The 72,089-nt window shown below is 39.5% G+C and overlaps 3 protein-coding genes across 4 annotated transcripts; 1 reads left to right on the top strand and 2 right to left on the bottom strand.

Annotated features, from left to right (window-relative positions):
- Nucleotides 1-32,016: 32,016 nt before the first annotated feature.
- Nucleotides 32,017-34,950, top strand: LOC124127640 (nuclear apoptosis-inducing factor 1-like). 2 transcript variants are annotated; one of them, XM_048382848.1, is made up of 7 exons: nucleotides 32,017-32,429; nucleotides 32,926-33,088; nucleotides 33,402-33,462; nucleotides 33,643-33,735; nucleotides 34,142-34,216; nucleotides 34,389-34,412; nucleotides 34,770-34,950. In XM_048382848.1, exons 1-7 carry the CDS (start codon nucleotides 32,263-32,265, stop codon nucleotides 34,943-34,945), a joined length of 759 nt encoding a protein of 252 aa, XP_048238805.1. In that variant the 5' UTR covers nucleotides 32,017-32,262; the 3' UTR covers nucleotides 34,946-34,950. The 2 variants fall into 2 exon arrangements, with proteins under 2 accessions (XP_048238805.1, XP_046346991.2); XM_046491035.2 differs by having other exon boundaries at nucleotides 34,389-34,421.
- LOC124127642 (putative nuclease HARBI1) lies at nucleotides 34,885-36,895 on the bottom strand. The gene is made up of 4 exons (XM_046491038.2): nucleotides 36,493-36,895; nucleotides 35,980-36,102; nucleotides 35,676-35,810; nucleotides 34,885-35,348 (listed from the first exon to the last, which is right to left on the bottom strand). The coding sequence occupies exons 1-4, from the start codon at nucleotides 36,675-36,677 to the stop codon at nucleotides 35,102-35,104; spliced, it is 690 nt and encodes a 229-aa protein (XP_046346994.2). The 5' UTR covers nucleotides 36,678-36,895; the 3' UTR covers nucleotides 34,885-35,101.
- A 7,794-nt stretch (nucleotides 36,896-44,689) lies between these two features.
- Nucleotides 44,690-68,956, bottom strand: LOC124127646 (multiple epidermal growth factor-like domains protein 10). Its single transcript, XM_048382755.1, has 5 exons — nucleotides 68,838-68,956; nucleotides 51,642-51,694; nucleotides 49,066-50,064; nucleotides 48,500-48,614; nucleotides 44,690-48,279 (listed from the first exon to the last, which is right to left on the bottom strand). Exons 1-5 carry the CDS (start codon nucleotides 68,954-68,956, stop codon nucleotides 48,207-48,209), a joined length of 1,359 nt encoding a protein of 452 aa, XP_048238712.1. The 3' UTR covers nucleotides 44,690-48,206.
- Between the last annotated feature and the right edge of the window lie 3,133 nt (nucleotides 68,957-72,089).

The raw sequence follows: 72,089 nt of genomic DNA, 5'->3' as shown, positions 1-72,089 counted from the left end.
ACCAGCCCCAGTCTGATATAGAGGTACATATTTCTACGTCGCATCCCTACCCCTGACCACCACAACCAGCCCCGATCTTATATAGAGGTACATATTTCTATTTCTAAGTCTTATATGTATAGGATAAAACACGTCCGAGGGTTGTTATGATATTAAAAACCCGCATCCCGAGGGATTTTCCGAGGGAAAGGGTTTTAAATATCATAACAACCCGAGGGGAAGTGTTTTATCTCATTTATAAACCGATTTTGAACCTTAAAGGGGCACTGATCTAACGCAATTCCCCGGACTGGTTGTTGCCTTTGTTATTGTTTTTTTCCCCGTGAGTACCCGGATGATACGCAACGCAACTGAGCGTGACAAGAGACTGGGCTACCGTCTGCAAGGACAGCTAAATAAACTTGGAGGCTGGAGGCAATAGTTGTTTTACGCATTTTTGCATAAACACTGATTGGTTAACTGTGATCTATAAAGATTTCGACAAAGGGCGCATGTTAATTATTTTCTTAAGCCTAAACAAACAGACAGAAAGAACGGCGGAGCTCATCGGAAGCGTCATTTGGAAATACCCCAGATGGTTATAGTTTAATACTAAAAAAGAATCCATGCAGTGAAAGCATTTTCGGATTTCGGATTGCGTCGATAATACGATTACTGCCCCCTTGTTGTCATTCACGTTTTCTCGTATAACCCTACACTTGTGTATTTGTCGCCATTCACTTGATGCTCAGTTAATGAATTTATTACAGGTACAATTAGTGGTAGCACCACTTAGATTACCCGACAAAGGTTCCCATTTGGCATTTATTGTGTCTGGGGTAATTATTCAATCTAAATCCAGGTTTGAAGTGAGGTGAAATGTGTGTTATGTAAGATGCACGTGGCAGCCCAGCAAGAGATGAATGATCAGTTGATTTACTTTTTTGTTTAAATCAACGGATCGTTCCTAGACGTCAAAGGATTAACAGAAAATACTTTGATTGATTAATCACTGTTATCTTGCACAGTGCATATGTCAAAAGTGAGTGTTTACATGTCAAGGTTTACTAAAACAAAGGGAATACACACATATCATGGCGTGAAGTGCCGATGTAAAAACAACATACTTTGTTCAAAGGGTTAACTGATAATACGTTGATTGGTTGATCGTTGTTATCAATCACTCAATGGATTTTTTAGGAACCGTGGACGTTATGAAAATATTTGTCACGTGGGCTTTCTCAGCCGACCCATGAGACTTGACACCTATGTGAAACACCTGAAACAATCCAAGTGATCAGTTGAGAAACGAACACGGGTTATAATATCCCGAAACGATATATATCTTTTAAAATATTTGATTGTTACAGAGACACGTGACATCGAATATGTTTCTTTGTACAGCTGCAGACGAGTGGGATATTGTTCCTTTGTGTGGATAGTCACGGATACATTCCTCAAACAAGGAAGCTGTCTAAAATTTATACACATAAATTTGGTAGGTTGTAATTATGGTATTTGCATTTTGTTTTCCTTCATTTGAACCTATAATTCGTTCTTGTTTCCCTACGTCTTGGTTGGGAAATTCTTCAATGCGCGTTAGACGTTGTTTTCACAGGTCTTTTCCTCTGTAAGCGTGTATATATCACCGTCAATATGTAAAATGTGATTCTCTCAGGCAATTTATAAAATGTGTAAATATTTCAGTCATTTTGACTAAATAATCTGTCCAGATTAATTAAGACGATCAAAAGGGCCTAAAAACATCACAAAAGATTTTTATGTAGGATTAGAAGCCAAACAACATAGAAATGTACTTTTCAACGTAACATATTCAGTCTCTTGGTGATGACATTAAACATCAAAATGTTTGGAATTCGTTATCATAATAATACAGATGGAAATGTTTTTCAGTCACTTTGTAACATAACTGAATATTTAGACGTTTAATAAATTTGTTACACATTTTGACAGTAAAAAAAATATACACACTATATAAAAAAGAATGCTCAGGTGAAATATTTACTTTGTGTTGCAAGTCGAAATAGTGTAAACGAAAATCTCAAAATTACCAAGCAAGTGACTTATCAAAACTTCGTCACCATTACCAATGCTACCCACAAATATACCTACATTTCCTTATTATCTCGAAAATTGTATTTCATTTTGTTGACCAATGTGACCATACGCCCTTATTACTACCCATAAAAGTGACTAATGCGCTTACGAATGGCGCAGCAGAGGTCGCGAACTAGTCTAGATTTCTGCTATACATCCGGGTACTCACTGGGAAAAAACAATAACAAAGGCAACAACCAGTCCCGGGGAATTGCGTTAGATCAGTGCCCCTTTAAAATTATCCCCAAACTAAATTTCAACCCATTATAAGTGCACAATATAGCACGTCCAAGGGTTCTTATCACATTTAAAACACGCATCCCAAGGATAACGGTTTTAGATATCATAAAAACCCGAGGGGAAGTGTTTTATCTAACTTATGAACCGAAAAATGTAAACTTAAAACCACATTTATCAACATTTTTATGTTTCGAACATACTTTCCATGAACCGTAGGAAACGCGCGTAAAATATCTGTTGCTGGCGTACGGATCTTGAAAAGGACATCCTAAAAAGCAGTGCGGCTTATTAACACCTCTGTAGCCTTGTGGTACACTCACTGGGCTACAGATATGAAGATTGCGACATCGATCCTCCGGAATATAAAGAAAACATTTGTCATTTGATTTTACATTACATGTTACAATCTGAACGGAAGTTATATCAATAAAATCCCGGGGACATTATAACACATTATATAGCAAATATGACTTGAATATCCTATAAAATCCCGGGGACATTATAACACATTATACAGCAAATATGACTTGAATATCCTATAAAATCCCGAGGACATTATAACACATTATATAGCAAATATGACTTGAATATCCTATAAAATCCCGGGGACATTATAACACATTATATAGCAAATATGACTTGAATATCCTATAAAATCCCGGGGACATTATAACACATTATATAGCAAATATGACTTGAATATCCTATAAAATCCCGGGGACATTATAACACATTATATAGCAAATATGACTTGAATATCCTATAAAATCCCGGGAACATTATAACACATTATATAGCAAATATGACTTGAATATCCTATAAAATCCCGGGGACATTATAACACATTATATAGCAAATATGACTTGAATATCCTATAAAATCCCGGGAACATTATAACACATTATATAGCAAATATGACTTAAATATCCTATAAAATCCCGAGGACATTATAACACATTATATAGCAAATATGACTTGAATATCCTATAAAATCCCGGGGACATTATAATACATTATATAGCAAATATGACTTGAATATCCTATAAAATCCCGAGGACATTATAACACATTATATAGCAAATATGACTTGAATATCCTATAAAATCCCGGGGACATTATAACACATTATATAGCAAATATGACTTGAATATCCTATAAAATCCCGAGGACATTATAACACATTATATAGCAAATATGACTTGAATATCCTATAAAATCCCGAGGACATTATAACACATTATATAGCAAATATGACTTGAATATCCTATAAAATCCCGGGGACATTATAACACATTATATAGCAAATATGACTTGAATATCCTATAAAATCCCGAGGACATTATAACACATTATATAGCAAATATGACTTGAATATCCTATAAAATCCCGGGGACATTACAACGTCCCTATGAGATTTAACCCGACTGGAGAACAATTTGAGTTCAAACTGAAAATAATTTTGTTTGAGAACTCTTTACTCTTGTTTAAATATGTATGTGTGTTGTCAGCGTTTTGAACATGCTTTGTTGTGTGGAAGTTAGCGAATTATAAGAATTTTTATCATTTTTCATACAAGTGTGCACACCAGTTTAAAAGTTTATTTATCCAGAAACTTAAACAATATTGAAGTCAATTATTCTAAATAAATATAGTCAACAATCATTACTTGACACCAATGATGAACACAAACAAAACTGTAGACAACAGTACAGCGCAATAATGTTACACAAGCCCTGCCAATTCTATTATCAGCCAATCAGGAAACAGCAGTTTCTAAATAGGCGTGGCCTAATATATATTTTGGTCAGCCAATCAAACGCCACGGAATCGCATTCTATTGATTTATTATCTCATAATTGCAACCAATGGTTTGTATCTCCAGCATGGGACTTTAGATGCGCGGGCGTGACACATACCAAAGGCAAGTTTGTCCCCAGAGACTGGGCAGGTTGTATGCAGTACTTTGGAGGACTGTAACGGTGACATGGGTCGTGTTGAGACGTGGGGTTTGTTCACTTTATGTACACTTGTTTAGTGCAGAAATAGTTTATTAGAATGTCTTATGTTAGAGCTGAGGTTGTGTGATATGTATGTTATATTTTACGCAAGGAATAGATTATGATGATGGCAGAAGCAACTGTATTTATGTAGGCATATATTAGCATATGTTGTATTGCTGACGTGGTGGATGAATGTATGTTGTGATGTGAAACTATTTGTACATTAGAAGCTAGTTGGAGATAAACACTGAGGTAGTTATATCTGTTACACCTGGTCAGAAACCTAATATCGCGGTTTCGAATAAGCTGACGAGACTGAGTTACGTGTACATCTGAAGGGGAGTTAAACTCGCTCGGGCAGGCAATCGGTCGGTCAATCAATTCTAAAAATGTATTAAAGGAGATGGTTGAGTTACACTTGACAATTCACCTTTCAAAATTTATTTTTGAACGGATAAAAGCCAATGAACGTCCATTAGCGGCTTGGTGGTTTAAGCTTCTATTTTGCGTAACGCTTCTGATATGAATATGAAATTGCATAATCCAACAAAGGCCATCAAATAGTTCACGCGGTGATACTGACAAAACCAATTACACTTGAAATGAATAATTTGTGAAAGATTGGATCACATGATACAGCTTTTCGACGGTATACAGTCCATCTGATGACATGATGTTTGTCTTTGATGTCGACACAGTTAATAATATTCATGATATGCATTAAACTAATAGTTCATACCTTTTGTATGTTTGTTAATATAGGATAATTCAGAATGTACCTGATAGTACGACCATAGTTATTACACTTATCCAAGAAAGGCCTTATCAACAAGATAGGGAGTACAAATGTTGCCTATGTATTTGAGCAGAATGTTAGCGACGAGTTTGCTACACGCTTGGATACTGATGCACAACGTTGAAACATTGTGGAGGTAATGATGGTGAGAATGTCTATAACTTCAACACCCGGTTATATATACATGAGGTATATGGTATTAACATAGTTATAACATACACAGTATTGCGTTTCTCGGCGTCTTAGAGAAATAATCATATGGCATAGATTTATATTTAAACAATGATCGATTCTAAAGGTTTTATAGTACAATGATCGATAACACTTATCCATGCTCTCTCTACCAATATTTCAAAGAGCGTCATACGACACTCGCTCAGAAGTTGTTTGATCAACATTCAAGGCCTCAGTAAAGCTTTCTAAACGTTGTAGGGTACCAAATTAGTAAGAGTGAGTGAGTGAGTGAGTTTGGTTTAACGCTGCTTTTAACATTATTCCAGTTATATCGCGGCGTGTCAGCTTAATGTGGGAGGAAAGCCCGAAGTAATGCAGGTCTCAGACGTTTACCACTTCGGTGAAACCCACGGGCACGGGTATGGTGCTGACAAACCTAGAAACATAATCGGGGCGAACCGGGATTCGAACCCACAATCATAGATTTCTGGCGTGCCCAAGGGACGCAACTCTGCACAGCGAATCGCGGCGCCTTAGACGACTGGGCCACCCGTGCCCCCAAATTAGTAAGAGATTGCCATCTAAAATGCATTGATAACAAAATAGGACTCCTTATAATCGTGTTCAGTTTCATATATTTACGGTGAGTAACAGACGAGCATCTCCGGATCATGCATATTTTTCACTTTGTAATAATTCTGTTAATATATAAAACTCTTAGTTACTGTCTGATCATTGCACCGGCGTGCATTCGGCCCTTGCCCGTCTACTCGTTTAGATTAGACAGAAACCCAGTCTATTATTTCTCGTCCTGTGTGAATTACGTGTACATATTTTGACTGACTTACATATACTTAAGAATTGACCTTCACTTTGTGTGAGTTCATTGGAGTATGAACCTTCATAGAGTGAGGGCCAAACTGTATGAACGTCGGAGCTTGCGACGACGTTCATACAATGTTTGGCCGTCACTCTATGAAGGTTCATACTCCAATGAACTCACACAAAGTGAAAGTCAATTCTTATAATTTTTTATCACAATTTCTTACCTCAAAGGATGTAGGCCAAGATCTAAACACAATTTTATTTAGTACGTGAGACTTCATGTTTACACTGACAGCCAAACAACAACCAACTATATCGCGGAATAGAATAGTTGCCCCAAAAGAGAGGTGACATGAGCGTATGGATGCAGAACTTGCTCTTCAGAAACATCTTACGCAACACATGTGTTCATATGATATCCCCATTAGATGAGAAAGGTCTGTAATGAACTACCTCAGTAAGTCAGTCACAATGACAGCACGTCGTAATACATTTACATCAAATACAAGACGTCAAAATGGCCGACACGATAAACGTGACGGGAGGATTTCCGAAGTTGTTAATGAACCTGTGGCGGTTACATGTGTTAGTCATCATTGATTAAGTGACCGATTATTGAAAGGTGATTAAAGATGCGTCAAACAGACACCAAGGTAAATTCGTAGATTGCTGGAGACGGTCACTGTCAGCCTAGACACAGATCGAGTCGATACTACGATAGTTTGGATGCGCATTTCTTCGTTTGTTCATTAGGATGGGCCGTAGCGAGGAAATTCGTGAACAACCATGCAGTCAAGCTCTCTGACGTTTCTCAATGTATACTGAAATGCTGAGACCAAAATTAAAGGTTCTAAATGATCAGAAATAATGCTTATGCATGTTTTCGTGCTAGGGTAATTCCCAGGGGTTTCCCCAGGAATGTGGAAGTAGTCCGTCAGTGTTTACGTCATTTCAAGAACACGGTCTCATGAAAAACTTATGAACGTCATATTGTGTCGTTCATACACTTATGAACGTCAATTTCGCGGTCATGTGACCGAACTCTCGTCCAATGGAAAAGCCGTATATCGTGTAAACGTCAAATTAAAAAAATATATAACAATGTACGTGCCAATGTATGTGAGTTAGAACATAGTAAACACAGATTTGCACTGTGAGCTTTCCAGCTTTCCGCCCTTCCCCAAACGGGGAACGGAAGTGAGCAACTAGAAATGATGTTACCCTTTTTGGCTTCCATCTAAACAAATAGTTCGAGAGTGGAAGTTGGAAGCGGTATCAATGCATTTAGAAAGATGAATTGTCAAGTGTTGCCAGGACAAAACACAGTCAAATTCCAAGGCTGTAAGGTATGACACCAACGCAAGCGTCGTTGTCGATTTATCTGTTGCAAAACAGGGACAATAACTGGTCTTCTGGGTCGGTTTTCCAGCCTCGCGAAGATAGTTCCTGACAGTCTGGTCCGATATCCTTCTCAAACCAGGGATGCGTCCTGCAGTCTCCATAGCTGAGGCATTGCGATGACGTTGGGTGGAACAGTCGAATGTAGCGATCCTGTCCATGGGTGGTAACTCTTGGTCGGCCGGTTTTCGGACGGTGTGCAGTGGAATTGAACAGTGTGTATCGGTCCCAAAGACGGCAAATGGTGCTGTGGTGAACGTTGAAATGGCGTGCAACAGAAGACTGCGATTCCCCACTTTGAATACGTCCTATGGCGATGTTCGGATCGGCAGCGCTGAGTCTCGGCATTGTCGATCTTGAAAAATGTTGACGATTGAATGCCAAATATTGGCTTATGCTTGACTTTTTATAGCCACTACCACGAGTTACGAATCCAATAACTTGCACGTGCATTTTCCTCCATGACAGTTTTGAACAAGTGTGAAAACAAAGCCGTTTAAGACATTGCAAATCGACAATGGCTGCGTTTTGACGTCTAATATCAGATCTCCAACATTTTCCAATAACATATATCCAATTTATATACCGGATATGTTGTGTTTTCAGGTTCAATGAACTACATACTACCTGTGCGTTTTTGTGTTTGTTTTAAGAGTGTATATATGCTTATAACGAACTACGGTTATTACAAACCTTTGAATTCCTTAAAACCGGAGTTTACCTGTGTTCATTTGGGATGAGGAAGTATCCCATAGGCTTTTACAGTTTGTCTTGTATTTGAGAATACAACGGGTTCTCACGGAATTTTGTGTCACTCTGAATCTTTATGCAACGATCTAAATATGAAACATATGTGGAAACGTTAATGTTTACAAATATCCTAAAATTTGTGTCTCCAATTCTGTCCTCCATTAGTATGGCGGCTGCTTTAACAGATCTTGATATGACAACATGACAAATATTAGGTGTATTATGTTTAATATGCTTTGTTTTTTGACTCCAGATAATCAAAGTATTTAAATTTGTCACCCCTTTCAATTGTGTATGATAGTTTTTTAAGTCGTAAACTATCCATATAATTACCGAACAATTTTGAGAGAATCATACTCAATCCAGCCTGATCGTACCTGTGGCACTTCCCATACCTACGAATTTTGTTGCTGCAGAAAATTCGAGAATTCTCTGGGCACATACAGTTACGATTTACAGCACACACAGCCCATGGTGTAATGACCGCATCCCTTATAAACTGTCCATTTTGGAGGAATATTAAACCAGCACCAAATATTTTATGTTGGGAATAGAAACAGGCTGTGGTGTTAAAGTAGTTCATCATGTGCGTGTCGATGTGTTGAGACATGAGCGCTCCTCCACTTCTGGTGATAATTCCCTGAATCTGGGCATCCTGGAGGGTCGCCTTCAGTCCTTCCATCGTCAGCCTCACAGACGCGTCCATCCACACCAACATGTCAGCAGCTTTTATATTGGCCTGAAAAAGTATCAACGAAAATTTAACTCTCGTCGTTCAAGAAAAGTTCCTAGTGCTTGTGTTAATTTTATACTGCCAGGACACAACAGTTCAAGTAAGCTTATTTATGTGTTTTCTAGTTAATCGTTTGATATGTTTTCATTACGATCAAATCACATTTAATTTCACTGTGAAATTGATCGGAGCATTATTTCAGTCATGCCACTCGGTGACATCGTTACGTTGTTCAAGCAACTCAATCTCCAGCTTGGCTACCATGTTTATTTGTCTAAAACGTTGATACTGATCAATGCAAACCTTTGTAGGTTGCAGAATTTGAACTGACCTATGAGTAGGTGAGTGAGTATGTCTTAACGTCGCTTTTAGCAATATTCCAGCAAAATCACGACTGGGGACACCAAAAAGGGGCTTCACATTTTGTACCAATGTCGGGAATCAAACTCGGATCTTTGGCGTGACAGGCGAACGCTTTAACAACAAGGTTACCCGCCCTGCAGAACTATGAAACGTACCTGTACTATCAGGGCTTTCCATATATAACATTTTAACTTCCTCATCCAGGATATCACAGCGGGGGACACGAGACATGGGCTTCACACGAGCAAACGCTTTAACCACTAGGCTACCCGACCGCCCCGATGGCATGAGACATCAATGGTGAGCGTGTTTATCCCTGTGCAGATGAACACAGTGTTAAATCAGCAAGCAGTGATGATCTGTGTTATCTCGGGAATCCCACAAGCACTCCAGAAGACGGAATACATGAATGTTAATATATGTTACCCTTGCAGATGTCGAATTTTATACAAATATAACGCTTCGATGCATCTTTTATAATTTATTTAAAATTAATATTCAATAATCTTAAATACCGGGTGCGTGCTATTAACGATGATTAGTTTTGTGTTTTGAACATTGATATGAAACACTGCATAAACATGGAGATAAGAAAATGAATGCAACTCTAATATGTATCTGACAGTTATTGTTATGAAACCTGTCCCGTGCGTATTTCCGTAATAGCAATGTGTGACTTAATTTTCATAAGCATACAATGATATTTAATAATGCGGACATTTACCACGCCAAGTAATAACATCCATTTTCTGTTATAAATTTGGTCATCTTCTATTCACAAATAGTTAACATGCATGCCTAATTAGCATTGACTTAAGCGTGAGTGAGTATGGTTTTACGGCGCTTTTAGCGATATTCCAGCAATATCACAGCGGGGGACACCAGAAATGGGCTTCACACATTGTACCCATGTCGGGAATCGACCCCGGGTCTTCGGCGTGACGAGCGAACGCTTTAACCACTAGGCTACCTGACCGCCCTATTGACTTAAGATCTCAATCTGTTGAAATCAGCACATATAAGATATTTATTTTAAGGCATCAGATATACCTTCCATTTTCTGTTGGTAGAGTCTCAGTAGTTTTGAGAAGTGGTCATTATAATTAAGTCGATGCCCTGAAACAGAGATACGTGCCATCAAAGTTCGAAGATTCCTACTTGAAGTGTTATGAGTTAACATAGATATGAAGCCCTGCCTTATTTTGCATTATTTTTTGTTTGTTTATTTGCTGTATGTCCAGCTATTAGTCCATCTATAGGACGGCGATCTGTAAATAATCGAGTCTGGACCAGGCAATCTAGTGTTTGATATCATGAGCATCGATCAATGCAGTTGGGACACGATGACATGCATCAACCAAGTCAGCGAGCCTGACCACCCGATCCCGTTAGTCGTCTCTTACGACAAGAATAGTCGCCTTTTACTGTAAGCTGAAGACCAATTCTACCCCGGATCTTCACAGGTCTTATTATGCATGAAGGTTGTGTTTCATAAAAGCAAAACCTTTCTCGGTCAGTACATGTTTTAGATTCAGAGTACGTTTCCACATTATTGCCTACAAAATCGAAAATAATAACGTCTTATTGGCCATATTATTCTTTAGCTAACGCTGATGTACAAATGTAAACCCTTAAGAAATTATTCGTAAGGTACTTAGGGATATTCGAAGAGGCACCTACCATACATGTACTTAGACAAAAAAAAGATTTTACTTTGGATTATTTTATTCCGGTTGGCTCCATATATGCTACGTTATAATATAAATGTGTAAATTGTTATGTATTTCATAACTCACCATGAATCACAGTGTGTGGAGACGTAGCTCTGTATTCAAATGTTTCCATGGATCGTCTTTCATTTCTCCGTGTTGTCAGGTATGTTATAAGGATGACAACCGCAACCACCAACACAAGAGCCACTTGTCTGCGGCCTTCAACACAAGGAAGGCAGTACATGCAATACTGATATAATAGTAATAACTCCCAAAATTCAAATCACTGTCAGCACGATATTTTTTCTGCAACCGTTCTGATTATTCCTGTATATTTTATCACAATAGCAATTGCACCACATTGATGAAAATAAAGCAACAAAACTAATAGAAATAAAGCAGAGTCGATTGTACAATTCCGACTATATCATGAGCATGTGTTTATGAATCACTATCAAATAGTAATGATACAAGGTGTTCGTATCCAGTCCCACCGATGGCACCCGTCACAAACACATGCAAAGGCAAGTCAATGGTTGACTTGAAAAACATGGGAACATATGGTACAAGTCAAAGTAAGGGAATTGCGTCGGACATCATTTTTGTCACTGATGTTGGAAATGTCCACATGTCTACAAAAAAAATCTTTTTGAAAGCTTTACTGAGGCCTTGTAACCTTGATGAAACAACTTCTGAGCTAGAGTTGTATGACGCTCTTTGAAATCTTGGTAGAACGAGCATGGTTGATTGTATCTCAAAAGTTGTGAAATGGAAACGCCAAAGGCTGGAGCTGCTGGAATATTGCTGGACATGAAGGGAAAGTGGACTATTGGAAAGTTGATGTCACCCCTCTTGTAATACATCCCTCTTGTCATACACCCCTCTTGCCATACATCCCTCTTGTCATACATCCCTCTTGTCACACACCCCTCTTGTCATACATCCCTCTTGTCATACAGCCCTCTTGTCATACAGCCCTCATGTCATACATCCCTCTTGTCATACATCCCTCTTGTCATACATTCCTCTTGTCATACATCCCTCTTGTCATACATCCCTAGGGGCGGTCGGGTAGCCTATAGGTTAAAGCATTCGCTCGTCATGTCGAAGACCCGGGTACGATTCCCGACATGGGTACAATGTGTGAAGCCCATTTCTGGTGTCCCCCGCCGTGATATTGCTGGAATATTGTTAAAAGTGGCGTAAAACCATACTCACTCACTCACTCATACATCCCTTTTGTCATACACCCCCCTGTCATACATCCCTCCTGTCATACATCCCTCTTGCCATACATCCCTCTTGGCATACATCCCTCTTGTCATACATCCCTCTTGTCATACATCCCTCTTGTCATACATCCCTCTTGTCGTACATCCCTCTTGTCATACAGTCTTGTGGAGAGTGGTTTGTTAATCTAAATCGTTATACACAGATCTAAATATGAAACAGGTGAGGCGGTCTCACTGGTCTCCTTTATTCTCAGTTTAGGTGGGTAAATCAGTGGAAGGACATTGGCTATTAGATTGTCATTGAAAGGCAGAGAATAGGCATACTAGGGAGATATCACATGTAAACCACACATCAATTTTGGATTGAGTGCCAATTATCAATGTCGTTTGGCTTAGCCACACTGGGATAGACACGGTTACATACCCGTTGTCTTCATAATCAAGCTATAGCATCTGTTAGTTGTGAGGGCTGAAACAAAGAGCATATGTAAAGATACAATATTACAATAACAATACATGTACACAACTGCCTAGAAGTTCATTCCCCGTACACGCATGGGCAACGCGTGACACTCATGAGAGAGGGAACAAACGTTCGACCAAAGGAGGACCCATGTTAAGCAGAGATTGGAAGTGATAACAAGGACAGCATTTTTTCATATCCAGACGATTAGGAAATAAACATACTGTGTTTTCAATGTGCAGCCAGGTTACCTGTAGATTTAACCCCGCTAAGTTGAATTTGAAACCGAACGCGCAGAATGAGGTTTCAAATGTTATATTTAGTGCGGTTAAATCTACTGGTAACCTAGCTCTACATTGAAAACGTAGTATGTTTATTTCCATTCTACCATGACTAAATAAAATTCGAACTCTTTGGTATTCTGAGCAAAGCGGCATAGGTTGAGTTCAGTGTTTTGAGTGGGTTATCGATCTGAATTACGGAATCATCGAACAACATATGGTACTGTTTATACTCAAGCAGTTTGTTTACACCGTAATACTTCACTCGAACATATGACAGGCAATGAAAGCATATAATCATGGCAACTTGGTAAGCTAACATGAGGTTGGCATCCCTAAAGAAAACAAAGCACGCTTTGAAAGGCTTTCGCTCTACATCGCACCTCACCATTATGACGTCATATAAAAGATATGGCGTCACAGTCGTATATAGAATTTCCAAGCTCTCTGTTGTCTCCAAAACGTAAATAGTATGCATACACATGCACAAAAGTTAAGCGCCATGGAAGAGTCATTGCCTCTTCTTCGGGAACCATTGGGACTCCACAAAGTAAGAACAAGACTATACTCTGTGTAGTTTTGAAGTCAATTTTTGATTTAATACGAATTACGTAACATTCATGTTACTCTGATGTTATAAAGTTGTTACAGACCCATGGACTGACTAGGTTCATTACATGTCAGAAAAGTGCTAGGACATAATGTGGTGGCAATACATTCTCTAATTAATACCTGTCACAAAGGGACGGCCCATTTGGGTTTGTGCTCTGGGAATGCGTTACGCAATATGTGTATTCACGAAACAACATTCAGCAAACTATGTACTTAGTCCTGTGGGTCTCCTCCCATTAGTAAGACAGCCCAGTTGTGAGACACCTTAAAACAACAATGTCATACCTGGTTGCACATGTTGATCAGGTATTTAACCCCTATCATGAAAATGGACTTGTCTTATTATAGACAAAAGAAATGACTCAAGATGCTTGATACCCTCTTTTACTTTATTTCATTCAACATTTAATTCCATCCATCCCTTAAATCCATTGTTTTAAAATATTCGCCACTTAGAGTTCAGTTAAAGTTAATATCACAGTTCACATCACAGTTCACATCGAGGTTGTCACACTGACACAACCTTAATCCATCTTCAGAAGTTTGCCAACAGCATCCAAGAACTGGAGTGGTGTCTTGACACCCTGGGAAAGCTGATCCTTCAGTCTGGAAAGTCGATTGTCAATCTCCTTGTACACACGCTTTCTTGCTGGTGGAGCTGCACCTAGGTCTAACTGAGATAGCTTGGTCTTCTCAGATTTCTCAATCTTCTTGATGATCTCGATGAACCTGTAGAGATTAGGATGACGATGATTCAGTGATGCATTGAGGCGACTGTGGAAACCCTCCAGGTTGTTGTTGGTCCTTGGGCCGAATGTCTGGTGATGGTTCCACAGCGAAAGAGGGAATCTGGCTTCATAATCCACCAAGTTTGTGACTATGTAGTCGTTGAATTCGTCAGCATTCGGTACATCGGGAGACTGGTTCATGGAGTCAATCCATGCATCCTGAACCTGTTGAAGAGTCAGCAGAGGCAAGGCAGCAGCTCGTCGGATCCACTGTTCCACAAGGGGGTTATCTCTGTATCCAACAGCATCACCAAGCTCCAGTGTTTTCCGCCAAATCGCCTGGGTAAAGTGGAAGAAACACCCCTTGATGTCTGAACCTTGAAACTCTGTCCGGAGGGCTCTAATGGTTCTTCTCTTGCTCTCTTCCTTAAGCTGCCAAGGAACTGGATTCTCCTGGTGTCTTCTGGTGGGTGGTTGTGTACAGTGTAATTTCTGACAAAATTTCCAACTGTTGTACATTTGCCAATGCAGCTATTAACGGTACATCGCCAGTGAGTACCAGTTTGTCTTACTTTGTTCTTGTAGTGGAGATATCCCTGAAAGGGGACCTGGAGAGTCCCTCTTTGACTGGTAATGAACTCAACCTGCTGCAGACCTGCCATGATAAACTCATTTATTTCCTGAGAATATTCAAACAGAACTACTGGCCTACTCATATTAATTAATCTGCTAATCATGGGCTGTGACCATTGTTAAGTGGGTAGACTGGCTGTGTTTGATTAATTAATCCCACCTACTCCACTGTCTTACAATGGGTGTCTCACTAATGGGATGTCTTACTAATGGGATGTAACCGTCCTGTGATGTTGGTGTCCTTTGGCATTAATGAACATGTAAGTAGATACAACACGGGTGGATTGATGCATTCGTACTTGGTATGAATAGATGAATTACAATTCTTTCTTAACGGTGTGCGAAATACGCATAATGTCGGAAAGCAAGCGCAAGTTATATCCTCAATTACTTACTTCGTTCTTAAATAAATCACAGCTCGCCATTTATACCTGTATCACTGTGTAGATTCTTTTATATTTTAATGATGTAAATCACGTAAAATACGTCACTCCACCAGTTCATGTACTCAACCATTTCCACCAATATTTTCACAAAAGATCTAAGATTAAAAACAGTTATCAAGATATATTGAACATAGCTTTGGAAATAGATAATCTTTACATTGAAACTGCATCCTTGATGTAATATTCTGTAGTGTATGACATAAGATATATGCTCCAGTACCGCCGCTGGTGGATTAATTTATGTGAAATAAACATAATTTGGTTTGTACCCAACCATGCGCGTGCCAATTAATACAGACCAACGAAGCTTTTCAAAGTAGAAATTAAGCAAACCGAATATTTATTAAATTGATTATTGCTAGAACATATGCATGAACAACAAGTACTATAATCGGAAATATGTTTACATGTCATATATGCACCCGGATGCTCAAAATCACAATACAATGCTAATGTCCAATATTTGTGTTCCAGCGAGTGAATACCAAATAGACAAGGACCAAACCAGCTCTACAGACACAGACTCTCTCAAAGGCAACAAGGTGAAGGCTATATCATTTGGATATTACTTATTCTGTTAAGGAATTGGCAAAATCAGCAAATAGAGCCCTTGGTGTTCTTATCTGTAAATTTAAATTAGCGGGTGGTATGTCATTTTCACTTTTTAATAAACTGTATGATAATCTTGTTCAACCTATACTTTCGTACGGTTCGGCTATCTGGGGCCTCAAGCAATTCAGCTGTATTAATTCTGTTCAAAACAGAGCTGCTCGTTTCTTCCTTGCGGTTATTAACAAAACTCCAAATCTATCAGTCCGTGGCAAATCAGGATGGACAAGCCCACTTACAAAACAGCATATTGAAATATTTCGTTTTTGGCGGCGAATTCAAGCGGTCGATCCCAATAGACTTCTTCGTTGTTTTAGTAAATGGTCTACAAAATTCCGCAAACCCTGGGTAAACAATGTTTTGGATTTGCTTAATAGTTTAGATCTAACTGTCTCTGACGGTCAGCATTTAACCCCATTCAATTTTACCCGTCTAAAATATAAGTTATTAGCGTTAGATGAGCATAATTGGTATTCAGAATTGTGCAATGTGAGAGGTTTACAAAATGGAAATAAGCTTCGTACATATCGATTGTTCAAACACTCGCTGTCGGCTGAACCCTATGTTACATGTATCATGAACAGGTCTCATCGTAGTATCCTAAGCAAGTTACGCTGCGGCACATTACCCTTACAAGTTGAAATTGGTAGATTTGCTAAACCTATCACGCCTTTACATGATAAAATTTGTAAATTATGTAATGATAAAGCTGTAGAAGATACATTTTCTCATTAACTGTCCATTTTATTCTGCCTTAAGATATGATTTATGGTCGAGAATTATAAAATCTACTCGTTTATTTATTTCATTTTCACCTGTGGACCAGACAGTGTTCCTAAAGAACAATAACACGTATATAAAACCTCTTGCCGCACTTATCTAAAAAATGTTTGCACGTAGGCAACATTGACTTACTTAAAACTAATTTTTATCGGTGTTTTGCAATCCTTTAACTTATAATTCTTTTACATAAATAATTTTACATCATTGTCCATTGTGTCTCATCCGCCTTTTATGGCCTGATGTTGGATGTATTTACACAAGGTTTTTTTTAATGTCTTATGTGTACACATACAACATGTGACACATATATAAAATGTATAATGCAGACATGGCCCGTTATGTATCATTCAGTGTTTAGTAATCTTTCTAACTTTCTTATTAAAGGCATAATGATGGATAATCTATTGTGTGGAATGTTAATTCATTGTGACTAAGGCTAATCCCGTACTTCCAGATATTGATTGACATGTCTCACCAACAACTCACAAGGGATCAATCCTTGTTTAAACGCGAAGAGATACAGTATACTGCAGGTTAACTATACTAATTGACTAACTGAGGGTTAAATGACATTGTTTACTTCGTGCTTAAATGGGTGGTTGCTTAAATAGTGACACTTAGATAGACTATTCCTCCTCTTTTGTGTTCATTTTAAAGATGGTGTGTATAACTGCTAACATATGTAATTTCTGAATTCTGTTGGAACGATAATTTAATATCTTATTTAGAAAACATTATATAAATTATCTTCCCTCTCGCAGAAAAACAAGCATAGAATTCTCCGTTCGTTTTCGATAATTGGCTTTGCATAAAAGAGGCGATTAATAAAATACGAAACGAGCCTATGTGTAATACCATGTTTTATGAACCTTGCGAAACCAAACTGTTCACTCGTTTCCTAGAACTGGTACGGCACGGGGGATAATTTAGCGATACTGTTGTTCTCTCATCTATTTTAATCATACACAATATATATCTTGAAGCTGCGAATGAAAGCATGAACTCAATTACTGTTCAAATGAAAGAGTTCATTTTGTATGAGTATAAATATGAAGTTATCAATTTTTAACTTCAAATACTACGATGTGCCTAATACCATCATTACGTTGAGGGCCTGATTGTTAACAACCATGAGTTGCGATATGTTATATGATTGCTATGGTACTTTCATTGGTACTGGATTCTTCTTTGCGCAATAACCAGAGCATTATTTGTTTTAAATTTAAGCAAGTTTTGTGCTTTGTGGAATTGTAGATGAAGAATCACAATAAATACAGTTCGCATTTATATAAGTAAAGCAAAATATCAATTAAATCTGAATACATCAATGTGTAAATTTCTTGTTCTAAAAAGTACATGTATTTGTATTCATATTCCACGTGTTAATAATTTGGAATTGTAACATTTTTTTCTTATTTCCTTGCATCGGTTGTACAATACATTTACGGTCGTATTTTGTTGACTTAGCCCCCAGAAATATTTTAAACATTGAATTTTTAGCAATTCCGTGCCGTTTGGACAACATTCATACAAACAAATGTAATAAGTCAGTGGCAAAAGTCAAATAAACAAAGATGGCGGATGCAGTAAAATTTCGAAGCTAAATCATACTGCTACAAACGTGCAATGTCTGACCCTTTCCCATGTTAAAGCATATTGAGAAAAGCTTACCTTGTACTTACTTACCTTTTGTAAAATATAAGACATTATTACAACATATATCACAGTGTTATGAGTTTTCGGACGCTGAATAAACATTCATAGTTTTTTTCACATGAACAACTGTAAAACATCTCATTCATTTATAAAAGATAACGTTATCGTAAAAACAAGCCATGATCGGAGTATATACAATTTCTGTGTGACGCAAAAAACCCTCGTTATAGAGCAAGTATTCGTGATAGAAAACGTATGATGTCCGGAAACCTAAGATCAGACAGGAATAGTATTGTGTTATGAATAACAATAAAGGCATGTTTGGTGCTGAAAGCTCTGATCAAAAACAGGACAGTCCGCGACGGTTTTTCGGAGTATTTTCTTTTAAATCTTTGATTATATTTTCACGCGGAAGATAATTTTTCCGAGAACTAGTGTTTAAAAAAACGCGATTTTCCGCGTAGATTTCACATTATAACAATGTATACGGTACAATTAAACCGTACAAATCCACTCAGTTGGCTAATCTGCTATGCTCACGAGAGCATGTTACAGACAGACAGACAGACAGACAGACAATAGTTTATTAACGTCTCACTCCTGTACATACATAAAACAGCTTTATACAACTTGACATAGATAAAATGTACAGAACCATTCAGTAGAATTATGAGAGACGAATTATCACAGAATTTATACATAAATGATATAAAGATATATAGTAAAAAGTTATCCATATAAAAGATGTTTTCTACGATTAAGAATTAAAAAGCAGACTTTGGCAAGTATAAAACACACACTGGAGTCACTGAAAATAAAACAAAGTTTGTCGACATCAGGCATATCTAAAACATTATAAGATTTATCAATACATTCATTAAAAAGAGTTGCCCTGATATCATCATATAATGCGCAGTGAAACAAAACATGGACCTCGTCTTCTACGCTGTCATGACAGTGAAAACATCTTCTATTTTTGACAGGTACACCTTCGTATCGACCGGTTTCCACTCGAATAGAAGCCACTCCACATCTAAACTTGGCTAGTGCCGATCTATAGTTTCTGGGCATCTTATTTGAAACATAGTATTCTGTCCCATATACTTGTTTGTAACATCGATACATTCTCAATTTATTGAGCCCATTTCGCCCCTCTTCCTTTCTTAACATATCGCTCCAACGGGTAACATATTCATTTTTACACCATTGTTCAAATTACTTCGCGGCATCCCGTACAAACCAATCTGAGCTCAGCACAAATCGATTTCAACACTTTCAAGTGATCATAATAAAGAAGTCACTGCCAATGCAATCACCTCCGACTGCTAATCCGCTCTTTGCATTTGACCATAAAGTCTGCACACATACTTGTTCTGTTTTTTGGCCGTGTATCTAATATACGACACGCAGGAATACGAGACATGTAATATGGTATGATGTATGTGTTTTTTTAATTTGTTTTATTGTCCTAGGAGACAAAGGTATGGGGCACAAGTGCCATACTTATTGCCACTTCCACGCTATATACAATTAAACATAATATCGCGCATCGGAAATGAACACTTTACACTTGAAGTCATGGTGGAAACATAGTGCACAATATATATATATATATATATATACAAACACACACACATACACACAAAACAGGTAAAAAAGATCTCGCGAAGACAACCCACACGAGTTTTCCCGTGACAGGCAATCCACTTGTTAGCATTCATGATAAGTTCTTTGTTAACTATTAAAAGTTGATAGTCGTCACGTTTTGTGAATTATTAATGTGATTTGATATTTGGTGATTGCTTTGGATTACTCGGCACATAACTTTATTTGCATTCGCCTCCACTGTGACCATCATTCTCAATGCGCAACACTAAATAGGCCCATCTTTTGAGTGTATGTAAATATGTTATCCGTTTATTTGTCCATTTGAAAGTAATGTAATAAACCCAAATATGAGGAAATTATATATTGTCTTTTTCGTAACATGTTGATAACGAAAAACAAGGGCCATAGGAACTGTCAGCAGGATTGATCAGACAAGATTAAAAAATACCAACTCTGGCAACTGATGAGCTGGTAAATGCTGGTACTGCTAGGTAAATCTTCTCATTTCCATCAATGAATTGTAATATTTTTAAATGAAGTTTCGTCTTTAAAATGAACTTTACGTTGAATTATTTAATGTGTAAAATGATGATTATTTTATGGCATATTTTTATATATTTTTTTGGTTTTGTTCCTGAACATGATGAGAACGTGTGTTTGTATTATACAAAAAAAGAAAATATTTACAAATTCAGTGGACATTTGTTTCTTTTTACCATAATATGTAACATTACAACACCAAAAATGTTACTAAATGAGTTTCTAATTTTCCTATATCTAAGATATGTCTTCATCATATCTACTTTGGATGAAAAGATGACCATTGGAATCGTTTCAAAGTGTAATGATTATTACAAAACAGGTTGAGAGTCTTATTACAAAGTGAAATGCACATAGCAACCCGTTTTGTAATAAAGTTGCAAAGTGTAATAATTATTACAAAACGGGTCGAGAGTTCTATTGTCGAATTGTAATACTTGCAGCAAATTGTAATAATTTTGACATGAATTGTAAAAACAATGTAAATTGTAATAAAATTTGACGTAAATTGTAATGCGCAAATTGTAATAAAAATTGACATGAATTGTAATATTCTCTACTTGCGGTATAATGTAATTAATTCTTACGTAAATTGTAAAAATCTTACTACCGTAGTGTCCAAGACGCCAATTGACTAGAAATGATCTTTGTCAGTTGAGCTTGCGTTTCACATGTACAATTCGAGAAATACTGTGTATGATGACAAACGTACAAAACTGTTAAGTTAGGGATGGTTGGTATAGGCTTTGTCGTACAATCGTCATTAAAGGGTGGTGTCAACATCGATTGATGTAAATGACTGAAAGATCCATCCTCAGGTTAAAAATGATGGGTTACACAACCGTATATTCGACAAATAACTTAATTGTGACATATTGTTCAATACTCTTATAAGGCTATTCAAGATGTTTTTTGCATGACTTGCTTCAGCAGGACGTTGACCAGTTCGACACGACTGAACGAGTGATGACGAAGGGTACAAACACAGGCTGGTCAACCATTTGCAGTGGAAACGCTATACGAGTTGATAAGTTATACATGATCCTTTTCTTGAAGCAAACAAGGGAATTTAATCATATTTATACAATTCATTTTATTTTGACGAAGAATTCAAATACAACAAATGAGTTGACAGATCCCGTGCTTACACAAATAACATCCAGTATCTTCGGATAACTCTTGTACAGTTTCAAAGAGTATACGAAGTATCCTAGATTTCTTGCAATCAATTGCTGAAATATATCTGCTTGTATCCAAATAGAAAGGAATTGAAAATTTATAATGAAAATATGTTTGTCACTAAAGTAAATTTTCTCTTTGACCTTGAAACGTACTTGAAGATAATTAAACTCGTCAATCGTTGGTGGATTGTGCCAAGAAACCTTGATACGAAATATAAACGTACAATAATCCCCTGAAAACATAACCTCCTCTGAAAGATTAAGAGGATTAAAGTAATTTGGGCTAACATCAAGCACTGTAATAACATACTCTCTTAAAATTCCAATGAAATGACTGGTGACTTACCCAAAAGTCAAACTATATTTTGCGCCGATTGTTTTACCTTGATCTAATTGCCTACCCTTATCACTTTTTTTCTGAAATTGAGTTAAAACTTCTAAATTTCATATTGCCATATATGTCTTCAAAGGGTATTTCATACACTATGTAACAACAGTTTTACCCCATTTCAAATTTGATTTCATCCTGAATCGTTCTTGTCAACTACTGCTAACACACTTTAAATGCAATGTTTGTGGCATGCTATCATCTATGTATATGATAGTATCTTCTACGTAGATGATAGTATGCCATCTAGATACTATCGTCCACTTACATACTTTCATCTACGTACATGATACTGTCATCTAGAGTATGTAGAAGTGCAGTCATATATGTGATACCAATGACATAGAGCCCACATTTACTGTCATTACATACACACCTACATGCGCGCGCTCACGCACACACACACACACACACACACACACATACACACAGTCTCGATTATCAGAAGCTGATTCTATTGGGCGTAAGGGGCACAATAGCGGTGAAGATGATAAGAATGAACCTCTGAAAACCGGTGATGACACCAGGTGTTTGCACCAGACACTCACTGTTTGCCTTTAAAGGTGAGGTGAGGTGAGGTGAGGTGAGGTGAGGTGAAATGGGGTTTAACGTCGCGTCCAAGATTCTTGCACTTATATAGCGACGTGCATGTACGTGTGTGTGGCTGTGTGGCGGCTTGTACTAGTCCGGACTGAGGCCGATTTATAGTGCTAGCTCACTGAGATACCATGCCGCAGTTTAACATGAATACCCCACTCAGACACAGTATACTGACTCCGAACCGACCAGTCCTTGTTTTAGCCCCTTAATGCCGAGCGCCAGACAGGGTAACAACAAGTACCATCTTTTAACGTCTTTTGGTATGACGCGGTCGGGGATCGAACCCCGGACCTTCCGCTCTCCGGGCGGACGCTCTACCCCTAGACCACGGAGGCGGTCTTTAAAGTGTTTGGTTGTTTCTCAAGCCGAACAGCAGTCCTGCCAAGCGACGGCGGCCTGTAAACAAACCAGATAACCAAGCGATGGACCATAGCATCCAGTGACACGGCATTTACTGATTTTGTTGAAACAGAAAACGGTATGATAATTTTGAATTACGTTTGCAGAGAGTGTAGAGAGTTAAGCGACAAAACCCTTTCCATTTTCAAATTACTTGTTTGGACAAAGAACGTGGTTTTGGTGACATAATGCCACATATATGGCCAGTATGTCAACTGGAGAAAAAAATCCGCCAAACTTGCCAGTCAGTTATCTGGACTTTTGACGATTCCCCTCCTATACTGGATTTCAAAGCTCCATAAAAGTCCATGTCGATTTTCAAAAACTCATGTCCTTGAATTTTGATACACCACTATCACACAATCACACAGACACATTTCAGGAAAACACTTCATTCCTTCACCCATGGGGCGTTTATCGCTGCACGTGGTGACAAGTGATATAATTATATCTCTATCTTCATAGGTTCAACACAATTTGTCAAAAATGAAAGGCAAATTCATCTGAAGACTACTGAAAACACAATATGTGAAATGATGGTTTGTTTTGTTTGTTTGTTGTTTAACGCCGCTCTCAGCAATATTCCAGCTTTATGACGGCGGTCTGTATAATAATCGAGTCTGGACCAGACAATCCAGTGATTGACATCATGAGCATCGATCCACGCAATTGGGATCGATGACATGTATCAACCAAGTCAGCGAGCCTGACCACCCGATCCTGTTAGTCGCCTTTTACGACAAGCATAGTCGCCTCTTACGGCAAGTATGGGTTGCTGAAGATCTATTCTACCCCGGAATCTTCACGGGTCTGTGAAATGGTGGACTTCCTCAAAGATTACATCAATGTGAAATGTGGGGAGAGAACATTCAGGCAAGAACTAAGCGTTCCCGTGAGCATTGATCGTGCGATATTTCCTTTCCACTGATTTACCCATCGAGCGAAAAGTAATATGGACTGGCGAAACCATTTTATATTTAGATCCACGCCTAAAGATTCAGATTGAAAGACAAAGCTATCCTCAAGACTGTACGACAAGATGGATGACTCCAACTTTCCAATCGTCAACTTTCTCTCTATGTCCATCAGTTCCAGCCTTTGGAGTCCACTACATTGCACAACGTGTGAGGTACTATTGAGCATGCTCTTCCTATAAAGGTTTCAAAGAACTCCATACGACTCTTGCTCAAACGTTGACATCAGGTTTACAACATTCAAGGCCCCTTGTAAAGATTTCAAAAAGTGTTATTGTAGATATACATGGAGGACATTTGCAAATTTGATACATCAGTGACCAAAATGATATCTGACGCATTTTTTCACTTTTACCAAATGTTTCCGTGTTCGGTTTTCAGGTGAACAACTTGTATAATCGGAAACGTACAATGGCTTTAGCAGATACTTCTTCTGTGTCGCTTTTATTCAATTTAATGTTTGAATTATATAGATTGTTGGAAGATCACAGTGTCTCGGTGGTTTGATAAGGAGTGCGTGTTTTTGAAGACTTTTAAATAAATTTAGAAGTTGTAAATGTGATTCAAACTTAAAGCAGTACATGTCATCGATTGTGTTGTGGAGGAGTTTCTGCTCTGTCCTACATGTGATATTTAATGATTTACCCTTTGAGGATGACCTCATAGCTGCCACATGAGATCACTGTAAAACCAAACTCACTCACTCACTCACTCACTCACTCACTCACTCACTCACCCACCCACCCACTCACTCACTCAATCACCCACCCACCCACTCACTGTCGATATTCTGAGTACACTCACTCACTCACTCACTCACTCACTCACCCACTCACTCACTCACTCACTGTCGATATTCTGAGTACTCACACACTCACTCAAACACTCAAACACTCAAACACTCACCCACCCACCCACTCACTCACTCACTCACTCACGGGCAAGTCTGCAGGGGAAGCTGGGGCACCCCCTGAATTCTTTAAACTACCATCGGATCTTTTTCCACCATACCTGAAGCTATTGTTCAATAAGATTTGCGTTTCCAGAATCTTGGAATATAAATATGATTATTTCATTATATAAATGTGGGTGACTTTGTGAACAAAGTAACTATAAAGGCATTTCACTCGATGCTATGGGGGGAACATTCACGTCAATCATAGAAAATCGTTTAAGAATATGGATGGAAGTAAATGATTTACTGTCCGAGTCTCAAGTAGGGTTCCGGCCGAACAACTCTGCTGTTGATAATTTGTTTGTTTCACAAGCTCTTTGTTCTAAATATTTGTACAAAACCGGAGGTCGCTTCTGTTGTGTGTTTCTTGATTTTGTATAAACTATGTAATATTGACTTTGTTAATAGGAAAATTTTGATGTATTTACTTATTACTGAGTGAGTGTTAAAATTAACTTCGAATCGGCATTATTTCTGCCATATAGCGCCAATTTATTACTGAGGGCTGTCATGGTAAAATGTCGGTACTTTTAAAAAAACATGTATGCAGCAGTCAGCACATGTATAAAGTTCAATTATGAACTGCTTTACAACATCCTCCTTGTGTACGACAAGGTTGTGTTTTTAGTCTATTGTTGTTTATGCCTTTCATAAATGAACTTGCCATAGAGCTGAAAAATAGTTGCCAACATGGTATATTTGGACATTATAATAATGGACATTAAGCTTCTTCTCTTTGCCGATAATGTAATATGTGTTACATAGGTAAATGTGTTACAGAGTTATTGTTCAAAATGGAATCTTGAACTTAATCCAAATAAAACCAATGTTGTAGTTTTTAGAAAAGGTGGTATTGTTGCAAAACATGAAAAGTGGTTTCTTGGTCCATTTGCGTTAGGTCTTATGTTTTCCTCTAGATTGTCATGGTCTATGGCTTGTAATCAATTAGCTGTTCAGGCGTCGAAAGCTGCACGTGAAATAATTGATAAAGGTAGTCGTTGCGGGTTCACATGCCTACATGTGAATCGCCCAGGACATTGTTATTATTTGCTTTACATCCTCAGAGCAACGTTAAAAATTTTTAAACTTGAATAATAATAAATTGATATTATGTATATGAACATGTATAAATCAGCTTGCACACAAGACTACTGCAGAATGACATGTCATCCATTTGCTAGTTTAGTTTAGTTAAAACATATTTTATTCACAGAACAAAATGAGAATTGTATTGGGGACGAGTTCTTGCAACTTAGTAAACCCCCTCTCCGCATAAAATATGTACAAATATACAGTTGCAAAATAAATAAATTTGCTTCAGTCAGTAAAAGTCAGACTTTCCACATTTACACATCAATATATTTTTGTAAGTTTGTTACGTTATAATTATTCCATTGTGTATATTACTACCTACTTTACCAATTGAAATATGATTCCAAAAGGATAAATATGAACAATTATTATGAAAATCGCCAATAGGATATATTACAATTAAGTACACAACACATAGAGTATTTCTCAAATAAATAAGAAAACTAAGTTCATTCTAGTAATTAATCCTCTTCTGGACAACCATAGAAATGAAATTCCAATGCGTTTATATATACATATAATTATACAACAATGTACGATAACGACATCCCCCTACCCCCACCCCCCAAGAATCCTTGTGTGTCGTCTACACATACTATTTTTATAAGATCACGACCAAGCAGGAAATAGTTCTATACTCCACCTACCTTGACATAAGTGAATTTCTTAATCCAGAATATATACAACCAGAGACGACATTCCGTTATATGTTCTCGTGTACAACCGAGCCCCGGAGAGATCACGTGACGTGATAAGCCAATCAGCGACATGCTACCCGGCTGCACAATACAACAATGGCTGCGGTAATGGACATACACGGACTGAACTGGGAGAACATAAATAAGTAAAATATAATATCAGGGTTTGGCGGCACAGTATTGTTTAAACTGACGCTGATTCACAATGGTGTACTGTCGGGTGTGACATCAATCAATATGTTAAGCATTCATGTTTAACTGATCACCCGGGTTAGGGTTTTACTTGTCGATCTCCATGAGTCGGGTGAATGCTGGCGACGTTTCCCGTAAGATCGATTATTGGATTGTCTAGTGCAGACTCGCTAATTATTTACAGGCCGACATCAAATAGCTGGAATAGTGCTCATTGTGGCGTTAAAACTACAAACAAACTCCTTGAATTTTGCAAACTAATAAGGGTATTGGTGACTGATGTACTCCGGATTGATAACAATTTCGTGCAGACGGTAATTAAATATACAACCAGAGACGACATTCCGTTATGTATTTTCTTAAGAAAATCTATGTCAGAAGTGTTCGGGCCGAATTGATCCGGGCTGTCAAAATAAGCTTAAACCTCTATAAACTAGTATAATATCTTGGCTTGTGTTGGGTCCGACTTGGCCAGGGCGGTCAAAATCAACTTTAAACACACAGATGTATCTTCAAATGTGTTTACATGTACATCTATAGATTAGTGTTATATCTACCTATATACCACTTTACAATGTCACGGTACATCGTATTTAAAGAAAACAAGGGGCTCAAAGTGAAGCATTTTTACTGTATTTTCTTAAGAAAATCTATGTCAGAAGTGTTCGGTCCGACTTGGCCCAGGCTGTCAAAGTCAACTTAAACCTCACAGATGTTTCATCAAATGGATTCACATCTATAAACTAGTATAATAGCTACCTAAATACCACTTTATAGTGTCTCAGAACGCTGTACTTAAAGAAAACAAGGTGCTCAAAGTGAAGACCTTTTCACTCTACATTCTCAACATAGTCTCTATCAGAAGTGTTTTGATTGTGTTGGGTCCGACTTGGCCCGGGCGGTCAAAATCAACTTTAAACATACAGATGTATCTTCAAATGTGTTTACATCTATAGATTAGTGTTATATCTACCTATATACCACTTTATAATGTCACGGTACATCGTATTGAAAGATAACAAGGTGCTCAAAGTGAATCTTTTTTACTGCATTTTCTTAAGAAAATCTATGTCAGAAGTGTTGGGTCCGACTTGGCCCGGGCTGTCAAAATCATCTTAAACCTCACAGATGTTTCATCAAATGGATTCACATCTATCGATTAGTGTTATATCTACCTATATGCCACTTTATAGTGTCACGGTACATCGTATTTCAAGAAATAAGGTGCTCAAAGTGAAGATTTTTACTGTATTTTCTTAAGAAAATCTATGTCAGAAGTGTTCAATCCGACTTGGCCCGGGCGGTCAAAATCAACTTTAAACACACAGATGTATCTTCAAATGTGTTTACATCTATAGATTAGTGTTATATCTACCTATATACCACTTTATAATGTCACGGAACATCGTATTTAAAGAAATAAGGTGCTCAAAGTGAAGCTTTTATACTGTATTTTCTTTAGAAAATCTATGTCAGAAGTGTTCGGTCCGACTTGGCCCGGTCTGTCAAAGTCAACTTAAACCTCACAGATGTTTCATCAAATGGATTCACATCTATAAACTAGTATAATATCTACCTTAATACAACTTTATAGTGTCTCAGATCGCTGTACTTAAAGAAAACAAGGGGCTCAAAGTGAAGCCCTTTTCCCTCAATATTCTCAACATAGTCTCTTATCAGAAGTGTTTGGCTTGTGTTAGGTCCGACTTGGCCTGGGCGGTCAAAATCAACATTAAACACACAGATGTATTCTCAAATGTGTTTACATCTATAGATTAGTGTTATATCTACCTATATACCACTTTATAATGTCACGGTACATTGTATTTAAAGAAAACAAGGTGCTCAAAGTGAAGCATTTTTACTGTATTTTCCTAAGAAAATCTATGTCAGAAGTGTTCGATCCGACTTGGCCCGGGCTGTCAAAATCATCTTAAACCTCACAGATGTATCATCAAATGGTTTCACATCTATCGATTAGTGTTATATCTACCTATATGTCACTTTATAGTGTCACGGTACATCATATTTAAAAAAATAAGGTGCTCAAAGTGAAGCATATTGTCTGTATTTTCTTAAGAAAATCTATGTCAGAAGTGTTCGGTCCGACTTGGCCCGGGCTGTCAAAGTCAACTTAAACCTCCACAGATGTTTCATCAAATGGATTAACATCTATAGACTAGTGTTTTATCTACCTAAATACCACTTTAAAGTGTCTCGGAACGCTGTACTTAAAGAAAACGAGGGGCTCAAAGTGAAGCCCTTTTCCCTCTTCATTCTCAACATAGTCTCTATCAGAAGTGTTTGGCTTTTGTTGAGTCCGACTTGGCCCGGGCGGTCAAAATCAACTTTAAACACACAGATCTATCTTCAAATGTGTTTAAATCTTTGGATTAGTGATATATCTACCTATATACCACTTTATAATGTCACGGTACACCGTATTTAAAGAAAACAAGGGGCTCCAAGTGAAGGATATTTACTGTATTTTCTTAAGAAAATATATGTCAGAAGTGTTCGGGCCGAATTGACCCGGGCTGTCAAAATCAGCTTAAACCTCACAGATGTTTCATCAAATGGATTCACATCTATAAACTGGTATACAATCTACCTAAATACCACTGTATAGTGCCTCAGGACGCTGTACTTAAAGAAAACAAGGGGCTCAAAGTGAAGCCCTTTTCCCTCAATATTCTCAACATAGTCTCCATCAGAAGTGTTTGGCTTGTGTTGGGTCCGATTTGGCCCGGGCGGTCAAAATCAACTTTAAACACACAGATGTATCTTCAAATGTGTTTACATCTATAGACTAGAGTTATATCTACCTATATACCACTTTATAATGTCACGGTACATCGTATTTAAAGAAAACAAGGGGCTCAAAGTGAAGCATTTTTACTGTATTTTCTTAAGAAAATCTATGTCAGAAGTGTTCGGTCCGACTTGGCCCGGGCTGTCAAAGTCAACTTAAACCTCACAGATGTTTCATCAAATGGATTCACATCTATAAACTAGTATAATATCTACATAAATACCACTTTATAGTGTCTCATAGCGCTGTACTTAAAGAAAACAAGGGGCTCAAAGTGAAGCCCTTTTCCCTCAATATTCTCAACATAGTCTCTATCAGAAGTGTTTGGCTTGTGTTGGGTCCGACTTGGCCTGGGCGGTCAAAATCAACATTAAACACACAGATGTATCTTCAAATGTGTTTACATCTATAGACTAGAGTTATATCTACCTATATATCACTTTATAATGTCACGGTACATCGTATTTAAAGAAAACAAGGTGCTCAAAGTGAAGCATTTTTACTGTATTTTCTTAAGAAAATCTATGTCAGAAGTGTTCGATCCGACTTGGCCCGGGCTGTCAAAATCATCTTAAACCTCACAGATGTATCATCAAATGGTTTCACATCTATCGATTAGTGTTATATCTACCTATATGCCACTTTATAGTGTCACGGTACATCGTATTTAAAGAAATAAGGTGCTCAAAATGAAGTATTTTTACTGTATTTTCTTAAGAAAATCTATGTCAGAAGTGTTCGATCCGACTTGGCCCGGGCTGTCAAAGTCAACTTAAACCTCACAGATGTTTTATCAAATGGATTCACATCTTTAAATGAGTGTTATATCTACCTAAATACCACTTTATAGTGTCTCGGAACGCTGTACTTAAAGAAAACGAGGGGCTCAAAGTGAAGCCCTTTTCCGTCTACATTCTCAACATAGTCTCTAACAGAAGTGTTTTGCTTGTGTTGGATCCGACTTGGCCCCGGGCGGTCAAAATCAACTTTAAACACAAAGATCTATCTTCAAATGTGTTTAAATCTTTGGATTAGTGTTATATCTACCTAAATACCACTTTATAGTGTCTCAGAACGCTGTACTTAAAGAAAACGAGGGGCTCAAAGTGAAGCCCTTTTCCCCTCTACATTCTCAACATAGTCTCTATCAGAAGTGTTTGGTTTGTGTTGGGTCCGACTTGGCCCCGGGCGGTCAAAATCAACTTTAAACACACAGATGTATCTTCAAATGTGTTTAAATCTTTGGATTAGTGATATATCTACCTATATACCACTTTATAATGTCACGGTACATCGTATTTAAAGAAAACAAGGTGCTCAAAGTGAAGCATTTTTACTGTATTTTCTTAAGAAAATCTATGTCAGAAGTGTTCGGTCCGACTTGGCCCGGGCTGTCAAAATCATCTAAAACCTCACAGATGTATCATCAAATGGATTCACATCTATAGATTAGTATTATATCCACCTAAATACCACTTTATAGTGTTTCAGATCGCTGTACTTAAAGAAAACATGGTGCTCAAATTAAAGCCCTTTCCCCTCTTCATTCTCAACATAGTCAGAAGTGTTTGGCTTGTGTTGGGTCCGACTTGGCCTGGGCTGTCAAAATCAACAGATGTATCATCAAATGTATTCACATGTATATATAGTGAAGCACTTTTTCGCATACCCTCAACATCCACTCTCAAATTAGTGGTTGTTTCGCCTTAGCCAAAATTCACCATAACCTTATAGATATGAACGCTGTATTTGTCATTTTAACTGTAACCTTTCATGCGAAATCCTATTTTTTTGTAAAAGAAAATAACTTACACGTTTAGAGGCCTCCCAATCTTAAATCCTTAGTAGAAAACGAATGACAAGGTAGACACAATTGTATGGATAACGTTATCCATAAAATGGTGTCTACCTTGTCATCAGTCAACTTCTCAGTAATGCCTCTCAAACATAAAGAAAACGAATGCGTTGATGTACAAATGTTTCAACTGTTAGACGAATAGTAGACGTCACACATCGTTCGATCATTGTTGTGGTCAGTTTACAGACCAGGGTACCGTTTCACAAAGCAGTCGTAAATTTACACGCTCGTAGATTTTACGCCATATTTGCGCAATGTTTACGCCATAGTCTGAGACTGTTTCACAAAGCTACACTAAAACTGGCGTAACCTCGGCCAACTTACACGCACGTAAAAAATACGATTGGAGCTCTTTCCCTTTGTGAGGTAGGAAAATCCGCACTAGAGTTGTCTACCGTGGCAGGTGCTCTGAGCAGACGACGAAGCGCATTAAAATGGATGAAATTAGCGACAAGAAATCGAGGAAGAGAAACTTTTCGGCCACAGAAGTAGAAATTCTTACAGAAGAAGTTGGCAGCAATTCAGATGTGTTGTTTTCATCTTTTTCTTCTTGCATCACAAACAATCGGAAGAAGAAGATATGGGAGGATATTCTGACAAAGTGAGTGCATTTCACGGCATTGAACTCACATCTGTCATATGAAGGATGTGTTTTATTTGGAAGTGATAGACCTATGCCATTTAGAGTTATCGCGCTTGTTGTTATGCGGAAGTAAACAAATAGCGATAAAAGGTGACTGTAGATCTACTTGAACTTGCAAGAGGCCTATTTTTCTTTGATAGTGCAAAATTTGAAAAGGTGGGAATTATTGTTATTGCTCGGGATACAGATCTGAAATATGCATAAGTGCATATACATGTATGCACAAATATAAGAGGTCGCGGAAGTATCACTATTTTCACATTATAAAACAAATTGCATATAGACTAAACGTAAATTTCCTAAATGTCCGCTCAGTGATTAGGAACAAAAAACGCCAGAATCACTTATTTTTAAACATCTTCATATTTAATGGTAGACAACAACAAGGCAATTGTCAAACATGGGTGACATCGAGCAAAACATGTTATAATTTTGAAATAATTTTTGTTTACAGGATCAACGCCAATAACACGGAGGTAAGGACTGTGCCTCAGCTGAAAAAGAAATGGCCGGACCTCAGGGCTGCAGCCAAGAAGAAGGAGGTGACAAGGAGGAAGGAGAGTGTGAGAACTGGTGGAGGTGGCCCTCCTACACAACTCACTACTGTTGAACAGAAGGTATGAAACACAACAGGAAGAATATGTCAGATCATATGTAATAGTCTAATTGCCCAAATGCATGACCTATGGATTATGCATGAACATATGGATTGGGCCAGAAATTGTGATATGATACCTAGAAAAACAAATGTTACCTGTCTTAGTTATTTGTGTTAAATATATAATAATATAACAGACTTATAAAAAGCTTAAATTGACTTTATTTCTACTGGCATAGGGGAAATATTTATGCAAAATACTGATACCATTTAGTTATTTACTTGTCTCATATTTCATGAAGTAACTGTGTTCTTCATTTCTTTAATTATAGATTGTGAGTTTGATTCCTCCTTGCCAGATTGAAGGAATTGCTGGAGGATTTGATTCGGGAGGTAAATATTTCCATGCCATTCCTCTTGACAGTACTGATTTAAGAATAGTGACTGCGGTTCACAAACCATATAAATGTTTTTTTTCATTATCTTCATGGCATAGTCAACTCATTGATATGCTCCCAGATAAGCAAATTTACATAAGTCATCATTCATGTGTTGAACCATTTATATTTCAAGTTGATGGGTCTTTTCTGGACTATGCTTTGGAGGCTGATCCTGATATGAGCACAGCAGCAATGGCTACATCTTCATTAACCTGTGACTTTAATGGTAGGCATTAATTAAAAATAATACACAAATATAAATTTTTCGAATGTTTGTGACCTTATGTATTAAATAAGTTGAGATAAAGCATTATAATAACTATTGCAAACATAAAAAAAAATCATTATTAGACTAGTTGATGTTTTAGTTATTTGGTCCTATCAAAACAGATACTCAACTCAGATATTCATAGTAACATTGATTTTCTGAAAGATATATATAGATCAAACAAATTTAAAACAAACCCATTTGTTTGATGATATGCTAAATACTGACATGGACATGTCATAAAACTTGTGTACATGTGACATCTTCAAATTGCTTTATTTATTTTGGTGGGAGATACAAATGTTATCCACACAAATTGAGTTACTTCTGATGATGAACTGCTTTATTTGTCTTTCTTTCACAGACACAGTCACTTGCAACACAACAGAAGCAATGTGTATCACCCCAGCAGGGACAGGAACTTCAATTATGATGGAAGGTATTGATCTTCTACCAATAAATCACATCATATTATAATATAATACATATATAGTTATAAATAACTTGGCATCAACACAGTCATTGTACTCCAATATCAGATACATTTGTCGGTTTTGAACAATGTACTGCACAAAATATATTATAAATGTGCTCAAACATTTTATTTTCAGACATCACAGCTAGAAAGGCACAAGGTGAACCAGGTAAAGATTTATGCAACATTTAGTCACACATTTTTATCAGTTTATCAATATGTGAACAGAACAAAGTTAAAATTACCTCTTATTAAATTATAAGTGCAATCAGCGAAGTGTCAGAAGCTCGAATCTTGTAACATTGTGTTCAGTATAGAAAGATCAGGTCCTGTTATCAGGGTTAAGTCAAGTTATGTGTTTGTTAACATGCATGGACGATTTGTTTTATTTAAATAAAATATTGTAATTTTACACTTGCTGCATAATTGTGGCTGAATATCAAGCTGTGATGAGTTTTACATAAAACCCTAAAATACACAAGACTGCAATATTGATTTAGACAATGTTTTATTACAGGACCAGATCCAGTTGCTGACGCAATAAAGCAATTAATAGCTGTACGGAGCCAGATTCTCTTGGCTGAGAATAGAAGAGTAGAGATTGAGGAGGAGAAGCTACAGCTGCTCAGGGAATTTGTACATGTTTCTCCCCTTAATGGCCAAAATGTATCCCCCATAATAAAATTCTTTTGATTATGACAAAAGCTGTGTATTTTATATTTTTGTATAATATGAAATTATCTTAAGTTGTGACTGTCTAGTAATACAGAGTAGAAAGTCACTTACATCTCATGATTTATATTCCTGTGCTTATTATAAATGATGAAAACAATAGCATAAGGCTGTAATTTAAGTGAACTTATGCAAAATTAATTGATGTCTTGCTGACAGTCCATCACAACCAGAGCTTGTTGTTGGAAAGTCAGCTGCACATGGCAACTCTGTGGCAGTTCCCTCTCCTCTGAGTAGCTCAATGCCCTGGGGAAGTGGTATTCTTTCATGGATGCACATGTTATGCAACAAGAAGCAAGCCCGGACAACACACAAACTCCTTTCTGGGGTGAATTGTAATACACCAGTTGTCTTGTGAAGGCATCTGGAAATGTGATGAAACACATTTTCTGTATTATAAGTTTTTTTCCCGACTTCTTCACAGACCCCTGTTAGACAGGCTATCACTTTGTTCAAAATTAAGTTGATAATGTTTTTTAACAATTCTTTTAAAATACTACAAAAACTTAAAAAAGCTCAGTTTGAGATAAGAAGTAACTCCATTTTTGTTTCAAGTTTTCAACAATGATACCATGTTATAGATACTATTACATGTTTTCCTCTTGTAACTGTACCTTCAATATTTAACTATTTCACTTACAATAATTTCTTGGTTACATTACCAACTTACTGTTACCACTTAAAACCGTACCTAAATCTTGACTTGCACAAGCCAAATGCTCTCTCTATTGTGTTCCGTGTCTTGATATGGCATCTATTGTATTTCTCCTGTCCTTCCGAGCTGGGATTGAGCACCGGGGTCAGCAGCCATGGTCTGCAGGCATATCTGTAACATAAGTAATAAGGATAACACTATATCCAGACAGGTCATCAAAATATTATCAATATTTTACTGAGTGCAGTTTTGTCAGATTTGTTTATCACACATTGTAAAATTCAACTGTATTTAGCAAATGTAAGTGAAGTTCAGGTATATATGTTGTAGTTTTATTTACCCAGAGTCTCCAAGTAGCCATCCATCAATATTCTTCTTTTCAAAGTACTGACCAAGGGCAGAGTTATTCCATATATAACTGTCATGGACAGAGCCAGGCCACTTGAAGACACAGTTTGTAAATCTGAGAGAAAAATATAACAAATCCAGTATTTAAAATGCACATGCATAATTTTTTAAAGCTCATATACGTATTTAGTTATTTAATGTATATATATAGAGATCTACATCTGCCTACAAATAAACACTATTAATTCACATTTTAATTATGGAACAGTTATACTCCATTGAAACAATGGAAATTTGAAAACATTATCACAATGGATTCATTTTTACTGGTATGCATCATGACTTATCTCGCCCAAAACGTTACCTAGGGGGCGCAGCATGCGTCAATGTCAAGGACATCTATTTCATGTTGTAATGTTTACATTTTGTCGTGCCTTGTTCAAGAGGAATAGGAATAATTGATTCATGCTAAAAGACATATCTACCATATGTGTATGTATCTCACCTCATGTTGGCATCACATACTGCCTTTATGTTCAGTGCGTGGTAACCCTTCCGACAAACGTAGGCTACTTCGTCACGTTTCGGCGCCATTATCGGTACGAGTGTGCAGTCAATTGCACCGAGTACTTTAGGGAATCCAGCTATGTCGAAGAATGATTCTTTGGTACTCTTCTGAGTGGAAGGCATTGTGGGAAATACAAAATCACCAATGGTTGCACATAATGCGTCTGTTGTTGCGTGGATTGCTCTGCAGACGGAGGATTTACTCACACCGTGGATATCGGCAATCTCACTGTAAAACCCACCCTTGGAAAAGTATCTCAGAGCAATTAAAACATTAAGGTAAGGTGGTATTGCATGGGAACGCTGGGTTTGATGTTCAAGTCTGTCACTCACTTTACCAATGATAGCAAATATCATGTGTCGTGATAGGCGGTACCTCTCGATGATGTCATGATCATCCAAATCGTCGAGGGGGTTCGACCTGTCGCGGAAAACACGTTCTCGCTTACATACTTTTTTGGAAATCTCTTCCGTGTTTGGATTGATCGCCATCTTTATCGCTTGCGTAAATATTTACACCACCCCAAGACCACACGTAGAGTTTACGCCAATTTTACACAGACGTAATATTACACTAGCTTTGTGAAACGCCCCTAGTTCAGTATTTCCGAGTTACGCCAGTTTTACACGCACGTAAGACTTACGACTGCTTTGTGAAACGGTACCCAGGTGTATTGACATTTGTCATCAGCAGGTTGTCAGTTACTGACCAGACCAGACCAGACCACACGACGTGTGTTTGTGTCTACGTAAACATACTAATTGTGTTTTAAGAAAACAGACACCCCTCGTATGAAAATTAGTCCTTTTTAATTGAAAGAAACGCGGGAAAGGATTATTCCAAATAATTAGATACTGACAGGTTGCGTAGACGGGGACGAAACATATAAGTTGTTGGCTTCTAATTGTGTCACTATTAGTACGATGTATTTACTACATGCCATTCCACTTCCCGTTATTAGTATATAATCCCAAAATAAGTGAGTAAATGCTTTTGACTTCCCCATTCAAGAGATTAATATAAGAGTGTATACCTTGTTTGGTCTCACTGTAGTGTAAGTTTGCAGCTATGTTGCTGAATAAATTGTAACTTAAACTGTTTATTCCAACAACAGATAAAGTGTGTTGAAGTTTTGGCATGTTTATATGGTGTCATAAGCTATGATCTTTAGTCAAACATGTTTTGAATTTGTAAGAAATGTAAAAAACACCATTTCAAGAGTCACATATATGTTCCTTTTTTTATGTTGATTCAGAAAACGCAGCATTCATATTCATATTTATTGTAATGTGACTTTTAAACATGTGTTTTTAACTTTTTTCAATTATGTTTTGCCATTTTACGCAATATTTGTTCCAACATCAGGTGTAGACACTTGTCTGTCAGAAACGCAACTTTGTGGTTTCTTTGCCGAACGCAAATTATAATCTCAGAAGATTACTAAACTGTCATTATGAATATACCGATGCTGGCTGAGAATGCATTTACAAAACTGATTCACATTTACTCATAGAACAAACGCATAATATTTCCAATTGAGAATTATTCATAACGTACTACTGGTTAACACATCTCAATGTTGAACATTAGATCAATCGTGAACTGTTACTCAAATAGTATTTATCATCCAAAACTGGCTCCCACAGGAGATATCGCTTGGATGAGATCAAGCGATATCTACACTTTATTACTTGCCCGTGAAGAGATCACCCGTTTAATAAACATACAGCTGTATTACACATTGTGTAATATCAAAACGCGTGCTTATGTACTCTCGGCACACGTTTCACGAACAAATATTGAAAGCCCTCAACATCCCTTGGCTTATTCAACGACAATGTGTGTGGAGATGATAGATCACTGGGAGGAGCTTATGCACACTTGATGACCCCAGCAACCTTGTTGCTAGGCTGACGTCACATGGCATTGTTTCGCCGATGGATCTTGCAACAAAATTCCACAAATTACGTCATCGGGTATTGTGACGTGATTGTAAACTTTGAGGTGCAAGGCCCCGTTCCACAAGGCCATCGTACTCTAGCGCAACGACAGTCGTTAGTCTAAGTTAAATTATGTGAGTTGTGATAGCCTTAGCACTACGATAATTTTGTGGGACGAACGCCTGAATTCTAAAGGTGGACCATTGTATGATATTAAACTCATACGTTTCAACTTTTAACGTGTTTGAAGTATTATTCTGTTAAACTCAATTGGATTATGCCATGGATTGTGTAGGTGTCAGCCTATTTACACTCAACAGTATAATTCTAAAAACATTATAAATGACAAGTAATGAATAAAATACTAAACTCGCTCTCGTGTAAAACCAATTTTATGAAACTCGTGAATAGTTGTGGTACCAGAACTATTCATTCGTTTCATAAAATTGGTATTACACGGTAGCTCGTTTAGTATTCTATATTTCTTACACACCTGTGGGTGAGAAACCCATTTGAGATAACTGGTATCAAACATATGTGTGAGATCGAATTCCAGGCCCGTGATTGGCTACTCCATGGTGATGACCTAGGGTCAGATGATGACGGACTACTTTCCTGAGTGTAAGTCATTCATAAGTTGCTCGTGCTTCAGTCGAATGTTAACCTACGTCTGTATTGAAAAAACAGGACCGTGTAATTAATAATAAAAATAAACAAACTCTTCCTCGTCTGCGAGTTTGTTTGTTATTATTATCAGTTACATTATCTGTTGTTATGTCAACATTATCGTTTTTTCAGAGTGTAAACCCCCTGGCTGCCACAGCTACACACATGTCCCTTCTCTTCAACCCTCACTTCGAAATCGAATAAAATTCAAAATACATCACGTAAACACTTCACAGTTTTAAATTCACCCTTCTGTTTATCATTTACTGTCATTTTAGGCAATTCAAAATTACTGAAAGTTAGGTACATTGTAAATCTCGCCAAATCACAATTCACGGCGTTATATAAATATTTACTGTGTGTTTAGAAATCTAAATATCGGATATTTACTCGAATAATTAAAGTAGAAAAATAGCATATTAGCGATCACGGGTATCAAATCACTAATGATAATTCTGAAACGTCGCTGATAAGCCTAGAATCGTCTAGAATGTTGTGAAAATATGCATACACGAACGCCGAAGCGTTCCGCCATATTGGATTGTGTTTACAAAATGCCGGTTATGAGACGCCTATACTCGATCAGGTATATTTCAAACTCAGCTGCTATACATGCATCCCTGAATTCCTCATACATTTTCGAAACAATGGATAAATGGTCTTTGTCACCAATGCAAATTATCTAGATGAAATCATGCGAAATAAATTAGGTATGGAAACGAAAACTGTGCTCGGAAAATTGTACTTGCTGAAATGTAAACAAAGCAAAATTCAGATTTTACACTGTGTAGCATTAAAGAGGTACTTTCGTCTAATTGTTTCATACACTGGCTCGATCACGCGTTTGAGAATATTCATGGGAAGAGTATCGTTGCACTAATTATGGAATTACACATATATACATTACAATGATGTGGTAAATTCAACAGAAGCCGTAAAAGTTCCGTCCTGTGTGGCGACATGACTGACGCTAAATCACGCACAACGATGACGGTAGTTATCTGCATTTCTGACTAATTCTCTTTGTTACATTGGAAAACATGGTAAACAAATAACAGTACGCAGATTGTCAGAATGTTTCTGATTACTTACGTGACACATTTATGTGTATACGATCCCTCAATCAACGAAAATCTCCTCTGGAAATCCCGCGTACTGTTCTCAGTGAACACGCCATTTTGTAAAAGTCGGTCACCGGTAGTGATGTCATATGGAAGTAAACATTGTTGTACATATTTGGTCATTTCTTTGAGGTGTAAACTTTCAACTTGGCACCCAGCGTGTTCTTGGTTTTTGTCTAGTATGCATTTTCATAATCACCTTGATAATCCACAGATAGGACGGAAACCTTTTTGTGTAGGGTCACATTATTTATGAGTAGTAAGCAGCACATAGGATGACGTCACTTATGACAGTGGTATTATGTATTAATGCGCTACTGCAATCATGAGACAAAATTCATCGGTTCGATGCTAAAAAGGTGCAATTTTAGGGTGTGTAAGAAACAGATTACTGCACTCGTGTCTGTCAGATACCATTGATCTTACAACTCGTTGTTACAAAGCGTATCTAACTCGCTTTCGCTCGTTAGATACGTTTTGAAACAACTCGTTGTAAGATCAATGGTATCTGACAGACACTCGTGTAGTAATCTCTACGTAGATATCGCTGCAATGAAATTACATCACAATGCTTTGCAGACCATTGTGACGCCACTGGTTACCATGACGTCACAATCAAATGACATCACTAATGGCTCTGCTACTGAAGCTGTTTGCAGTACTTTTTACACTGAAGACACTGCTAATTACTGCCTACAAACTGAAAAGGTTGAAAGAATGATGTTGGATGATAAATAAAATCTCACCCTCGTGTCTTTTGATATCAAACATATCAATACTCGTTGATAAAAGTGGCAAAAATCCTCCGCAAGCCTCGGTATTTTTCCACTTTTATCAACGAGTGTTGATATATTTGATATCAAAAGACACGAGGTTGAGATTCTCTATATGTACTTACATCTGAGGTACCACTTAGGTATCAGGTTTTCGTACCTTAACATGTGCACATGTACATCTTTTTTTGTGCACGAAAAACACCTTCCTGCACCAAAACTTGAGTTGATAACCTTAATGTTTGGTTTCACAGTTCAAGCATCGTCTTACAACACGCCAATTTGATTATTCGATTACACTGAATTATACTGGAGAACCGTTTTTGAGAAACTTGTGTCTTGTGTCTCATCGATCCTTCTCATAGCGTCCGTATATGCACGTTAAGTGCGGAATTAATCTAAATTACACCTGTACTCGGCTTGCTTAATTGCCCCTTGTGTAATTGCAATCAAGTAGGTGTTGCGTAATCAATCAACCATTTGCCCTTAATTAGCTGTCCTGAGCTTTTAGCTGTAGTTAATACCATACCGTTTCATTGATAACTTATGCATTTGGTGAGGCTAAGTAACAAAACCTATTTATTTTCTTTTGAACTTCCGTTAACATGTTTGTCCTAAAATGCTTCCAGTATACTTTTGTAAGATATGATAGTGTCGTGTCCCTCACAAAAAAGGAAATAAAGTTATAACATATCGCCATATTTTTATTTAAAATACTTTTCCATAAAACGTACTTTCACTAGCCACTGACAAAGATTAGCAGTATTAGAATAAGAAACTAAATTAAATCCAGTATGACGTGATGATGTGTAAGCATACAGAAAACTAAGAGAGCCCAACTTACCTCAGTTTCTGTACTGTACTTGCGCTTGCCTCCTTTTGCATCCTGCGTATCATTCAACCTGTCGGATCGACTTGTCCCGGGTGGTTAATAATCTTAAACATCACGACAGTGCTTACTTACTTACTTTGGAGATTTAACGTGCGCTTTCCGACTGATGCGTATTTCACACATGGGCCCGGTCAGGCCATTTAATGTGTTTCCGAAAGGTGCGAAAGTGGTGTGTGCAACCCAAGGGGGGGGCTTTAGGGGTTGCTTATATACTTTCTTAGTTTCACATTTGAAGATACATCTATGTGTTAAAAGTTGATTTTGACCGCCCAGGCCAAGTCGGACCCAACACAAGCCAAACACTTCTGATCGAGACTATGTTGAGAATGTAGAGGGAAAAGGGCTTCACTTTGAGCTCCTTGTTTTCTTTAAGTACAGCCATCTGTGACATTATATAGTGGTATTTAGGTAGATATAGTACTAATCTATAGATGTGAATCCATTTGATGATACATCTGTGAGGTTTAAATTGATTTTGACAGCCCGGGCCAAGACGGACCGAACACTTCTGATATAGATTTTTTAAAGAAAATACAGTAACAATGCTTCACTTTGAGCACCTTGTATTCTTTAAATACGATGTACCGTGACATTATAAAGTGGTGTATAGGTAGATATAACACTCATCTATAGATGTAAACACATTTGAAGATACATCTGTGTGTTTAAAGTTGATTTTGACCGTCCGGGCCAAGTCAGACCCAACACAAGCCAAACACTTCTGATAGAGACTATGTTGAGAATGTAGAGGGAAAAGGGCTTCACTTTGAGCACCTTTTTTTTATAAATACTGCAATCAGTGACATTATAAAGTGGTGTATAGGTAGATATAATACTAATCTATAGATGTGAATCCATTTGATGATACATCTGTGAGGTTTAAGTTGATTTTAACAGCCCTGGCCAGGTCGGACCGAACACTTCTGACATAGATTTTCTTCAGAAAATACAGTAAAAAAGCTTCACTTTGAGCACCTTGTTTTCTTTAAATACGATGTACCGTGACATTATAAAGTGGCATATAGGTAGACATAACACGAATCTATAGATGTAAACACATTTGAAGATACATCTATGTGTTTAAAGTAGATTTTGACCGCCCGGGCAAAGTCGGACCCAACACAAGCCAAACACTTTTTATAGAGACTATGTTGAGAATATAGAGGGGAAAAGGGCTTCACTTTGAGCACCTTGTCTTCTTCAATGCAGTGAACTGAGACACTATAAAGTGGTATATAGGTGGAAATAATGCTAGTCTATAGATTTAAAGACATTTGAAGATACATTTGTGTGTTTAAAGTGCATTTTGACCGCCCGGCACAAGTCGGACCCAACACAAGCCAAACACTTCTCATGGAGACTATGTTGAGAAAGTAAAGGGAAAAGGGCTTCACTTTGAGCCCCTTGTTTTCTTTAAGTACAGCGTTCTGAGACACTATAAAGTGGTATTTATGTAGATATTATACTAGTTTATAGATGTGAATCCATTTGATGAAACATCTGTGAGGTTTAAGTTCACTTTGACAGCCCGGGCCAAGTCGGACCGAACACTTCTGACATAGATTTTCTTAAGAAAATACAGTAAAAAAGCTTCACTTTGAGCACCTTATTTCTTTAAATACGATGTACCGTGACACTATAAAGTGGTATATAAGTAGATATAACACTAATCCAAAGATTTAAACACATTTGAAGATAAATCTGAGTGTTTAAAGTTGATTTTGACCGCTCAGGCCAAGTCGCACCAAACACTTCTGATAGAGACTATGTTGAGAATGTAGAGTGAAAAAGGCTTCACTTTGAGCTCTGTGTTTTCTTTAACTACTGAAATATGAGACAATAAAGTGGTAAATAATTAGATATAATACTAGTCTTTAGATATAAATATAATAAGGTCGGTGAGAAGCATTCTAATCAAAGAACACACACAGTCAAGACTTTTCTACGAGACTCACGTATGTAGTCATAATCATCAGTTAATTACATTGTTGAAGGTGCATTTTTATTCAAACTCAATTAAATGAGCAAAACTATACGTTTGTGGACATTTGAGATCTGCCTAGATATGCACGTTTCGTTTTATTATTCTGTAATCCATTTTTAGTATTACCCGCTGGCCCGGCCCGGCCCGACTTTTAGGCATTCCCGACTTTTCGGTATGGACTCTCGGTATGTAGCTATAATTATCAGTTTATTACATTGCTGAAGATGCATTTTGATTCAAACTCAATCAAATGAGAAAAACTATACGTTTCTGGATATTTGTGATCTGCCTAGATATGCACGTTTCGTTTTATCATTCTGCAATCCACTGGCCCGGCCCGGCACGACTTTTCTTGGCCCGACATTTAGGCAATCCGGGTACAACAATAGCAGTTTAACTCAATATTGTCAATATGCTGAAACGCGTAGCTGTCGGAGCATGCAACACCCGGAAGATCATATCTCCTTGCTGTACACCTTGTGCCTTGTTATGAGGCTGTGTATTAGTCGACTTGAATCTAGCAGAGGATTGTGTAGCCCCGTCTGGGTAATCTAGGTCACACACACAGCTGTTTGTATTGTATACAGCGAGTATTTAGGCGTGCGTGGAAGGCGGATCTTTGTGTGACGATTGAATCTCATAAAACCCGAGGAGAAATGTGTTGTCTTACTTATGAACCAACATTTCTACTTTTACCCCCTGAATGCCACAGGGACATATGTCCCTCCTCTTCAACCCTCACTTTGAAGTGGAATAAAATTCAAAACACATTACGCACACAAATATACTTGACAATTCTCTTCCCTGTGATATCGTCCGTGGACATTTTAGGCAAGGCAAAATTACGAATAATTAAGTACATCGTAAATCCCGCCCTTTTTGTTATTTTGGGCGTGATAACTAAAATTATTGAAGCTCATGCAAAAATAAGTGAAGCGCACATGATACAATACAGGTCCTTGGCAAGAAGAGTTTAATTAAGCCCCTGGAGGTAACAGAGAAATTCATGACCCTCCTCGTCTACCCTTACTATGAAGTCGAATACAATTCAAAATATTTTACGCACACAAATACACTTCACAGCCGATACCATAAAACATTGTAAAGTCTCTGATCACCGTTTTGAATTCTGCGAGACATTTTCTGTTCTGTGATATCAACAGCTGACATTTTAAACAAAGCAATATTACAGAAAACAATCTCTGAAAATAAGGTACATTATAAAACTGATTTTGACATATTACTATATCACCTTTCACAGTGTAATTTACAGTGTGTTTTGAAATCTACATATCTTATATTTACTCGGAGAATTTCATTACAAAAATAGTCATCAGGTATCTGTAATGTATCAACTTACCAATGATTATTCTGAAACGTCGCCCATAACCCTAGAATCCATTATAATGTTTAAGACAATACGCAAAAAAGGATAGTGTTTACAAAATCACGTTTCACGTGTGCCGATTGACGCCTATTGCATCACATATACTTCAAACTCAGCTTTATACATATATCCTTGAATTCCTCATTCCTGCATCAAATGACAAATGGTCTTTGTAGCCAGTACAAACTGTCTATATGAGATTTAGCAAAATAGATTAGTTGTTAAAACGAACGCTGTGCTCGGAAAACTGTACTTGTAAACAAAGCAAAGTTCAGACGAAAGGAGCTATTTTCGTATCTTTTTTATGTATTCAAGACATTATTAACATGGTTAAAAACAGTCATTTTACGTTGTGTCGAAAAAAGGTCAAATTTTGTGTTCCAAATCAAGATTTTTCATAATGTGAACGAAATTAGATTAGAAATCTATCAATTTATATACCAATACCGTCTTTCTCTGACGTCGCCACAGACATTAAACAAGCTATGACGTCAAACAAAAATGTGAAATTTGTTTTAGCAAATCATTCCATTTGATGATATGTCTAGTACTCATTTAATAATGATGCAACATTAGTCAAATTACACAATCAGGTGAATGCGGGAATCAAAGGACTAAGGGCCATCCGTTTAGCTATTACTTCCTATTTTATGTAGAATGATGTTATCATTTCTTACGATTTGTGTTCATACTTACAAGTAAACGCCATCAATATCAATATTTGTGTTGGAATAGTGTGGTTCGAGGTGAAGAAAGAAAATACGAAATCATATTATCTTTACCCACAGCTAATTCTCACCAATTGAGCTGAGTTACAACGGTATAGTTCTTTCCTGTCTGTGCGTGTGTGTAACTCTCTAGCAATTGTCTTCATTTGTAGCAAGCTATCGTTCGGATCGAAAGTATAACGTTATACATCAATGTAGTTGTATCTAAGCATGGCATCATGAATTATCTCCCCTGAAATTGCACGTCAGTACATTAACAGTCCTACACACCCAATCCCTAGCTAGCGACAACGCTACAATAAGCATACACACGCCTTGGAGACGCAACTCTGCACAGAGAATTAACCCGTCTACAACGACTTGGCCAACCGTGTCCCCTCATTGATTTGAAAAGAAATGAAATAGAAGACAAAGAGTGTCTTTCTTGCCTTGAAAACAGGTTGGTTTATACAAACGACAATAATGATATATGAACTAACTTCTAAAGGAACGATCAAATAGTTGTCTTCATTTTGAGAAAAGCACCTCGTATTACCATTGATACTTTGGTTTTATAATCCCTGGAGTTTGACAAATTCACTTACTATATACATGGGCACCAAAAATAGAAAAGGGCGACAATGAGACATTATCAATACATCACATTGTCATGTTGTCCTGCATTTTAAAGCCTTCTGGCACAAATTTTAGATGGGGTGCATTATGAGATCGACCTTGGTAAATATGAAAAATCGAATAGAAACTGCAACAATACGACAGCTCGATAATGGGACAAATGGTCAAAATGACGCATTTCATTTTCATGCTTTGCTGAAATTTGGCCATTTTTGGACTTGTTTTGCAAGGGCGACAATGCGACAACGCAACAATATCCCATCTTGGATTCCATAGTTTAGTCATTCAATGTGAACATGCCACGAAGGTAGATATCAGAAACACAAAGAGGGCAAATAATTTGAATGTATTCCACAGGGTTGTCCTTCAAGACTATCTGGCGTCAATTGGGCTATAACTACACATTAATAAGCCGATTGATGAGGAAACATGGCCAAACCAATGCTTAGAAGGACCTTATGAGTAGCAGGAACGTCATTCTGGAGAGTCATCAAACGCTCCTTACTGGCAGATCGCCATCCAAGGTTTTTGTTTTAGCACAATGTCCTTTGAATCTGAGAACCCTGCGGAAATTCCATTTGTCAGACGGAAGCAGGTTCCTGCTCCACCATGTCACAGATGGACGATGAGGGGGGAGGGTGTCTTACACGAATGGCAACCTGAAAGATTATCAGCACATTGGAATTGAACATTTCGACAACCATCCACTAACCACAAGACCTAAGTTCATTGGTGGTAATTCCAGACGCCATAGATCCCGGGTTGTGACAGCCTACCTCCAGAACATTTTCCGTACCTTGCTCAGATCTAGAGCTTAGTCCACTGGAGTGCATCTGAGACATCCTTGTGGCCCGTAGACAGCAGGATGTGCGTGAATTGGAAGTAGCTTTGCATCGGGAGTGGCTCCAGTTGCAGGATGGAGGCCGCCACTATCATGAAGTTGACAATGTTGGTAGTTTCTTACTGTCAGAGCGTTGCTGTTGCAGGCCACATTAGTTTTGTGTGTGAATTCATTCCAGCAGTTGTTGCATTAGACATTGATACATTTCTGGGCGTCCTTAACTTTTGTCTAGGTGCATATCTTCACCGAATCATATGTTAAACCTATTTACAAAGATTCACACCCTCTTCCACCATCATTATACACTGGCGATATGTAACTATCAACAGTCCCTGGGTCATCAGTGACTACGTCAGTGGCAGGTAAGTGTAGGGTCGATTCTTCCACTGGCGATATGTAACTATCAACTGTCCCCGGGTCACCAGTGTCAACGTCAGTGGTAGGTAAGTGTAGGGTCGATTCTTCCACTGGCGATATGTAACTATCAACTGTCCCCGGGTCACCAGCGACTACGTCAGGGATCAGGTGGGTGTAGGATCGAGAAGTTGATGCTGCTGAGCTCTCTGATGACTCGTCATGATCGCTGTGTGCAAGGGCCGCAGCCGTGGGGAAGACCTCTGCTATGACAGGCATGGCGAGACCCAGCTCTTCGTCCAGGTTCTCTTGGTTCTCAGTTGGTTCACCAGTGTCCAAAGCCCCTTCGTCTATGTCATAGTATTTTGCCACGACTGGTACTCAACAACGTGGCAAGGCTCCTCATCCTCTATACGATTCTCCCTGCGATAACACAGAAAGACGAGAACGATTAATATCTTAGAGAAAATATTCACATCAACTACTCATGTACCTTTTAAACTGTTCCAGAACACATGGATATTTTACATTTGATGTAGAAGTTTTGTGAGAGCTTGATTCTCAACCCTCATCACGTTTGGAAGAATCAGAAGAAACCAGAACTACCTTTTCAGCTGACTGCATTCTGTACATGTGTACTGACCTTTCAACAGACCGGCCTTTGCGGTAGCATATGTAGTTTGTCATCAGGATAGCCAGGACAAAGAGCACACATGTTACTGGTATTCCTATACTGATACCATATGCTTTCAGAGTTCCTGTGGAGTACAGTGCGACAACATGATAACATACTGAACCCCTCTACAACAGTAAATGACAAGGTAATATTTGAAGAAACATTTAAAGATGTCGTAGTCCCTCTATTGAAATGGATAATGGTTGACTATATCTGAAAGTCACTTATCTTTACTGTTGTTATAAACACTAAGTTCTATATTATGTTAAGGACATGTTCAAGTGTTTAATCTTACTACTTTGTGAAACAATGGTGAGTAAGCAAATATAATTACACAATACAATGTTCAGATGATATATCCAACAGAATGACATTGAATATCAGCGTAAATCACCTTTTTAACAAAATACATATAAAATGTCAATGTTACCACGTTTACAATGATGCTAAACAATATTAAAGCAATAATCATCACAATGGTTATCAATTCTGTAGAACACAATTAAGATTATGTTTATATTTATGAACTTTACCTTTGGCACATGTTATTCCTCTCAAACAATAGTCTCTGGAACAGTTACTTGTACAGGTAGGTTCACATCCACTGTGACTGACGTTACATCCGTTGATACACGTGCCAGTCGCCTGATGACACATGTCATCACTACAAACATCACAGCTGTCATTACAAAACTCCCCATAAAATCCCACGATGCATCCGTCCACACAGCTCCCGGTGTAGGGGTTGCAGGAGTGATTGTAGCAGTGGTCGTGACAGGGTTCACAGTCTCTCCCGAAATATCCAGATCTGCATCTGTCCACACAAGCACCTGCATCGTCACACCTTCCTCCACTACAACCTGCACTGCATGGAGAGGAGCACCGTGGACCATACCAGCCTTCTACACAGCCATGGAGACACTCGCCAGTCTGGCTGTGACACTCAGAGGTACAAAGCACTTGAGGATTAGCAGAAGGGGCCAGACACCGCGAAGCATCAGTCATGTTGAGTGCAGGTCTACAGTTTCCCTTGCACACCTCGACACAGAAGTTGGCACTAACTACAAGCCCACACCCGTCCACACATCCAGTCTCACATGATCTGGTATAGGAACAGTTCAAACCATGAAATGGGGATTGACACTCTTTGCACGTGCCTGTGATCCTGTTGCAGGTCTTGCATCTGCTGGAGCAGTCCTTACATTCTGAACCATAATAGGAGTCCACACAGCCAGACACACAGGTGGAATTTAGCTGACAATATCCCTCTTCACACGTACTCGGACACTGGACGCAGGTGGCTTCCTCACGAGTACATGGTATCTTGCAGTCTATGTCATACACCCCAGGCACACAACCTTCAGTGCATCTCCCTATGCCTGTCCCCGTGGACTCACATTGACCATGACGACAGCCCTTACTGCAACTGGACCTGCATTTTAGGTCGAAGAATCCAGTGTAGCATTCAGTTTCGCAGTACCCCGTCGTCCTGTTGCAGTCAGAACACTGCTGACCTTCCCTGCATCCTGTTGCTGCAACAGTTTATAGGTCATGTGATTACTTACTTCGGTGTGAAAAATACAAGAAAATATATAATATAAATCGGGTTTTCACTTTTCTACTTTTAGCGTCGGCGGAGGAATTCAAAATACTATCATACACAACAACGAGGAATAGAAACAAGAGTCATCAGAAAGATGACATATCCCCCCGGCAGCTGTCTGTAAATTAACCACTAGTAAATGTGCAATTTTGTATGTAATGAGTCAACAGTTAAATGTTCTTTAAGAAGCATACATTGTTTACCCACTGAATGGTTTTCGAATTCTGGCCCGGAAACGAACCCGTTCCCCAATGGAGTCCCCATACAAATTGTAAAAAATAAAAATTCCTAAAAAAATAAACATCAAAAGGCACCACTTCGGTATGTGCCTGATAGCATTGCCAAGTTTCGATCAAATACACTGAATGGTTTTCGAATTCTGCCCTGAAACGAACCCCATCCCCAATTGAACTATGTCCAACTTCATTCCATAAAAATTGAAAAAAATAAAAATGAGGAAAATCCCAAAATATCAAAAGACACCACTTCAGTATGTGCCTGATAGATTTGCCAAGTTTCGATCAAATACACTGAATGGTTTTCGAATTCTGCCCCGGAAAAGGAAATGATTACGGACGGACAGACGGACAGACAGACAGACAGACTGGCTGATCGCTATATCCCCCCGCATTATATGCCGGGGGGATAAAAAGTAGACACCATGGCGTAACAAAGCGGGACGTTGAGGAGTGAGTGTGTGCGTGAGTATGGTTTCACGCTGCTTTTATGCTGCTGGGGACACCAGAAATGGGCGTGACGAGAGACCGCTTTAACCACTAGCCTACCCGACCAGCTACCCTTGGGACGCTGAGCAGAACATTTCGTACTTCCACAGATCAGGAGTTTAATGTGAGCGGGTGGAAATATCACTGACATTTCCAGGTCGGAGTCATCATTATTAAAATTTGGTAAATATTTTTAATCTTGTACACTTTATCAACATTCTTAAGAAAAGGTACATGATGGTGATATTTCAAAAGAAATAAAAGACTCATGGTTTATTCTCTTTGCAGTGTTTTATTGTACGATAAACTACAACCACTCGACTTTTTCATTTCTTATTTATTCAACAGCTTGTCTTTCATCAATACCTGAATGAACGTTGGCTAGGTTGGAAGAATATGAATCCAGAAAGGTCATCTTAAGAGATACATTTCGCCGACATTTCCGACGGGTTTGTGAAATTGAAGACCTTACGTCATTCCCCTGTATTTCCAAAAGAGCGTAGCTTGCATGAAGTCTTTACTTCAAGAACTGTTTGTGTTGATATGTTTTGATAACAGTACCTTGAGAACATACAGCTTAGCTAAAGTTATATATAAACTATAAAAGCAGGTCGAGAAATGAATGTACACAAATGTATTTGGTAAAACTATGGGAAATAAACTGTGTACACCCACGGCCATGTCACAGTAACGGGGAAGATATTGCTGTTGCAAAGAAAAGATACTATGACACAAGCGTACATGTAAAAATAATTTTTAAATAAATGAATGAATGTGTTACCTCGTGTTGAAAATACCATACACACAAGAATCGCCGAGATGAGGGTAGATTGTCTGGAAGAAATGAAGACAAAAAAGTAAATATTGCTAGTACATACGGGATGGTAACTGGTTTTATTCAGAATTGCTTTCATAAACTATTTACAGTCGACCACTTATACTTTTTCATATTTGTAATGTTACTGTCATAACATTGTATCCACACCAAGTTACACGAAAACCTTCGTTCGTTCGTTCGTTCGTTCGTGAGTCCTTCAGTCAGTCAGTTTTTCATACACAGTACCTTCATAAGTTAGTGGGAAAATTTCACAGTCCCTTCATGAGTGAGTGAGTGTGTGAGTGGAGTTTACATACACAGAACCTCCATGAGTGAGTGAGTGAAGTGAGTGGAGTTTACATACACAAAACCTTCACGAGTGAGTGAGTGTATGAGTGGAGTTTACATACACAGAACCTTCACGAGTGAGTGGGTGTGTGAGTGGAGTTTACATGTGCAGTTACTTCACGAGTGAGTGAGTGTGTGAGTGATGTGAGTGGAGTTTACATACACAGAACCTCCATGAGTGAGTGAGTGAAGTGAGTGGAGTTTACATACACAGAACCTCCATGAGTGAGTGAGTGAAGTGAGTGGAGTTTACATACACAGAACCTTCACGAGTGAGTGAGTGTGTGAGTGGAGTTTACATACACATAACCTTCACGAGTGAGTGGGTGTGTGAGTGGAGTTTACATGTGCAGTTACTTCATGGGTGAGTGTTTGGCTGTGGGGAGTACACGGTACCTTCGTGATACAGAGCCTTCATTAATAAGTGAGTGAGTGAGTGAGGAGAGTAAACATACACAGAACCTTCAGGATTGAGTGAGTGTGTGAGTGGAGTTTACATGTGCAGTTCCGTCACGAGTGAGTGAGTGAAGTGAGTAGAGTTTACATACACAGAACCTTCATGAGTGAGTGAGTGTGTGAATGGAGTTTACATACACAGAACCTCCATGAGTGAATGAGTGAAGTGAGTGGAGTTTACATACACAGAACCTTCATGAGTGAGTGAGTGAAGTGAGTGGAGTTTACATACACAGAACCTCCATGAGTGAGTGAGTGAAGTGAGTGGAGTTTACATACACAGAACCTTTATGAGTGAGTGAGTGAAGTGAGTGGAGTTTACATACACAGAACCTCCATGAGTGAGTGAGTGAAGTGAGTGGAGTTTACATACACAGAACCTTCATGAGTGAGTGAGTGAAGTGAGTGGAGTTTACATACACAGAACCTCCATGAGTGAGTGAGTGAAGTGAAAGGAGTTTACATACTCAGAACCTTCACGAGTGAGTGAGTGTATGAGTGGAGTTTACATACACAGAACCTTCACGAGTGAGTGAGTGTGTGAGTGGAGTTTACATGTGCAGTTACTTCATGGGTGAGTGAGTGTGTGAGTGGAGTTTACATGTGCAGTTACTTCATGGGTGAGTGTTTGGCTGTGGGGAGTACACGGTACCTTCGTGATACAGAACCTTCATTAATGAGTGAGTGAGTGAGGAGAGTAAACATACACAGAACCTTCAGGATTGAGTGAGTGTGTGAGTGGAGTTTACATGTGCAGTTCCGTCACGAGTGAGTGAGTGAAGTGAGTGGAGTTTACATACACAGAACCTTCATGAGTGAGTGAGTGTGTGAATGGAGTTTACATACACAGAACCTTCATGAGTGAGTGAGTGTTTGAGTGGAGTTTGCATACACAGAACCTTCACGAGTGAGTGAGTGAAGTGAGTGGAGTTTACATACACAGAACCTTCATGAGTGAGTGAGTGAAGTGAGTGGAGTTTACATACACAGAACCTCCATGAGTGAGTGAGTGAAGTGAGTGGAGTTTACATACACAGAACCTCCATGAGTGAGTGGGTGTGTGAGTGGAGTTTACATACACAGAACCTTCAAGATTGAGTGAGTGTGTGAGTGGAGTTTACATACACAGAACTTTCATGAGTGAGTGAGTGTGTGAGTGGAGTTTACATACACAGAACCTTCATGAGTGAGTGAGTGTGTGAGTGGAGTTTGCATACACAGAACCTTCACGAGTGAGTGAGTGAAGGGAGTGGAGTTTACATACACAGAACCTTCATGAGTGAGTGAGTGAAGTGAGTGGAGTTTACATACACAGAACCTCCATGAGTGAGTGAGTGAAGTGAGTGGAGTTTACATACACAGAACCTCCATAAGTGAGTGAGTGAAGTGGGAGGAGTTTACATACTCAGAACCTTCACGAGTGAGTGAGTGAAGTGAGTGGAGTTTACATACACAGAACCTTCACGAGTGAGTGAGTGTGTGAGTGGAGTTTACATACACATAACCTTCACGAGTGAGTGAGTGTGTGAGTGGAGTTTACATACACAGAACCTTCACGAGTGAGTGGGTGTGTGAGTGGAGTTTACATGTGCAGTTACTTCATGGGTGATTGAGTGTGTGAGTGGAGTTTACATGTGCAGTTACTTCATGGGTGAGTGTTTGGCTGTGGGGAGTACACGGTACCTTCGTGATACAGAACCTTCATTAATAAGTGAGTGAGTGAAGTGAGTGGAGTTTACATACACAGAACCTCCATGAGTGAGTGAGTGTGTGAGTGGAGTTTACATACACATAACCTTCACGAGTGAGTGAGTGTGTGAGTGGAGTTTACATACACAGAACCTTCACGAGTGAGTGGGTGTGTGAGTGGAGTTTACATGTGCAGTTACTTCATGGGTGATTGAGTGTGTGAGTGGAGTTTACATGTGCAGTTACTTCATGGGTGAGTGTTTGGCTGTGGGGAGTACACGGTACCTTCGTGATACAGAACCTTCATTAATGAGTGAGTGAGTGAGGAGAGTAAACATACACAGAACCTTCATGAGTGTGTGAGTGTGTGAATGGAGTTTACATGTGCAGTTCCGTCACGAGTGAGTGAGTGAAGTGAGTGGAGTTTACATACACAGAACCTCCATGAGTGAGTGAGTGAAGTGAGTGGAGTTTAGATACACAGAACCTCCATGAGTGAGTGAGTGAAGTGAGTGGAGTTTACTTACACATAACCTTCACGAGTGAGTGAGTGTATGAGTTGAGTTTACATACACAGAACCTTCACGAGTGAGTGGGTGTGTGAGTGGAGTTTACATGTGCAGTTACTTCATGGGTGAGTGAGTGAGTGAGTGGAGTTTACATGTGCAGTTACTTCATGGGTGAGTGTTTGGCTGTGGGGACTACAAAGTACCTTCGTGATACAGAACCTTCATTAATGAGTGAGTGAGTGAGGAGAGTTATCATACACAGAACCTTCACGAGTGAGTGAGTGTGTGAGTGGAGTTTACATGTGCAGTTACTTCATGGGTGAGTGAGTGTGTGAGTGGAGTTTACATGTGCAGTTACTTGATGGGTGAGTGAGTGAAGTGACTGGAGTTTACATACACAGAACTTCCATGAGTGAGTGAGTGAAGTGAGTGGAGTTTACATACACAGAACCTTCATGAGTGAGTGAGTGAAGTGAGTGGAGTTTACATACACAGAACCTCCATGAGTGAGTGAGTGAAGTGAGTGGAGTTTACATACTCAGAACCTTCATGAGTGAGTGAGTGAAGTGAGTGGAGTTTACATACACAGAACCTTCACGAGTGAGTGAGTGTGTGAGTGGAGTTTACATACACAGAACCTTCACGAGTGAGTGAGTGTGTGAGTGGAGTTTACATGTGCAGTTACTTCATGGGTGAGTGAGTGTGTGAGTGGAGTTTACATGTGGAGTTACTTCATGGTATGAGTGTTTGGCTGTGGGGAGTACACGGTACCTTCGTGATACAGAACCTTCATTAATGAGTGAGTGAGTGAGGAGAGTAAACATACACAGAACCTTCAGGATTGAGTGAGTGTGTGATTGGAGTTTACATGTGCAGTTCCGTCACGAGTGAGTGAGTGAAGTGAGTGGAATTTACATACACAGAACCTTCATGAGTGAGTGAGTGTGTGAATGGAGTTTACATACACAGAACCTTCATGAGTGAGTGAGTGTATGAGTGGAGTTTGCATACACAGAACCTTCACGAGTGAGTGAGTGAAGGGAGTGGAGTTTACATACACAGAACCTTCATGAGTGAGTGAGTGAAGTGAGTGGAGTTTACATACACAGAACCTCCATGAGTGAGTGAGTGAAGTGAGTGGAGTTTACATACACAGAACCTCCATGAGTGAGTGAGTGAAGTGAGTGGAGTTTACATACACAGAACCTCCATGAGTGAGTGAGTGTATGAGTGGAGTTTACATACTCAGAACCTTCACGAGTGAGTGGGTGTGTGAGTGGAGTTTACATACACAGAACCTTCACGAGTGAGTGAGTGAAGTGAGTGGAGTTTACATACACAGAACCTCCATGAGTGAGTGAGTGAAGTGAGTGGAGTTTACATACACAGAACCTCCATGAGTGAGTGAGTGTATGAGTGGAGTTTACATACACAGAACCTTCACGAGTGAGTGGGTGTGTGAGTGGAGTTTACATGTGCAGTTACTTCATGGGTGAGTGAGTGTGTGAGTGGAGTTTACATGTGCAGTTACTTCATGGGTGAGTGTTTGGCTGTGGGGAGTACACGGTACCTTCGTGATACAGAACCTTCATTAATGAGTGAGTGAGTGAGGAGAGTAAACATACACAGAACCTTCATGAGTGAGTGAGTGTGTGAGTGGAGTTTACATGTGCAGTTACGTCACGAGTGAGTGAGTGAAGTGAGTGGAGTTTACATACACAGAACCTCCATGAGTGAGTGAGTGAAGTGAGTGGAGTTTACATACACAGAACCTCCATGAGTGAGTGAGTGAAGTGAGTGGAGTTTACATTCACATAACCTTCACGAGTGAGTGAGTGTATGAGTTGAGTTTACATACACAGAACCTTCACGAGTGAGTGGGTGTGTGAGTGGAGTTTACATGTGGAGTTACTTCATGGGTGAGTGAGTGTGTGAGTGGAGTGTACATGTGCAGTTACTTCATGGGTGAGTGTTTGGCTGTGGGGAGTACACGGTACCTTCGTGATACAGAACCTTCATTAATGAGTGAGTGAGTGAGGAGAGTAAACATACACAGAACCTTCAGGATTGAGTGAGTGTGTGAGTGGAGTTTACATGTGCAGTTCCGTCACGAGTGAGTGAGTGAAGTGAGTGGAGTTTACATACACAGAACCTCCATGAGTGAGTGAGTGAAGTGAGTGGAGTTTACATACACATAACCTTCACGAGTGAGTGAGTGTATGAGTTGAGTTTACATACACAGAACCTTCACGAGTGAGTGGGTGTGTGAGTGGAGTTTACATGTGCAGTTACTTCATGGGTGAGTGAGTGTGTGAGTGGAGTGTACATGTGCAGTTACTTCATGGGTGAGTGTTTGGCTGTGGGGAGTACACGGTACCTTCGTGATACAGAACCTTCATTAATGAGTGAGTGAGTGAGGAGAGTAAACATACACAGAATCTTCAGGATTGAGTGAGTGTGTGAGTGGAGTTTACATGTGCAGTTCCGTCACGAATGAGTGAGTGAAGTGAGTGGAGTTTACATACACAGAACCTTCATGAGTGAGTGAGTGTGTGAGTGGAGTTTACATGTGCAGTTACTTGATGGGTGAGTGAGTGAAGTGACTGGAGTTTACATACACAGAACCTTCATGAGTGAGTGAGTGAAGTGAGTGGAGTTTACATACACAGAACCTCCATGAGTGAGTGAGTGTGTGAGTGGAGTTTACATGTGCAGTTACTTGATGGGTGAGTGAGTGAAGTGACTGGAGTTTACATACACAAAACCTTCATGAGTGAGTGAGTGAAGTGAGTGGAGTTTACATACACAGAACCTCCATGAGTGAGTGAGTGATGTGAGTGGAGTTTACATACACAGAACCTCCATGAGTGAGTGAGTGTGTGAGTGGAGTTTACATGTGCAGTTACTTGATGGGTGAGTGAGTGAAGTAACTGGAGTTTACATACACAGAACCTTCATGAGTGAGTGAGTGTGTGAGTGGAGTTTACATGTGCAGTTACTTGATGGGTGAGTGAGTGAAGTGACTGGAGTTTACATACACAGAACCTTCATGAGTGAGTGAGTGAAGTGAGTGGAGTTTACATACACAGAACCTCCATGAGTGAGTGAGTGAAGTGAGTGGAGTTTACATACACAGAACCTCCATGAGTGAGTGAGTGAAGTGAGTGGAGTTTACATACACAGAACCTCCATGAGTGAGTGAGTGAAGTGAGTGGAGTTTACATACACAGAACCTCCATGAGTGAGTGAGTGAAGTGAGTGGAGTTTACATTCACATAACCTTCACGAGTGAGTGAGTGTATGAGTTGAGTTTACATACACAGAACCTTCACGAGTGAGTGGGTGTGTGAGTGGAGTTTACATGTGCAGTTACTTCATGGGTGAGTGAGTGTGTGAGTGGAGTGTACATGTGCAGTTACTTCATGGGTGAGTGTTTGGCTGTGGGGAGTACACGGTACCTTCGTGATACAGAACCTTCATTAATGAGTGAGTGAGTGAGGAGAGTAAACATACACAGAACCTTCAGGATTGAGTGAGTGTGTGAGTGGAGTTTACATGTGCAGTTCCGTCACGAGTGAGTGAGTGTGTGAGTGGAGTTTACATACACAGAACCTTCATGAGTGAGTGAGTGTGTGAGTGGAGTTTACATGTGCAGTTACTTGATGGGTGAGTGAGTGAAGTGACTGGAGTTTACATACACAGAACCTTCATGAGTGAGTGAGTGAAGTGAGTGGAGTTTACATACACAGAACCTCCATCAGTGAGTGAGTGTATGAGTGGAGTTTACATGTGCAGTTACTTGATGGGTGAGTGAGTGAAGTGACTGGAGTTTACATACACAGAACCTTCATGAGTGAGTGAGTGAAGTGAGTGGAGTTTACATACACAGAACCTCCATGAGTGAGTGAGTGAAGTGAGTGGAGTTTACATACACAGAACCTCCATGAGTGAGTGAGTGTGTGAGTGGAGTTTACATGTGCAGTTACTTGATGGGTGAGTGAGTGAAGTAACTGGAGTTTACATACACAGAACCTTCATGAGTGAGTGAGTGTGTGAGTGGAGTTTACATGTGCAGTTACTTGATGGGTGAGTGAGTGAAGTGACTGGAGTTTACATACACAGAACCTTCATGAGTGAGTGAGTGAAGTGAGTGGAGTTTACATACACAGAACCTCCATGAGTGAGTGAGTGAAGTGAGTGGAGTTAAAATACACAGAACCTCCATGAGTGAGTGAGTGAAGTGAGTGGAGTTTACATACACATAACCTTCACGAGTGAGTGAGTGTATGAGTTGAGTTTACATACGCAGAACCTTCACGAGTGAGTGGGTGTGTGAGTGGAGTTTACATGTGCAGTTACTTCATGGGTGAGTGAGTGTGTGAGTGGAGTGTACATGTGCAGTTACTTCATGGGTGAGTGTTTGGCTGTGGGGAGTACACGGTACCTTCGTGATACAGAACCTTCATTAATGAGTGAGTGAGTGAGGAGAGTAAACATACACAGAACCTTCAGGATTGAGTGAGTGTGTGAGTGGAGTTTACATGTGCAGTTCCGTCACGAGTGAGTGAGTGAAGTGAGTAGAGTTTACATACACAGAACCTTCATGAGTGAGTGAGTGTGTGAGTGGAGTTTGCATACACAGAACCTTCACGAGTGAGTGAGTGAAGGGAGTGGAGTTTACATACACGGAACCTTCATGAGTGAGTGAGTGAAGGGAGTGGAGTTTACATACACAGAACCTTCATGAGTGAGTGAGTGAAGTGAGTTGAGTTTACATACACAGAACCTTCACGAGTGAGTGGGTGTGTGAGTGGAGTTTACATGTGCAATTACTTCATGGGTGAGTGAGTGTGTGAGTGGAGTGTACATGTGCAGTTACTTCATGGGTGAGTGTTTGGCTGTGGGGAGTACACGGTACCTTCGTGATACAGAACTTTCATTAATGAGTGAGTGAGTGAGGAGAGTAAACATACACAGAACCTTCAGGATTGAGTGAGTGTGTGAGTGGAGTTTACATGTGCAGTTCCGTCACGAGTGAGTGAGTGAAGTGAGTGGAGTTTACATACACAGAACCTTCATGAGTGAGTGAGTGTGTGAGTGGAGTTTGCATACACAGAACCTTCACGAGTGAGTGAGTGAAGGGAGTGGAGTTTACATACACAGAACCTTCATGAGTGAGTGAGTGAAGTGAGTGGAGTTTACATACACAGAACCTCCATGAGTGAGTGAGTGAAGTGAGTGGAGTTTACATACACAGAACCTCCATGAGTGAGTGAGTGAAGTGAGTGTAGTTTACATACACATAACCTTCACGAGTGAGTGAGTGTATGAGTTGAGTTTACATACACAGAACCTTCACGAGTGAGTGGGTGTGTGAGTGGAGTTTACACGTGCAGTTACTTCATGGGTGAGTGTTTGGCTGTGGGGACTACACAGTACCTTCGTGATACAGAACCTTCATTAATGAGTGAGTGAGTGAGGAGAGTTATCATACACAGAACCTTCACGAGTGAGTGAGTGTGTGAGTGGAGTTTACATGCGCAGTTACTTCATGGGTGAGTGAGTGTGTGAGTGGAGTTTACATGTGCAGTTACTTGATGGGTGAGTGAGTGAAGTGACTGGAGTTTACATACACAGAACCTTCATGAGTGAGTGAGTGTGTGAGTGGAGTTTACATGTGCAGTTACTTGATGGGTGAGTGAGTGAAGTGACTCGAGTTTACATACACAGAACCTTCACGAGTGAGTGAGTGTGTGAGTGGAGTTTACATGTGCAGTTACTTCATGGGTGAGTGGGTGTGTGAGTGGAGTTTACCTGTGCAGTTACTTTATGGGTGAGTGAGTGTGTGAGTGGAGTTTACCTGTGCAGTTACTTCATGAGTGAGTGTTTGGCTGTGTGGAGTACACAGTACCTTCGTGATACAGAACCTTCATTAATAAGTGAGTGAGTGAGTGAGGAGGGTTTACATATATTCGTGAGTGATTTTGAGAGAATGTGTTGTGTTTTCCCCTGGAAGTCAATGGAACTATGCCTTGTCTGCGCCTGTCGTCATCTGTGAACATATTTCCTGAAACCACTAGTTTATGACTTTGTGATACCATACAGTCAAATCTCGTTAATCCGAAACTCGTTACTCCGACAATAAAAATCGGCTTTATCCGACACTAATGATGGGAACCGATTAAATCAGTGCTATGTAGACCCGTTAATGCGACAGTCTCGCACTCCGACTCCGACACACCTAATTTGTATTTCAGACAAATTCAAGCGAGATATAGATAATACTATAATTCGCATTATCTCAGAAGGAGGGCGCCGACAGTTGTGTTTAGATGTCAGTGAAATATAGGTCACATCCTGCTATGAGAGTTCATGGGCCGAAGTACACTGTTCTTTAAACAACCGTCATAAAACATTTGTTACTTTCACTTTCAGTTTCAAAAGTGCACACGAGTGCTCGCATGCCATCTTAAAAAGTGAATCACCAATAAGACAACTTTCACAAATGGGAAGCTGGGTACCATAGAAACGTCTGTATCCATGAGCTCAGTGGGGATGTTTAGTATCTTCGTATGAAAGATAACAAAACATATCACTTGTCAGTACCAGTACAAACACCATTCTTGTTCATTTGTTGTTGACACAATTTCATTTGGTGGGCCCCACATCGTTCACATATTTTCATATACCATGTTCAGACTAGTTTGATCAACAATTATTCAGCTTTGTTTTTTTTTGTTATGCAACAACCTTAAAGACGCATGCCTAATATAACCCATGGGCACTAATTACAGTTGCTATGTTGAATTTTAAATCGATAATGTGTTCTCTTAATTAGTAAATATAATAAATACCATAAGTGTTTTTAACTTTGTATTTTGTGTTCAGATGCGCAAGTGTGTGAATGGGATCTGTATACACCCACACACCCCACACACGTACACACTCACACCCACACATACACATATACAGGCAAACACACACAGGTGCACACCCACATCCACACCCACAAACAGCCAAACACACACAGGTAATAAACAAACCCACACACACACGTACATAGCCACACACACTCACAGGTACACCCCCAAACCCCCAACCCCCACCCCCCCAACCCCACCCCATCCCAATACCCACACATATACAGTCAAACACACACAGGTACACACCCACAGACACACAGGTGCACACCCACACCCACACCCACACATACAGCCAAACACACAAAGGTGTACACCCACACCCACACCCACACATACAGCCAAACACACAAAGGTGTACACCCACACCCACACCCACACATACAGCCAAACACACACAGGTAATAAACAACCCCCCACACACACTCCCAGGTACAGACCCACACCCACACACATACAGCCAAACACACACAGGTTCTAAACAAACCAACAAACACACGTACACACACACAGGTGCACATCCACACCCACACCCACACATAGAGCCAAACACACAAAGGTGTACACCCACATCCACACACACACATACAGCCAAACACACACAGGTAATAAACAACCCCCCACACACACTCACAGGTACACCCCCACACCCACACACATACAGCCAAACACACACAGTTGCACACCCACATCCACACACATACAGTCAGACACACACGTACACACCCACACACACAGACACATACATCCAAACACACACAGGTACATGCACACACGTAAACACGCACATGCAGCCAAACACACACATGTACATCCCCCCCCCCCCACACACACGCACAAACGTACACACCCACAACCACACACACGTACACACACATGTACATACACAGACCACTCGTCACATACGTAGACACACACGTAGACACACGTACACTCGTCCACACCTACACACACAGAGCCAAACACACACAGGTTTACGCCCATGCATACAGCGAAACACACACAGGTGCACACACACACACACACACACACGTACAGCCAAACACACACATGTACGTATATCCCCCCCCCCCCCCCCCCCCCACACACACACACACGTACACACACGCACAGCCAAACACAGACAGGTACACTCTTACACCCACACACGTACACACATACGTACAGCCAAACACACACAGATATACACCCAAAACCCCACACACGTACACACATACGTGCATCCAAACACACACAGGTACATACATAGGCCCCCACCCCCCGCCCCCCACCCACCCCCACACATACAGCCAAACATACACAGGTACATACCCCCCCCCCCCCCCCCCCCCCCACACACACACACACACACACACACACACACGTAGAACCACAAACGCGTGCACACCCAGACATACACGTACACCCCCACCCCTCGCACACACAGATACGTACATCCACATACCCTGACCCATACACAACGCCCTCCAGACACACAGGTACACATACACATGCACACACACACACGCGCGCGTACACAAACACACACACGCGCGTCCTCCCCCCCCCCCCCCCCCCACACACACACACACGGACACTCCCGACACACGTACACACGTACACACACAAACCCACACAAATACACGAACATGTACACATACACACACGTACACAGACACACACACATATGTACACACTCACACTCACACTCACACTCACACTCAAACACTCACATACACATACACGTACACACACACACACGTACACATACACATATTATGTATTAAAGGCAATGCAATAAAAATACAATCATTGTCAATCACAGAAGGTCAAGAAATTGCGGCATGTGTATGTATATTTCAGTTTGGTAGTAGACTTACCGGGTCGCAGCTGCCATCACTGAGAATAAAACGACCAGTGGATTTTACCGATACCCCGACACGGAAGTGTGAAATGGAGGCGGTCATATAGTTGTTTTAACGGGACTTTCACCATGTAACACTGTGATTAATAGAAGTGTCTAATAACCGTGTAAAGGTTGGAGGTGGTGCAATGTTTATTTGGCTGCCGTTTATTCTTGCATGCACGTATTGGTAGAGACACTCAGACTATGCGTCTGTGCGAGTCCAACATCTGATATTAAAAAGTCTGCTTATACCTGTTTGTCTCGAGCAGTTCTAGTGGGTTAATGATAGTCGAGCTGTGTCAGGCTATGTACCACTTCTGTACCTCTGGGTATCCTGCATGACGCATTTCCCTAGATACCGTTGTACAAACGCATCAACTCTTTAGACAGTCTTGCTGGTACAAAACACTATGGGAAGACCAGCACTTGACGCCAGCAAATGTGAGTGTGTAGCGCTGCCCAACGGTCCGACAAGGTGACGTGGGTGAGTGTGGCAAGGCGAAGGTCACGCATATTAGGAACGTACCAAACATAGGACGTTGTGTTTGTGGCAAACTTAAAATGATTTGTATTTTCTGTTCACTGAAATAATTATAATGTGTGTATGATACTAAAACTTCATTATCGGTGTTTGCAAAGTACTTATGCTAATGAACACGAGTAGCTTGGTTGCAACATCGTATCACAGTTTTACATTCAAGATTGCCGCTATATGGGAAGAAGGTCACAATGTGACTCGGCATGGATTGTTGTCCATGCGTTCAATCACTGGTTTGTCTGGTCTCGACTCGATTATTAAGATGATGTGGTGACGAGGCTGAATATTGCTGACTACGGCACTAAATACTATTCACTCACTCATCGTTGTATTCATGTTACTGTCGTGTTTCCCTCAAGTTCGTGATTAACACTTCTTGTCCAGGTTCCCACTTCTTGTCCAGGTTCCCACTTCCTGTATCTACTGAGGTGGCTTGAGGTGAGCGGAAACCGACGATCGGACCCTGTCCTGTTATGTGTCGATTCCCTAATTGAAACAATGTGTTAACCCAGAAATATGCATCAAAATGAATTTGGTGTGAATCCAACAAACAATCAACAAATGGTATACAATCAACAATTTTCATTACACAATTAACTAGGTTTACAAATCAAAACAAATAACTGCAAAAACAACAACAATGGCAACACAATATATGTGGTAGTACACTATTGATGGCAATATAAACTAAGCGGCAAAAGAAAGTTTTGGTTGGCAATTTGTAATTTTCCTAAAAACAGCGATAACTAGTGGAAAGTGGGTATTGGGAATATGACTGCCCAGGAACAGGTACCAAAAGACACCTCACCCGAACGCGCCACCTTTGACGGCGCTCGTGTGGTGACCAAAAAATGGTGAAACAGGTTTCCGGCTATGGCATAAACTGCACGTGAAAGTTAGCTGTATAAATGCGTTCGTCTGCAGGGTATAACCACACGTGATGAAAGCTCACAAAAGAAATGCCACAACTGTCACAGGAGCAGAGAGAGAGAGAGCCATCGGTATGGCCGAAATGGGGGCAACACAGGTTCAAATTACCAGAAGGTTTGGTTGTACACCATTGACAGTAGCCGGGCTGATTCAACGGTACAGGCAGGAGGGACACAGGCCAGACCTAGAACCGGACGACGCCGTGTAACAACACCACTGGAAGACGGTCAGATAAGGCTCATTCACCTGCGAAACAGATTCGTAGCGGCGACTGCGACGGCAGCAACAGCGTTGGGACATCCCGTTAGCCAATGTACAGTACTACGACGACTTCGTGCTGCTGGACTCCTAACGTATCGTGCTTTCAGAGGAATGGTACTGACTGCTCAAAATCGACGCCTGAGATTGCGATGGGCGAGGCAGGTTCGACGCTGGCAAGTGAGAAATTTGCATCAATGTTTTGTCGTTTTAAAGAAATATGACTGTAATGTATCAGGTGAATTTAAGACTATTTCAAATTGTATGATTCCGAGTGAGAGTTATTCATGGTGATTCAAGGTTATTAGTGTATGGACGTATTCCATCACATTGATCTGTGTGGTTCAACAATAATCTGTTGATTGACAATGGAAATGGCATATGACTGACATGAGGGATTCGTTTTGTTTGCTGTCAATTTCATCATTTCAGGACGCTGTATTCTTGAATTGTGCGTGGCCCTGACGCTGTATCATTGAATTGTGCGTGGCCCTGACGCTGTTCTGTTTAACTGTGCGTGGCCCTGACGCTGTATTCTTGAAATGTGCGTGGCCCTGACACTGGATTCTTGAACTGCGCGTGGCCCTTACACTGGATTCTTGAACTGTGCGTGGCCCTGACACTGGATTCTTGAACTGTGCGTGTTCTGAAATGGATTTCACCATGTTTTATAAGCTCCTATGACCAAGTGCTTGTAATGTGACTTTGCAGTGCTGTCGCGTCATTTGTTTTTGAGTTGTCATGGCCTGTGAAAAGCAGGGATGTTTCCAGATCCCCTCCTTCCATATCCTAACTGTTAAAACAAGGAAAAATTGCCCACCACAAGGTGTTTTTCTTTAAAAAATCAGGCTGATAGTATTAAATAAAAACATATCTGGTTCTGTAGCTGTAAAACGAAATCCCAGACCAACTCATCCCCTCTCCCACCCCCACGCTAACACTCATCCCCAAACCAAAAATACCAATGGTCGATCTCTTAGCCACAGGGAATTTTTGTCAAACGGAGGACAATACACATGTGTACCTTTACTTCCTGCTCTACCGATCAACTGGTATATGAAACTAGAATTGTTGCTATCAACACTTAACATTCTCTGTATTGGTTACGATGAATTCTTCAAACACGTTTAATTTATCCAAATTTTAATCGTTAATTGTCCTTAGATATTCTGTTTCAGAGGCAAATGCAAATATTTATTTCCTGCTATACGTCTGTATCTGTATTTGACATAGCTGCATGTGTAAAACCTGCAGATAAGTGACCTAGATTTCACAATGGAAATATTTCCTTGTGCAGTGAGCTATTGAAACCAGTAACTACAGTATCCCATAATGTCACGGTCTGTAGTTCAGTTCAACTGTCGACCCTGCAGTTTGACTCAACAAGGAAATATAATCTAACAAGCCTGGTTACCTTTCACTATTACATGTTTGGCTAGTAGTGTCAGAATTATGTTTTTAATTTCACGTCAATTGTTATGTTGTTTTCACTCCTTTTGACGATGCCCACAGACACATGTTTTCATGTCAACGCATTGTCGCAAATAATTCTTCCATTCTTCATGACATCGACAACAGAAGGACTGGGTTTATGTGCAATGGGTTGATGTGAGGTGGGTAAAATGAAATAACCTAATCACATTTCGACAGGGAAAATCCCCACTTCCTCGTGGCCCGTAGGCTTTCTTCCTGCTTATGACATTATCAACAACCCATTCATACACATGTAGCTGTGGGGAGCACTGACACCTACTGACTCACCAACACAACAATTACATGAGAAGCCCCACAACAACCCATTCATACACATGTAGCTGTGGGGATCACTGACACCTACTGACTCACCAACACAACAATTACATGGGCAGCCCTACAACAACCCATTCATACACATGTAGCTGTGGGGAGCACTGACACCTACTGACTCACCAACACAAGAATTACATGAGAAGCCCCACAACAACCCATTCATACACATGTAGCTATGGGGAGCACTGACACCTACTGACTCACCAACACAACAATTACATGGGCAGCCCTACAACAACCCAGTCCTACACATGTTGCTGTGGGGAGCACTGACACCTACTGACTCACCAACACAAGAATTACATGAGAAGCCCCACAACAACCCATTCATACACATGTAGCTATGGGGAGCACTGACACCTACTGACTCACCAACACAACAATTACATGGGCAGCCCCACAACAAATAAGTCCTATATATAAAGCTGTAGGAAGCACTGTGAGGTACTGACTCACCAACAGAACAATTACATGAGCAGCCCAACAACAACCCAGACCTACACATGTAGCTGTGGGGATCATTGACACCTACTGACTCACTAACACAACAATTACATGGGGAGCCCTACAACAACCAAGTGCGATACATGTAGCTGTGGGAAGCACTGACAGCAACTGACTCACCAACACAACAATTACATCGGCAGCTCAACACAAACCAAGTCCTACATATGCAGCTTTGGGAAGCACTGACACCTACTGACTCACCAACACAACAATTACATGGGCAGGCGCAAAAAGCTCATAACATACAGAGCCTAACACTTGATACTTGTGCAACAATGCGTAGAACATTATTTCGTGTCTTTACCCATACTGATACTCATAATATGCCATGTTTCATTTGGGGAAAAATGTTCTTTGATTGGACTGAAATTATTTTCGGTGTGACGTTATTCATTTGGGGGGAAAACAATTTAATATACTCACAACCAACAAAACGCGAACTATAGAACCATAACGAGAAGTGATCCATTTAGAAGTGATGTTCACAATGAGTACCAATTAATGACAACTTCTTTGATAGGCATTTAGAAGTTGGAGTGCTAAGTAAGGATAAGATTTATGGATGGACAACTTCTTTATTACAATTAAGGGCGACGTTTTAACACCGTTATCAAGCAAGTGATATACAGAGTATTGACAAGTATATATACCGATAGGAGGCAATGTTTATACAGTATAGTAGATGTAGTTATACTGGACTGGAGAAGCTTATTATGTACACAAAAGGGGTAGTTATTTGTTAAGACATTGCCGGTGAAGTCAGTAACATAATCAAAAGAGTGAAGCCAGTAATATAAACTACAGGATTATGACTGATTGGGCTCTTGGATGAGTTAATGGTAAGCCGGGTATGTAATAGCCTTGGTCACGGTTGATTGACGGCTGGAGTCTTTTATGTTGATGGCTTCTTGTAGATTTCTGATTTTGAAGTGTTTGAGGTTAGTGGTGAGGGCTTTGACTCTCTCCCACTGGATGCTGTGGCTTGGGTTGTCACGGATGTGGTCTGATAGAGCTGATTTAGAGTCATCTTTGGAGACTGAGCTTTGATGTTCTTTAATTCGGGTTTTAAGGGGCCTGAGGGGCTTTGATGTTGACCCACCTTGAAGAAAAAGATGATGTCACATATGATGCGTTCATGAGCGCTACTTTACAAAATGCAAAGTTGGTACATGAAATAGATAAGTATACCTAGAAAGATTGGAGAAGAGAAGATGATCGATCTTGCGACTTACAGAGCCAGGACTGGGCAGTTTTCCCACCCTCCAGGGACACGACAGGTGAGACATATCGCCATGGACGCTGAGTACACACCTCACACGTCGTGCTCTGATACACCGCTGCGTGTATCCGTCTGCATGGTCTTGCTTACACTCCACCTCATGCTGTCGGCTAACAAACAAGTTCTCTCTAACGCCGTTGAGGATCTTCATCGTTATTTACCACATGAACACGAAAGTGTATGTGACGTCACTGTGTTTATCCCTTGTTGACCATGTTTTGTGACTTCATTACTCAACTGTGACGGTTTTCGCATCGCAGGATATGTAACGAGACTCCATATACTACTTTCTGGTGATGTTGAGACCAACCCAGGGCCTGTTACTATGGAAGATTTGAACAATGTAAAGACTGAGATTAAATCAGAAATCCTCGCAGAACTACGGGATTTCCGACAGTCTGTGTTTACCGAGATGAGTGTAATTAAATCACAACTAACTGACCTTAGCGGCAAGTGTTCATTACTTGAAAACTAACTTTCAGAAGTGCGCTCAGAGGTAGAAAGGATTGGACTTGAACAGGAGACTATCTACAGTGATATAGATGCACTCTATCAGAAAGTTAAACACCTTGAAGACAAGGTATCTCGTCCAGACTCTGATATCGACAGGTTAGAGGCCTTCAGTCGTAGTATTTTATGGCGTGCCTGAAGAAGCTGATAAGACCTTCGAAATGTGCAAGGATAAAGTTATTACTATGCTCAATGAGAATGTGAAGACAAAGTATTGGCAACGCCCCGATATTATACGGGCCCATTGGATAGGGGTCAAACAGCCGCAACCCAAAAACCCCGCCCTCTCATTGCTAAGTTTTCTCTGACGGAGGAGAAGATTATAGTACTAAAGCACAGACATACCTTGAGGAGTGTTGCTATAGGCGTTGCTAACGACCTAACCAAGCACCAGAGACAGACTCTAGCTGATCTGAGGGACAAAGGCCTAGATGCCTACTACACAAATGGTAGACTGGTCACCAAACCTGGTACACCCAGACACGAATCGACACGGATATATATATATATATATATATATATATATATATATATATATATATATATATATATATATGCTAAACAAACCATTACTGCTCCTGTTTCCCGGAATGCCCAACCTCCCAGTGCTGACTACTCCGCCCCCAACAGCAATTCCGAGCACAGTGCTACCGTGGACAGTAGCTAGGAATACGGGCCAGTCCCTACCATCACTTCCGAATAGTCAGGTTCAAAACATTACATTTCCATATCAAACTTCAAAATAGTTACATGGACTATTGAAGGTTTTCTTACCAAATAGATGATTTAGACTTTTTAGATTACATAAAAGGTTACGAAATTATATGTCTAGTTGAAACATTTATTGACTATGCATTATCCATACCTCAGCTGTCAGCTTATGATACATATATTGCAAAAGCTCATAGGCTAGCTGAGGCTGGTAGATTGTCAGGCGGTGTAACGTTGTTGGTTAAGACCTGTATAGACCTGCGCTGCCAACAGATTGAATTAGATATAAACAATGTCGTATGCATTAAATTTGATAATTTCTCAACTCTTGGCAAAAAACTGTTATTATTTGGAATGTATGTTCCACCCATCGGCTCAACCTTCTACGTTGCAGCTGAAAAGGCAACCGCCATTGAATTGGTTGATCAGTGGTTGATTGAGCATAGTGACTTAGACTGTGAGGTCTTCATCTGTGGGGACCTGAATGCCCGTGTAGGCGGGGGAAACAACCCACCAGAGACACGTATTCAACCTTGCCTCAACAATGCAGCTTTCCCCGATGAACCACCCGTTCCAGTAGAAAAGGGACAGTCATGTGATAGTTTTGTAAACGCTTTTGGTCGTAAGCTACTGGAACTGTGTTTCACTCATGATTTATATATCTTCAACGGCAGGACAACAGGAGACAAAGAGGGTAGTTTCACTTATATAGCATATCAAGGATGTAGCGTCAAGGATGTATAGGTTCAGTCAATGTTCACAATTGTTTTCAATCCATGTTTGTGGAAACAAGAGTTGAGTCAAAACATATTCCTGTATGTCTACATTTGGACATATTTCTCCCCAAAGTATCTACAAGTGATGATTATCTTCCCACCAAAACGGGTACCCTCGCAAGCGTGATGTGTTTATAGGAAGTATAACAAATCTATGTCCATCCTTCAACGAGCTTATCGATCTTTTAACTTTTGATTTCAATCTTGCCCATGAAAAAAATGTTAATGTTGTTCTTTGTGCCACTAACTATATGAAGGTACCTTGTATTAACAGTTCACCCCGAAATACGGGGTTTTATAATAGTGAATGCAGACGAGCAAAACGGGAGGCAAGGCGATACATGAGGAAATTCAAAGAGAAGAAATCTAACGAAAATAAGTTAATCTTTTGTAAAACGAGAAACAAGAATAAACATGTTTGCAGAACAGCAAAATCAAACTATCCATTTATGACACGAACAAAACTAAAGCTATCTCTATCTGATTCAACCACATTTTGGAAAGAGTTACGGAGTATATCAGGTCGTAGGGAAACAAAGAATAACATAAGTAAAGAGTGCTGGTTTGATTATTTTACAAACGTTTTTCAGTGTACAGATGTATTACATGCTGAAGTCGAGTGTCAATGTGATGAAGATTTTATACTTGATGAGATTGACCAGTGTATTTTGGAATCGCCCATTACCGACTCAGAAATCCACAAGGCTATAAATCGTTTAAAGAATGGCAAATCCCCTGGTGTTGATGACGTGGTCTTTGAAATGTTAAAATGTTGTGAAAATGTAATACATTGTAACTCCTTTCCTACGTAATTTGTTCAATAAGTTATTTGATTCTGGATTATTTCCTGAGAACTGGACGAAGTTTATCATCCTTCCACTACATAAGCAAGGTACCAAAAATAATCAAGATAACTTCAGAGGGATATCTCTATTGTGTACAATGAATAAACAAGTGTCTTAAACTCTAGACTTTCAAACTGGGCTAATATAAGAAGTAAACTACCCGAGACACAAGCAGGCTTCAGACAGGGATATTCTCCTCCTGCAATTGTAAACAAATGTTTATTGAAAAGAAAAGGGAAAGTATACGTTGCTTTTGTGGATTTTAAAAAAGCGTTTGATTCAGTAAATCACCTTAAGCTATGAGATTGTCTGCACGATGTAGGCTTGGGTGGAAGGATGATGAGAGCACTGAAGGGAATCTATGCCTCCGTGAAAGCGTGTGTGAGGTGTAATGATAACATTTATACAGAATATATTGATTGTCCTAACGGAGTTAAACAAG

Source organism: Haliotis rufescens, unplaced genomic scaffold (assembly GCF_023055435.1).
Source record: "Haliotis rufescens isolate VD_foot unplaced genomic scaffold, xgHalRufe1.0.p SCAF_41, whole genome shotgun sequence".
In the NCBI taxonomy this organism is placed as follows: Eukaryota; Metazoa; Mollusca; class Gastropoda; order Lepetellida; family Haliotidae; genus Haliotis; species Haliotis rufescens.
Note: the sequence above shows the minus strand (reverse complement) of the source record. Positions and strands in the feature narration are given on the sequence as shown.

Bases quoted from the DNA above. Each gene is read 5' to 3' on its own strand.
- LOC124127642 (XM_046491038.2), bottom strand. From the start codon at position 36,677: ATGCCTTCCACTCAGAAGAGTACCAAAGAATCATTCTTCGACATAGCT. The intron at 35,811-35,979 runs GTAAATAAAACT...CTTATGTTACAG, and splicing joins TGGCTACTTGGAGACTCTGG to ATATGCCTGCAGACCATGGC. The intron at 35,349-35,675 runs GTACGGTTTTAA...TCACATTTCCAG, and splicing joins TTGTGCAAGTCAAGATTTAG to ATGCCTTCACAAGACAACTG.
- LOC124127646 (XM_048382755.1), bottom strand. From the start codon at position 68,956: ATGAAGATCCTCAACGGCGTTAGAGAGAACTTGTTTGTTAGCCGACAG. The intron at 51,695-68,837 runs GTGTGTACTCAG...CATTTCTTCCAG, and splicing joins ATCAGAGCACGACGTGTGAG to ACAATCTACCCTCATCTCGG. The intron at 48,615-49,065 runs GTAAAGTTCATA...TGTACTCCACAG, and splicing joins AGGAATAACATGTGCCAAAG to GAACTCTGAAAGCATATGGT.
- LOC124127640 (XM_046491035.2), top strand. From the start codon at position 32,263: ATGGATGAAATTAGCGACAAGAAATCGAGGAAGAGAAACTTTTCGGCC. The intron at 33,463-33,642 runs GTAAATATTTCC...TTATATTTCAAG, and splicing joins TGGAGGATTTGATTCGGGAG to TTGATGGGTCTTTTCTGGAC. The intron at 34,422-34,769 runs GTAAAGATTTAT...GTTTTATTACAG, and splicing joins AAAGGCACAAGGTGAACCAG to GACCAGATCCAGTTGCTGAC.